The 72,089-nt window shown below is 36.2% G+C and overlaps 2 protein-coding genes across 4 annotated transcripts; both read right to left on the bottom strand.

The window, feature by feature from the left end:
- Positions 1-121: 121 nt before the first annotated feature.
- LOC145053114 (valine--tRNA ligase, mitochondrial 1-like) lies at positions 122-7,189 on the bottom strand. Of its 2 annotated transcripts, none has more exons than XM_079001100.1 (21): positions 7,061-7,189; positions 6,635-6,785; positions 6,463-6,525; positions 6,201-6,370; positions 6,011-6,083; positions 5,774-5,839; positions 5,607-5,690; positions 5,316-5,393; positions 5,124-5,207; positions 4,919-4,998; positions 4,735-4,792; positions 4,347-4,649; positions 4,097-4,267; positions 3,789-3,988; positions 2,750-3,152; positions 2,422-2,673; positions 1,125-1,616; positions 938-1,044; positions 756-855; positions 527-672; positions 122-436 (listed from the first exon to the last, which is right to left on the bottom strand). In XM_079001100.1, the coding sequence occupies exons 1-21, from the start codon at positions 7,183-7,185 to the stop codon at positions 262-264; spliced, it is 3,381 nt and encodes a 1,126-aa protein (XP_078857226.1). In that variant the 5' UTR covers positions 7,186-7,189; the 3' UTR covers positions 122-261. The 2 variants fall into 2 exon arrangements, with proteins under 2 accessions (XP_078857226.1, XP_078857227.1); XM_079001101.1 differs by having other exon boundaries at positions 6,635-6,807; positions 7,061-7,188.
- Positions 7,190-43,017: 35,828 nt separating this feature from the next.
- On the bottom strand, positions 43,018-50,208 carry LOC145053113 (cyclase-like protein 2). Of its 2 annotated transcripts, none has more exons than XM_079001098.1 (6): positions 49,691-50,208; positions 48,517-48,561; positions 48,341-48,413; positions 43,601-43,698; positions 43,413-43,483; positions 43,018-43,295 (listed from the first exon to the last, which is right to left on the bottom strand). In XM_079001098.1, the coding sequence occupies exons 1-6, from the start codon at positions 50,112-50,114 to the stop codon at positions 43,170-43,172; spliced, it is 837 nt and encodes a 278-aa protein (XP_078857224.1). In that variant the 5' UTR covers positions 50,115-50,208; the 3' UTR covers positions 43,018-43,169. The 2 variants fall into 2 exon arrangements, with proteins under 2 accessions (XP_078857224.1, XP_078857225.1); XM_079001099.1 differs by lacking the exon at positions 49,691-50,208 and adding an exon at positions 48,692-49,168.
- Between the last annotated feature and the right edge of the window lie 21,881 nt (positions 50,209-72,089).

Raw genomic sequence — 72,089 nt, 5'->3', positions numbered from 1 at the left:
TTATTTATTTATTTTTCACAAAGATTATTTTCACTAAAATAACCTATATTATTCTAAGCCCACGATTAGGATGTTACACCTCTAGTCACTAATCTGTCCAAATGAATCCGTGAAGCTAAAATGTTCAACAAAACAGGAGCATGGTATATAAATGTTATCATAACAAGATAAAAATACAAATAATCTCACAAAATTGTATCAAAATCTTCAACTCTTGTTTTTCCCTAATTGTCATTTGAATAAATGCCTCTGAGGGTTGACTTAGATCTCTGATTTTGAAGCCACTTCTCGTTCAAAGTGCTGAGTAGCTTCCTCACAAGACATTAACTGTTGCATTAGCATTGTCAATTTAGCCATGTTTTCTTCTTTTATATGTTCCGGAACCTTCTCTTCATACCCTTTCGCACTCATCGCCTTGTTCAAACTATCCTTTTGCCTGCTCAAAGTCAAACATGTTTTATTGACTTAACTTAATACAGAAAGTCAAAGAAACAAGACTTTACAAAAAAGTAAATGATGTGCTTACTTTTGTAACTCTGTCAACTTTGCATTGAGCTTTTCACGTTCCTTTTTAACATCAATGGCTCCTTGAAGCTTTAGATAAACAGAAAGTGATTGGTTTACCACTGACACTGCACATCCAGCTGGAGCAGCATCATTTTCACTCAGAACCTGACAATTTTAACCCCATAATTTATGTCATAGATATTACATGTTACATGCATGCAGAGGGTATTTTCGTCTTTTTCACATACCGTGAATGAGGATAAGTTGGCTAAGGTTGAAACCTCCATTTCATGGCGTCTCAGAAGCTCTGTAGTTTGTTCGTTTCTAGAAACTGCAAATCCAGCTCGCCTATCCAAAAAAAATAAATAAAATATTTCTTTATGAGAAAATACAAATAATATATTTACAATTATTGATTTTAATAAAATACCTTTCATTTCTTTCCTGTGCAGGGAAGTTTGCCCTAATTGATCTGAGTGATTTCACAGCAGACTCAACCACCTCCATCTCATATTCAATCTTTTCATTTCTCCATGACTATTTATATCCAATAAATGGAAAATAAAAATTAGTTACAATTAATATTTGTTTAATATTAATATATTTCAAGATCTAACCTCTACAACAGAAGGGTATTCACAAATCATAATAGACTTCTCTCTTTCACAATGCTTAGGTGAAGGAAGTCTTTGCCATAATTCTTCAGTAACAAAAGGCATAAAAGGATGAAGCAATCTTAACCCTGTATCCAAACACACCCACAAAGTATCTTGTGCATAAGCCTTTGAAGCTGCATCATCACCAAAGAAGTAAGGTTTAATTACTTCAATGAAGATATCACAGAGCTGAAACTGCCACCATGAATAAACAGCACTTGATGCATCTGAGAATTCATAGGAATTTAAAGATGATATGGTTTTGGATGTGGCTTTGGTGAGAACTGAAAGAATCCATTGGCAATTGAAGGGCATGTTCTTTGGGTCTATTGTTTTTGGAGGGGTATAATTGTCATTGAGTTTTGTCATGGCAAATCGAACTGCATTCCATAGTTTGTTACACCATTGTCTGTATCCCACCACTCGTTGTATGTCTAGATTGATTTTATCTGACTGGAATCATGCAAAGAAACAATGTTATCAAGGGTATTTTGGACTTTTTATAAAAACAAAAGAACGAAATTGAATTTTGTTTATTGCATAGAGATAGTTCAAGTTTAACAATAATATTTAGGGTTAATCTCAAAAAATACCTTATATTTTGTGTTTTTTCCGGATCAAACCTCAATTTTTTTGCCTGAAAAAGACCTTGTATTTTTTCATTTTTTCCGAAAATGCCCTCAACTTTGTATTTTTTCCGAAAAAATTTGTAAAATGTGAGGGTTTATTTGGAAGCATTTAAAAGGGTGGGCGTTTTTTTCGGAAAAAACGAAAAAATACCAGGCCTTTTTCATCAAAAAATAAATTTGAGGTTTAATCTAGAAAAAACACAAAATATATTAAAAAAAAATTAGTTTAACCTAGTTTTTATGGATAAATTATTATGCAGCATCTGGCTTGTAGAATATTTTTTAAGGGATGGGATCTGTCAAAAGAATTGAAATTCTAACAATGCAAAATCTGTCAAAAAAAATATAATGTTTTGAATTTTTTTTATTTCAAATTAGACGATAAGGGTATTTTGGTCTTTTTGCAAAAATAGAAGAGTGAATTGAAGTTACGGAACTCCTTCCCCATCAAACTTTGAAGGACTCCACCCATGTGGCAACCAAATAAACCATGGAATGGAATCTTGAATTCCAATTCCATGAATACAAAATCTTTTAGAGAATATATATATATATATATATATATATATATATATATATATATATATATATATAAAGTGTAGAAGGGTATAATATAAAATAGATGATACCTGAGCAGTGTATGAGACAAGGGCAAATCGAAGGGCATCTGCCCCACATTCAGGAATACCATTAGGAAAATCCTTCTTTTGCCCTTCTTTGGCAACTTTTAATTCAGTAAGGTCCAAATTACCCTCCTCAAGTCTCTTATGAAGACCCTCTAGGGTTATTCCACATATTACTTCTATGGGATCCACCACATTGCCCAAAGATTTGGACATTTTTCTTCCATGTGCATCGCGAATCATTGGATGTAAATAAACCTAAAGAATAGTTTTTAATATCAAGTATTATTGCATTGTTTTCAATTATATTAATTATTAAAGTTATATAACTAACCTTTTGGAAAGGAACATCACCTCCCAATTTCATCCCAAGCATCACCATACGAGCAACCCAAAAAAATAAAATGTCATGTCCAGTTTCAAGAACAGCAGTTGGATAAAAAGTCTTGAAATCTTGAGTATTATCAGGCCACCCTAATACAGATAATGGGAAAAGCCCTGAAGAAAACCAGGTGTCTAGAACATCAGGATCTTGAGTTAACTGAAACTTTTTCCCTGAAAAGACTCTTTTAGCCTCCCCTTCAGCCTCTTTCTCATCCCTAGCAACCACCCAATGATCCTTGTATGCTCCAAGTTCCTTCAGTTTATCATCCTCCAATGTCACATACCATGCAGGAACCCTGTGGCCCCACCATAGCTGCCTTGATATACACCAATCACGAATGTTCTCAAGCCACCTGTAAAATGAAATTTTTAGAAATGTAACAAGCTTGTCTTTTTTAATATTTTCTATTATAAAGACATTGAAAATCCTCACAACTGTAATGAGATGCCACTTGGTAGATTTTTTAAGAGGGTGTTTGCCTGTTTGGATTCCATTTTGAAGTTAAAAATGGCTTTTACCTGAAAGTACTTATTGACTTATGAAGGTGGGAAAAGGAGTTTATAAAAAAGCGTTTGGATTAGCTTTTATAAGGGTATTTAGGGTTATTTTGTCTTTTATCTATTTTGTAAACCTAATAAGTCATAAGTTGTTTTCAAGAAGTTAGAAATTGTAACTTTTTAAAATCTCCGTTTCAAAGAGTAAACAAAAAAGTTGTTTTAAAAGGCCTTCTATACCCAAACACTTTTTTTAACTTATTGACTTTTCAATAAGTCAATAAGTTAAAAAGTCATTTTTAGATGAAATCCCAAACACAAGGAATTAAAGTAGAAGGCTATAAAAAACAAAACAATGGAGAGTACGTTTTAATTTCTTTCATTTAACCCTGATAATAGCAATATACATGTCAGACAATCTATGAAAGCAAAATGTTATCAGAAAACAAAATGAAGCTAAAAATGAGTGTTACTTTAAAGGTAAAGAAGGTGACCTTTTCCATTCAGCAGCATATTGTTTTGGAATGATATCAATTTTCTTGTTATTTTCATCCATTACAGCATCAAGAGCTTCTTTTGCAATACCATTGCAGTTAACATACCACTGAGGCTTAATCATAGGTTCAACCACATCATTGCTTCTAGAACAAACACCTAAACGCATCTCATTCTTTTCTTCCCCTTTATAAAGTCCCTGTATCGTATTGTATGCATACACAGTTAACAGACCATGGATATTATGATGAGGACAAGAAGGGCATTAACGTCTTTTGGGATGGGAGAAAAAGTCACAATGGAATACCTTAGACTTCAAAGCCTCGGTTACAGCCACACGAGCTTCAAAACGTGGTAACCCTACAAAACCTGAACCCCCATTACTATTTATCTTCCCATCATCAGTAAAAATGTTGATGAACTCCAGTTTATGACGTTTTCCAACTTCAAAATCATTCGGATCATGTGCTGGAGTTATCTACATAAACAATTAAACACCATCAAAATCATCACAAAAAGAATGTGGTCAACTGTTTAGGGTTTAGGGTTTTGATTACCTTGACTGCACCAGTTCCAAATTTAGGGTCAACAAGGATAGAATCACAGATTATAGGAAGTTTTCTTCCATTAAATGGATGACATGCAAATTTCCCATGAAGATGAGTGTATCTTGGATCTTCTGGATGAACAGCAATAGCAGTATCTCCAAGCATTGTTTCAACTCTAGTTGTAGCCACCACAATTTCTCCAAGATTTTCTTCTAAAGGGTAGGCAAAAGAGGTTAAAACACCGAATTCAACCATGTTTTTATACCCTGGGACCTTTAGAGGTGTCTTCTCTTTAATATCAACATAGTCCACCTATATAGGGGCAAAAATGTAAAATGAAACAAACCACTGTATTGTATATAACTGTTGAGAAAATGGAAATAGCTTTATGGTGTACCTCAATATCAGATATTGCTGTTCTCAAGACACAATCCCAGTTGACTAGCCTTAGGTCTCTGAAGAAAAGTCAAAAGGGTATCCAAGAAGTTAATTTATAAAATGAGATTTCAATTACCAAAAACTTGAGGGAAAATAAAGCTTTTGTAAATGATGATATTGAAATCTCTTGATGTGAATATTACCTATAAATAAGACCCTCCTTGTAAAGCCTGACAAAAGCTTCTGTTACAGCATTTGACCTTTTCTCATCCATGGTAAAGCACTGTCATTATTTAAGGAACATTTATAAACTTGTTATACATATATAGAATTACACATAATCAAAACCTCAGATAAAACTGATATCAAATATATATATCTTGTAGTTATCTTTTTTCTAGGTTTTACCTCACGTGACCAATCTAGAGATGCACCCAAACGCCTGAGTTGTTTCAATATTGTCCCACCATATTCCTCTTTCCATTTCCATACCTATCAATATCATCCATAACAAAAATAACACAAGATTTTTGAAGTTAAGTTAAACATATGAACTTCAAAGTTGATAAGCAAAGATATAACATGTAAAGTCAAACTCACTTCCTCTACAAACTTTTCTCGACCCACATCATGACGTGTCATTTTTCTCTCTCTCATGATTTTTTTCTCCACCACCACCTGTCAATGAATCTTTGTTAGATAAAGATAAGAAAACTAACAGTATATGTATATTATGTAATGAAAGAGAAAAGCAAGATAATCGGATTAAGCCATTCTTTTTGCATTAAGTCAATAAGAAACAGGATTAGGTTAAAGTTCATTAAGTCAAAAAGAAACAGCACCCAAGTGTAACAACTAGTGAAATATCTATTCCTTAAAAGTAAATTCAACCTGAGTTGCTATTCCTGCATGATCCATTCCAGGCACCCATAAGGTATTGTATCCTGACATTCTCCTCCAACGAATAATTGTATCCTATAATGATAATCAATATCAAATAAAATTGAAAAAAGGAAAGAATTGTAAAATTCATAAAAGATGAGGGTAAGTCATGAAACCTGGATAGCAGCAGTTAAAGCATGACCAATGTGTAGAGCTCCAGTCACATTAGGAGGTGGAAGAACCTGCATTTACACATAAACAAGACATCCATAACCAAATTACATTAATCAATGGCTTTATACAACCACAAGCCACAATCCCAAAACCAATCTGTTCAAAAAGATCTATAGATACATCATTGTTTATGAACATTTATAGACACGAAATAGCAGAGAAAATCACAAGAGACTCACGATAGTGAAAGGAGGTTTAGAGCTGCTGGAATTTGCCTCAAAGAAACCTGATTGCTCCCACCATGCATACCATCTAGCAATAAGTAATTAAAATTTTATAATAAGAAACAAGATTTCTGATAGAAGTATTATCAATGAAATTTGAGCTAGATGATGCTGTGAAAGAAAAAGAATTCATAGAAAAACTAACGATTTCTCCACTGCAACAGGAGAGAACTGCTTTGCCATTTGTTGAGAAAGTTTTTTCTTATCACCAGAAGCTGTTTCTGGATCTATATAGTCTTCTGGATTTTCTTCACTTGCATCTGCCCTTACTGTTTTCTTCTTACTGGCTTTTGAGATAGAAGGTCCTTGTTGTGCCTTAAATGTGTATCAATGAAATCAATTGATCATTAAACTAATATTATTACAAATTCACTAAAGTAAGATACTACTTAACAATCTAAGATTACCTTAAGTTTGGCTGCTTCAGCTTTTTGTGCAGCCTTCAACCTTTTCATCTCTTTCTCTTTTGCCTACCCACAAAAGAAAAAAAAAATAAACTTGAGCTCCTACTCCATACTAAGTTAATATCAGAAAGCCTGAATAGAATCGAGTGAAGTTGAAAAAAGTAAAAGGAAATACCTTCTCTTCTTTCTTCTTCTTCCTCTCAAGTTCCTCCTCAGAAAGAGGAACCTCAGGATTTGTGTTTGTCATGCTGGTGGCTGCGGTGGAACTTACAGTAGTTTCTCCTCCTAATGCGGCTGATGAAAATCTGATTTGCGTTCTCTTTGCCCTAATGTTTTTATCGAATTAGCCTAAAGCCCAATTGGGATACTTTTCAACATTAAAATCGATTCGAATCTAATCCTTCCAAAGAAAAAGCAGCTAAGAAAATAAACATTCGCACAAACAAGTATTACATCTCACAATGGAAAACTCAATCTACAACTATTTAGACATCAATTCTGCATTTTAATAGTTATGAGAATGAAATCAAAATTAAAAGGATGTGCTCACGTATATTCCATATCAAATATATTGTATATCGAAAGAGAGAGAATGACTTACTGATCGCAGAAGAATGAGAAGTAGGATTGCACTCTGCAGATATGAAGAGTGTGGAGGCTGAGAAAGGAAGAGGGGTTTGGGGTTTTTGTGCGTAACATACGAAGCGGGTGGACTCTGGTTTGCATATGATACGAGTTGAAAACTTACATTAAAGTTTTGTCTTTTAAATATTTGTAAATTTTTTATTAATCAAATACTATTTTTGTAATTTTTTTTAAGCATATATGGAGTATTTCGTGAAGAAAATTTTGGGAAAATGGCACTATAATTTTTGTAAACATATGGAGTATTTCTTGAAGAAAATTTTGGGAAAATGACATTGTAGCACATTAAAGTTTTAACATTTGTCCGATTTGGTCACTAAACGTTTTTTTTTTTTTGCACATTAGACCACTAGACTCGTATTTAACATTTCACTGTAGTCATCTTCGTCGATTTTAAACGGTTTATCGGTTGACATTGTATATGTGTCCATTAATATTTATTTTTTGGCTAATCTGATGACACGTGAGATATATCACGTCAATAAATGATATACGATGGTTAAAACCTATCATCTTCACCTGTCGACCTCCATTCTTCATTTTTCACTTTAAACGAAACTGAGCTAGGGTTTGTGAAAGATTTCTGTGATCGAGCTGAAGTACCAAAAAAGTCGTTGCAATGGCACAATTGGAACCTAATGGACTGTTTGCAATGGTGGAACTCAACTACCAAATGGTATGGACTGTTTGCAATGGTGGAACTCAACTACCAAATGGTACTTACTCGTAATCCTTTCTCTTACACTGGTGGTGTGAAAACCATGTTCAATGATGCTGACTTTTCTTCTATGACTTATTCTGAGTGTGTGACCTTTTTCAAACGTTTCATGCATGAAGATTGTAAAAGGTTGTACAACTGTGAACCAGGCATTTCCATCATGGAATGGCTTAATCCCATTTCAGATGATGTGATATATGCTACTTTTATTTGTGATGCTTATGGAACAGATGGTATAATTTTTGTTTATGTGGATCATATTGGGGTTGGTTTTGATGGATGGTTTGATGATGATGGATGTAAGTCTTGTATTGATGGTGAAAATGAAGATAGCATAGATGAACTCCGGAATGTTGAGTTGGAATTTAATGATGATGTGGTGCATATGAATAGGACATCAAATGATCCTTTCTTGGTTAAGTTATGTGTTGATGAGGAGGAGGATAACAACAAAAGAATTTATGTTGGCTACTACCAGTGATCCATCAGAAACTTTTCTTTGGTAGCCCAACCATCAACTATGTTAGCACCAAAATGAAACAAAGTCCAACTAGAAAGATAAGCAAGGGAATATATTCCAGAAGTTGGAACAACTAGGGCGTAACGCACCAATCCTATCTTTCTGAAAGAGAGAGAACTTGTTCGTATACGACAACATGAACATAAAGGATTGAGGCGCATATAGATGAATTGAGGCAAGGTATTTGCCTATGTTTTTGGTTGAATAACATAAATGAGAAATTTGTTGTCATTCGCTATCATTGTAATGAGAATTGGCATGGTAGCAAATGTCTTGAGCTGAAACAGATGTACCAAACCCCGCTGAGTACGAGTACTAACTATGAATATCCATTCATAACCTATAGCTCATACTCGAGAAGTTTCACTCAAGACTATGAGAGAGAAAGGCTTCGTGAGTGAAGCTCTGTGAAGACCGGATGAACAGGTCAAGCTTAGGGATGACGGGACATGATACTTTATGAAACAAATCTGTACCCCTAGGTACAGTGAACACGTGAGCATAGTTTTAGACAAAACTCACAGACAAAAATGTCCCATCCATCCAGGATCTGACTATATGTACTTAGATTTGAAAGAAATGAAGTAATGAACATGCATGAAAGCGGAGATTACCATTGGAATGGATAAATAACAAACTTGTACCAAATGCAAAATGAAAGAAACACTAAGGAATAGAGTGATGATAAAGAAAAACCCAAGTAAAAGTAGGAACCAACATCAATAGACCTCATACCCAAACTATCCAAAGAAACATAACGGTTTCGATATTTATTTAGGCAGTGGTCCGTAGATTGACTAAATCTGCCCACTTTCCACTAATCTAAGAACCATGTGAAATGGAAAAGTTGACCAAAACATGACAAAGAAATCATCAGACTGCACAAGATGCTGATCTCTATCATCTCTCACTATGATAGTAGATTTATCTAGCAATTATGACAATCATTGAAATCTTTGAGTGCGTGCTTAGGCATAAGCATATCTATTCATCCCAAATGGTTAGACCGAACGAACCATCTCGGCATGAGTAATATGCTCTGAACATGTATGACCGACTTTAGATATTACATTGAATACTCATTTTCGTTAATTGAGTTTTTCCTGCAATGATAATAGGCAACACCGTTCAAGACCTTATACAGATGCAAGCGCCCATGCTCGACATGTTGAACATTAATTGGAGATACAAAATTGAACAAAAAGCTTGCGGGCGATACGCTGCACTTTGATCAAAGAATAACTCAAGACATCGCATAAAATATTGTGTGAACCTGAGAACGATTACATATTGTACACGAACGACAAAAGAGTTATGTGAACAAAAGATGTCAGTCTCTCGACGTTCAATTTGGAGACTCTGTAACTTTAAACACCTTCTATTTTAGATGAATGATTCGGTTTAGAGAACGAGTCAAGTTAAATCTGCAGCTCAAAGGACCATAGAAATTCTTAACAGAATTTGGTCCTTATATTTATATCCATTTATCTCAAAAAAACTAAATGAAGTGCATGACGCCTTTCATGCGCCAAAACTCGAGGAGTGTATGTTCGACGACACACTTACTATCTTTTTCTCAACGAAGTGTACTAAGAAACTGTGCTAATGTTTCATATTCGTGAATGTACACACAATTAAATTGTATGTAAGACTCGACAACCTTTAAAATATTTGATTCGATCTTATTTGATATTCACTGTCTAACTGAGACTTGTGGTAAAGTCACATACTGGACCAATTATCTAACCTAGAGCTACATGGCTTAAATCGACTTTAGACAGATCATGTATGGATCAAGCAAAATGAAAATGCCACCAAATTTTTTTATGATATTTTATCTACACACTGAATTTCTAGACAAAATTCATTTCAACGGGGGGATAATGTAACAGTTGGCAAACTGGGTCGACTATTGACAATCAATTACCATAAGTGCTGCTATAATCTAGACCAAATGTACGATACACTAATGTTTATTTATTAAGTTTAAATGGTATTACGTTTAATTGCTCAAAAATTATATATTTTGAGCCGAAAGAGTTATGATTTTTCTTATGGGTTTTAGCCACAAGAACATCCTATGTGCTCATACAAACCCTAATGCTTAGATCTAGGTTCCTCTATTGTACATGCAATGTATCCAAGACTTACAATCTTAGATCTAACATATTATAAACTGAAATTAGGGCTTAGAGAATTACCTTTGATTGTTATGTAGGAATAACAATCTCAAATCCTCCTTGTAATGACTTTAGAAAGCTTAGAGTCATAATTGTCACTCCTCTAATGGCTTACAAACACCAAGAGGAAGAGGATGAAGAACAAGGAGAGAGGAGGCTGCCCAAAAACGTCCATAAACCCTAGTGGAACTCTTCACCCCGTTTTTAGGGCTTAAGGGTGCTATATATACATGTAGGCTATTAGGGTTTTCAACTAGGAAACCCTAATCTGACTGCTTAAGCCCTAAGCAGCCCATGGATTCCTTTAGTATATCCCTTGGACGATTTCTAATGGGCTTCCCCATAGAATTCGTTCAACCTATATATTATTAAGTAATCCATAGCCCAATTGCAATTATCTTATAATACAGTTACAGTCCCTTAGGTTTAATTAATCTCTTTTAGCGACAAAACTAATTATCAATTAATTCTTGACTAATATTAATTAAACAATATGATTTCTCCTTTAATATATTATTCTCATAATATATTAATAAATCATAATTAATCCTCTCTCTCCATAATTCATCCTATCAAGTTGCTTTGGTGAATGCAACCCAAAAGGACCATGCACCATCGGGTCAAGTACATACCAAAATGGTTATGGACTTAGACACTAATCCAACAGTCTCCCACTTGGATAAGTCTAATAACTATTTTGCGTATGACTTCAGATCCTGATCTGCAATTGTAGCTTTCAAAAGCCGTTGTCAACTCTGATCTTATCAGGTATGCGTGTCCTTTAGATAAGGGATCATATATTCCTCCATTCTAGATATCGCGAGACATGAATTCGAATCATTCTCTCTATACTGTTTCCCGACTTCCGATTTATGATGACTGACAACTAACTACAATTGATCACATCAAATTAGTCTCGGCTTGGCCAAGCGCTTAGGTGCCATCACTAAATCATCGAGGGGTCCAAAGATATCGCTTTTATCCTACTTTGGATAAAAGGAACGAATAAAATTTGATTCAATGCTTGCTTGCACTCACTTACCGAATCACACACAACAATATGTTTTATAACACCAAGTTACTGGTGCGTTTACATATTATCAATGTGCAACTGATTTGCAAGATACAACTCACACATCTCGGTTTCAAGAATATAAGATGTTATCGTCTCACCCATCATTCTTGATACAGTTCATGAAGTGATCCAAGTGAGCGTGGGTTTAATCCAATGCTCAAATCATATTCATAAGCACTCATGAACGTTGCAGCAAACATTTGCTTATGTCTAATACACTTTAGACAATCCACACACCAATTCATGACAGTCTTTATTCATACCTACTTCCAACATATGAACGACTGTGGTCCGTTCGAATAATTTGATTATTCTGAAATAATTAACTATTCAGGAAGTCAAAACATGCAAAGTGAAACACAAGAATAATACTAATCCCATATGGCCCCAAACTCTGGGTATAAATAAAACATTTTATTTAATCACCATATTCATTACTCATTATTCGTTGTTTCGGGTAATCAACTACTTACTTGAATTATTACTACACTTGTCTCATGCTCTTAGCATGCACACAATGTTTACCTACGGTCCTTACTTTGTGAAATAGATCAAATGAACACATTTTCAGTCATACTCATTTCACAACTCCCAATCCCTATCACAAGTGTAAGAATATCAAATTCTAGCTACTTATAGAATATGCTAGATTCTAACATTTTATGCAATGATCCTTTCGTAATGTCATAGCACAAAAATCACAATGACTATTGCCAATGAAATTACAAAGTCCTCTATTTGAGATTGTTACAATACAACTCCATAGACGTGATGTCTCTCACTCAAAGTACATTCCTTTGAACATCCTTTTGCATAAAATTTTCTAATCTAGACATAGACTCTCAATATCCAACTCCAAATATGGAAACATTTCCATATTTGCCATATGACAAATCATTCTTAATAGAATCTTATCTATTCATAATAATGTCGATATGGTCCATCCAATACCATACTTCCAACTACTCACAAGCGACCAATCCTCAGCGAGCTTTGGATCGTCCTTTGATAGTTGTTTAATTATCTTAGTTAAAACCGATTGTTGTCCTTTTTCCCTCTTAATGTGCTAGACATTTGGAAAATTTTAGAATGGTCAAATATTATAACACTTGCAATCGATCCTTTACCCGAAGCGTATGGGACACGATGCATAATGTCTTACATAAAGATACGATACTTTATCAATCTTTTGTCATAATATTTTATGTGTCACGTTCTCACAATTCGAACTATGAAGAGGGATGCCATGATCATAATCGAAATTTGAGAAAGCACTATGTATCCTTGACTAAATTTATTAACATTCCACAACCTAAGCCTTTAGATTTGAAATGAAGCATAATATTCTCTCCCTTAATTATAGCAAAACAACTTTTCAACCCTTACGACTTTGCAAAGTATAATTGTTGTTTTCTATAATTAATATTGCTAACTTGCAATACTTGCCTTAATAATCATACAAGCATAACATTTATGCTCCCACTATGATGATTATTATTATATAAGCATAACTCTTATGCTCCCACTAGCTTTGACATGTATTCAGAAACAGCTTAACTTCCGGAAAACAATACCTATTGAATTTCTTAAGTTCATATTTCTAATACCTAATGCTTTGATAATCCTTTATCTAAGCTTCTCAAACTTATAAACCTTTGACTTAGATAGTTCATATGTGTGTCTAAACAATTCAGAATAATTGCCAAATCTCATAATTCGAATCATGGAAAGGGATACCGTAACCATAATTGAATTCGAGAATACAATTTTCACAATCACTATCTCCTTAAAATCTCTCTTAGTGAAAGCATTTCCTCACAATCATTTTCATGAAGGAGGGAATCTTATGACACTTAGATTTTAATGGTGTGTGTGTTCCTATCCATGTGAATTTGTCAAAACCAAAGTTTGCGACAAATCCAAACTCATATGGACCGAACTTTCTCAATCTTGATTTCTTGCCTTATGGTAACACCAGTGTCCACCATGTCTTCCAAGTAGTTAATCAGCTCACCCTTTCCTATCAATGTACTTTCAATTGATCAAGGTGCTTTCCTTTTATGCGTTCAAATGAGAACTCATAGAACTCACATGCATAATTAACTCGATTGGAACGGCACAGAAACAAGATAGTGTCAACACGATAGGTCGTAAACCTCAAGTCGTGTGCTAGTGATGATTGATAAGGTTTATTTTTGATTTGTTCTTGAAACCTTTCAAGACCATTAAGACTCCCACTGACTCCTTGACATATAAGATTCTCTTGTCAATAAACATTTCTTGACAAACAAATATTCAAGAGTTAGTGTAGCTTTTATCAAGACAAAACACTTCATAAAATTGGTCCTAGTTGGTCTTTGTCTTATCCATGACATCACAACTTTCCACATTTGATGATTGTTATAAACCTTCCTAATACTCGTCACTCAATGTCACAATCTTAACTCTAAGACTTGTTTTGGAACGAAGTATGATTGACTTTTTGATTTAACCATTTCTTCAATTCTTTATTCCTCTTCTCAGACATACAATTGTACTAAGACTCACTTAGAGGATCAATTGAGATATGGTTCTTAATCATAAAGACCTATCATAAAACATAATAAAAGGTACTCTCCCTTCTTCTTAGAATAGAGAAACTTTTATCTTTCTGCCTACTTGATTCTTCTTATTCGTTCTGCTATTGATTTAAACTCTTTCAATCAATTCAGAATTACACTTAATCTTATAAGTATAATCATATTTACTAAACCTTTAGTAAATCATGACGAATATCTTTGTTACTCTTGTGGTGGACTCGATCAACACACAACTTTGTGTACTAGATCTCTTAGTCCTTCACTTGACACTTTATCAACGAATTAGTCTAATTTCCAAATATGAAATTTCTCATTCATCGTGCAACCAAGTTGCATGATTCCAAGAAACTCTCCCTATTTGGTAAACTCTCGACATGTCCACAAATAACATCATTAAGAATCAAAACCATTATTGCTAATAATAGAAACTTTCAAACATCAAATTTTCATACACGCCATTGTAAGGATAAATAAATAATATAAAAACAAAATTTATTTTATCGCGGAAAAATTTGTCCTTGCAACTCATCGAAAAACTATGTTAATACATATTTCTTAGAAATCTTTTCTAACTCTAAGTAGTATCTCAAGAATCCAATCTTCAAGCAATGCAATCAAAATCCATTTCTTCACGATTAGAATCTGCTTACTTCTTCCCTTAAGCTTCCTCTCTTTTCTTTGATCCTACAAAACATCAATTGTAATCTTATCAGATCATGTATTAAGGATCTAGAATAGGAACTTAAAAGAGTTAGTTAATGGATTTTACCTAAAGTAGAGCCATACGTTTTGACTCTCCCATGTCTTAGATCTCTTAGGTAAATAGGGCAGCTTCGTCTCTAATGCCCCTTCTCTTGGCAATAAAAGCAAATTGACTCTTTTGGAATAGCACATGGAACTACTTCAGACTTTGCCTTTCTCTTATGATCAAACTTTTCGATCATGGCATGCCTTTCGTCGCCATTGCCTATATCCATAGAGATCTGGAAGGCAGATTCACCAATCAACTTTGTTTTTCTAGTGTGCTAAATCATTGTTGATTCAGCAGCAATAAGCATGTAGGTGAGATCTATAAGGGTCACGTCGTGGTTCATCATATAGTACTCTCTTACGAACTCACAATATGAGTTAGGAAGCGACTGAAGAACTAAGTCAACAGCCAGCTCCTCACAGACAACAGATCCCAACATTCTTAACTTATCAATGTGTGACTTCATCTCTAGGACGTGTGCACACACCGACTTTCCTTCTTCATGTTTACTTGCCAAAAGGGCTTGAGTGAGCTTGAACTTTTCAAGCCTTCGAACTTGTGGGTTAGGGAGAATAATTGGAGGAGGTGGAGGAAGTAAATCATGATCTCTTGTTTCTCGATCGAATCGTGGAATATCATCTTTATGTGGAAAGCTTGTTCCACGGGATTTGGGAAGACCATAGTTGTCATACTTCGACATCTAAAAAACGGGAGAAAAGAAATTCAAGTTAGTTGATTGATTGAGTCCTTAATAAATCACCCAAATGAGATACTAAGGCTAGGACCTAACACAATACTCTACAACCTAGAAAAGGGATGTCGTAATCTAGTTGCAGAATATTTGAAGGTAAGTGAATGACGATTCACTAATTTTCCACCATGAAAAACGAAAAACAGATCAAGTTTTTAATGCTTTGAGAACTCCTAGATCCTTTGAGATTCATTGAACTTTTCAATGGCATGTTTAAATCTTAATATTCCCCTCTAGTTTGTGACTGGGATACCGAGGATCACAAAGCGGGTGTGAATAACCATGCTAACTTACATGGTGTCCCCACATGTTACAGTCACCTATTTGATGTGCCGGTTAACCACACACGCTCTACCGAACTATGACAAACATTGAGTCACCCTTTGTTACCTTTGCTTATGTAACATCCTGAAATAGCAAGAGTAGAGCTGAAGGGCTAAAAGTGTAATTTGGGAAAGAGTGACTCGGCGAGTCCATGGATGGACTCGACGAGTAGAGTCGCGACTTGGTCGTGTGTTAAGTAGCCGACTCGGCGAGTCAATGAGATGGACTCGGCGAGTAGGCGCTGAGTGGAGAAAACCCTAATTCTCGGGGTTGAGCCCTATATAAAGAACATTATGTTTCTTCCCCAACCTCTTTATTTCCCCCTTTAGTCCCAGAAACCCTAAATCACGGAGAAGCACCATTGTTGAGTGGATTGGAGCTTGGAGAAGTATTTGTTGAAGAAAGTTTAAGAGTTTGAAAGTGTGGAACAAGGGGCTTTGCTTGGATTCGAGTTTCCTTGCAGATTGGGGCGTTCTTTCGAGGTAATATCTCGTTCTTAGGCTGTTGTTATCTTGTTTCTTCATTTTGGGGTTTGAGGGAAGCTTATCTAGGGTGATATTGGAGTCTAGAGGTTAGATCTGAGGTTGCTACCTCAGATCTGGAATGGAGAAGGGTTGGACTGCAGGAAAGTCCCTGTGTTGAGTGTTGGATGAAGCTATCTTGCCCCAAATCTTAGCCCTAATGTGCATAAAGCATAGATCTCTTTGGATTCATGTAAAGTTTGCCACTTTACGTGATGGATGAGTTGTAGGAGGCTAGATCTATGTTTTGGATCAATTGCATGGTCTGGAATGCTTCTGTATGGATTCAGACCGGTGGTACTCGGCGAGTCACATGGGTGAACTCGACGAGTTGCTTGAAGGTGAGCTAGGACTCGACGAGTTGGAAGAACAACTCGGCGAGTCGGATGAAGATGGCCTGGGACTCGGCGAGTTGTATGAACAACTCGACGAGTAGGTTGAAGATAGCCTTAGACTCGGCGAGTCTGTTCTGGACTCGGCGAGTCTTTTCGAAGAGTCCCGATATTCTCTGGTTGAGTCGAGAATCGGTGAGTCAAGGGATGACTCGGTGAGTTGTGTGCGAGTGGACTCAGAGTTGTTGGACTCGGCGAGTCTCGGGGTGACTCGGCGAGTTAGGTCGCGGATTGAGTGGAGTTTTGAGTATGGGAACTCGGCGAGTCATAGGGTTGACTCAGCGAGTAGGGTTAGTCAGGGGTTGACTTTGACCTTGTCTTTGACCAAGGGTTAACTAGTGGTTTCCAGGGGTATTTTGGTAATTGTTGTTTATGGTTTTGAGTTCAGTGCATTGGTGGCTGTCAAGTGGTGGAGATCGTATCAGTGATCGGAGCAGCTTGAGTTATCTGTTCAGTCGGCAGTTTCGAGGTGAGTTATCCTCACTATATCGATAGGGTTTAAGGCACCAAGGCCAACCCTTTTATCGGATGGAAATCCGGGTAGTTGTCTGTTGTTATGATATTGCGGGATATGGGCCGGAAGGCATTATGTTATGGGCCGGAAGGCGTTATATGTTGTGGGCCGGAAGGCATTATATGTTGTGGGCCGGAAGGCATTGCGATGTGGACCGGAAGGTCATGGCCTGGAAAGGCGTATGTGTGCATTTAGTATGTTGACTGATTCGTAGGGTGATGTTATGCTAGTGACCGGCTAGGCTGGTATCTTGGTTAGGGTAATACTATGTTATGTGATCTGTTGATCGATTGCTGACTGTGAATTGTTATATGATTATATGTTATGTGCATGGTTACTTGGTCTGGAGTGTAGCTCGGTATGCATGGTTGTTCTATGTTCTGTTATGATATGTATGCTTTTTATGTTGTGTGGCGGAAGGCAATATGTTATGGGCCGGAAGGCAATATGTTGTGGGCCGGAAGGCAATATGTTATGGGCCGGAAGGCAATATGTTACGGGCCGGAAGGCAATATGTTATGGGCCGGAAGGCGATATGTTTTGGACCGGAAGGTCGTGGCCTAGAAGGGCGTATATGTGGTTGGTATATTGGGGGTATCTCACTAAGCTTTCGGGCTTACAGTTGTGGTTTTATGTTTTCAGGTTCTCAGGAGTCAGTGGCAAGGCAAAGGCGTGATCGTACCGTTCCTCGCGTTGGTGTTTTATGAAATGAACCTGGGAAATACTCTGTTAAATAATGTATTGAAAACCTTTTTGTAACAACGTTATTAAAATGGTTTGTTTTTGAAAAGTGTTAATTGTTTTGAAATTTTGGTCGTTACAAGTTGGTATCAGAGCCTTGGTTTGAGTGAATTGGAGGAACATTCGTGTGACTCCAGTCTCAAATCGAGGAGAGTTTTCAAAAGAGTAATTAAAAATGGTTTTCAAAAATGAGTAAGGGAGGACGCGGAGGTACGATCAGCCGGAGCCTGTAAGTAACCCCCCAAAATACCATGCATGTTATTTGTTTTTGAGCTTTGATAGAGCAGCATGCTAGTGATAGGCTAGGGATCTTCAGGAATTCATGATAATGTTGCCTGATTTGTGATGCCTGTAGCCTAGGGTCCCTTATGGGAGATTCTCTGTGTTCCTCTAGTGGTGAGGGTTGAGCGTTGTTATGCATGTTTCTCTAGGGTGTTGTGGTAGTACTTCATACAAATATGGGTAGGTGTGGAAGGTAGTATGGGCCCGTACTACTGAAAGCACAGGACCCATACGCGTATCAGGAAAACCATGATCTCTAGGGTTGGGTTGAGAGAGTTGGATCCCAGGCTTGTGGGAAGCGTCTGAGATTTTGTGGTGTTTTTCAGTATGGAGATCCCGAGGCATGCTGGGAGTGGATCCGGGTCAGGATCGGGAGTAGGAGAAGGGGTTCAGGGTGGGTCTATGCCGCCCGAGGTTATTGGTCAGATGAGCTCGTGCGAGTTGGATGCGAGGATTCGCGAGATCCTGCATGATGAGGTTGTTGCATTGTTCCAGGCTGAGTTGCCGGAACTGTTTGGGTCGATCAAGACCGCCATGGTTGAGTATTTTGATGAGCGCTATGCGGCTGCCGTGGCAGCTACAGTGGCTATAGCAGCGGCAAGGGGAGGAGCTGATAGAGATTTTCAGTACCGGGACTTCGATAATACGGAGCCTCCCACCTTCGATGGAGTTCAGGACCCGATTGTTGCTATGAGGTGGTTATCGGACGTGGAGGGGTGTTTCTTCACGTGTTTATGCCCTGCTGATCTGAGGGTGAGGTGTGCTCTGAACCTGTTGAGGCTCGGGGCGAAGGATTGGTGGGGAGTGACCGCGGGGTCATACTCGGATACGCAGAGGGCTGCGGTTTCATGGGATCAGTTTAGAGAGATGTTCAACACTCGCTATGCTCCGCAGGATGAGAGGGAAAGATTGGCTCAGGAGTTCCTTGAGCTGAAGCAGGATTCGGAGTCGGTGACTGAGATCACCAGGATGTTCTCTGAGAGGGCGATGTTTTGCCCTGAGTTCGCTTCGGAGCAGGCTCAAATGTTCCGATATCTGAGTATGCTCAGGGGGGATATCAAACAGTTTGTGTCTGCGCAGAGGTGTGAGACCTTGTTGGAGTTGCAGGAGGCCGCTAGGCGGTGTGAGTTAGAGATTGAGTTGCAGTTGCGTGAGCAGAGGCAGACCCCGGTGCAGTAGTAGCCGGCGCCGAAACGGTCCAAGACCGTTGATGTCAGAGTGGGGGATCTGAGCGGCCACACTTGTGGGAAGTGTGGGAGGAGTCACACCGGAGTTTGCAGGTCCGGTGGTGCATGTCGCAAGTGCGGAAAGGAGGGGCACTATGCGAGGGATTGTCGGCAGTCAGCGCCGGTTCGGGATTCGAGGATTTGCTATCATTGTCGTCAGGTTGGACATATGAGGGTCAAGTATCCACAGCTCTCCACAGGACCGGTGCAGGCTCCAGCACCGGCCACCTTGAGGATTTCAGGAGGAGGTCAGGATGGAGCGGAGCCCCCAAGGGCTCGGGGTCGTGCTTATCAGCTTGCGGCAGAGGAGGTCGGACCAGTGCCAGAGGTAGCTGCGGGTATGTTTCTTTCTTGATGTCTTGTTATCTTGCGATTATTGTGGTGCATTGTTTGTACTGGTATCTTTGTGTGGATTTCGATGCGGCATTCGTCGTTTTGTGGGTTGAGGTTTTGGTTATGGATTTGTGTCTCGGGTTTTCGTCTTGGTATCCGTTGTTCCTTGAGGGTTTGGCATGGTTATGGATTCGTGTTTCGGGTTTTCGTCTTGGTATCCGTTGTTCCTTGAGGGTTTGGCATGGTTATGGATTCGTGTTTCGGGTTTTCGTCTTGGTATCCGTTGTTCCTTGAGGGTTTGGCATGGTTATGGATTCGTGTTTCGGGTTTTCGTCTTGGTATCCGTTGTTCCCTGAGGGTTTGGTATGATTATAGTTTGGTGTTTTGTGCTATCGTTGGTTATCATTCGTGAGGGTTATTAGTGGAGATGCGGCATTGGGTTGAATGTCGGGTAGCATCTGCAGTCGTGGAATGGATAATTGGAGATCGGATTCTTTTTTTGAGCGGATTGATCAGTGAGGAGATGTGTTTTGCTGAGGGTTGTTTATGCTTGTGGGAAGCAGTCAGTGTGTAAGTGTTTTCTTTGTGCAGGGTTGTTCTGGAAGGTCGTTGATGGCGACCGGTGGTTGTTAGTTAGTGCTTTAAGTGGGGGAGAATTGGAGAATTCTCTGGGAGATCGATGAGTATTGAGGGTGCTTAGCTGTTGGGATTCAGCAGTGTTCTGTCAGCCCTGAGTATAGGCTGATAGGAGCGAGTGTCGGGCATGCGGGGCGGGATGCAGACCTAGGGCATTTGATTGTGGAGGCCTGGGAGCAGGCCGGGATCAAGTTGAGTAGGTAACCAGGGTTATGTGATCAGAGTATTTGTATGATATATGTACGTGATGTGTTGTACTGCATTATTTCTATGGGATTTATGTTGTGCATGTTTATAGAGTGGGAACCGGAAGGTTCCCAGAGTTAGAACCTGAGGGTTCACAGAGTTTGGGTGCATGGACCCACAGAGTTATAGCCTCGAGTTGCTAATATGTGTTATGTGAGTCGGTCCAGTCATGCTGGAGACTCTGCTGGTATTGTTGGATCAGTTTGAGAATATGGATTGTGTATGTTGCAGTGTGATTGCATTGGAAGGTCTGGCCCAGGGTAGTGATCTTGTTTAGTTGAGGTAGTGCATGGGCTTGAGAGTCCCTGCGAGAAGAGTCAGAGTAAGTGTGTTGGATGGATAGCGGACACGCTAAAGGGTGGTGTAGCGTTGGGCGAGCACCGTGGCAATTGTCGGAGTGACATTGTGGCCGAGTGGATTCCTTGGTAAAGGAAGAGAGAGAGGTAAGAGGTGTGTAACTCCGAGAGGGAGTGCAACTTCACGGAAGTGAAAGCGGCAAAGCATAATTATGAATAGAGTACTTCGAGTATGGTTTGAGCAGCATGTATGCGGCAATGGAATAGAAGCTCATCCGGTTTGGGATGCCCGTTGAGGTTGCGGAGGGAATTCCGCAGGTATAGAGCCAAGAGGCTCGGAAAGGATGCAGGGAGAGAGTCTTGAACTCTCAGTGTGATTTTGATCAGGTTATGGGGTATGTATTAGTGGCTTACCCTGGGGGATGTTTGAGGATATTATCAGTGTATCAGGTTTTCCCCAACCTGAGGGTGTTAGAGCTAGTTCGGCATGGGTCTTTCCGTCGTCACGGAATGGATAGAGTGGGATTCGGATCTGGGATCCGATGGTTCAAGGATTTCTAGCCCTTATGGGTCGAGTGATTGTTGAGATTTGGGGCAGTGATGCATCTTGGGTAATTCTTGGTTATTGAGAGTGATGATCAGGGGGTACAGTCGGTGCCCGGTTCGAGACGGTGGTCAGGCCACCGTAAAGGAAGGGAAAGTGTGTTCGAGTTTCGATGGGTATGCCTTGAGGGACCTGGTCCGGTTAAGGCCAGATGGCGCGTTATGGGAGTATCTTTGGAGTTGAGTTGCTGTAGGCTTCGAGGGCGAAGCCTAATTTAAGTGGGGGAGAATTGTAAAATCCTGAAATAGCAAGAGTAGAGCTGAAGGGCTAAAAGTGTAATTTGGGAAAGAGTGACTCGACGAGTCCATGGATGGACTCGACGAGTAGAGTCGCGACTTGGTCGCGTGTTAAGTAGCCGACTCGGCGAGTAGGCGCTGAGTGGAGAAAACCCTAATTCTCGGGGTTGAGCCCTATATAAAGAACATTATGTTTCTTCCCCAACCTCTTTATTTCCCCCTTTAGTCCCAGAAACCCTAAATCACGGAGAAGCACCATTGTTGAGTGGATTGGAGCTTGGAGAAGTATTTGTTGAAGAAAGTTTGAGAGTTTGAAAGTGTGGAACAAGGGGCTTTGCTTGGATTCGAGTTTCCTTGCAGATTGGGGCGTTCTTTCGAGGTAATATCTCGTTTTTAGGCTGTTGTTATCTTGTTTCTTCATTTTGGGGTTTGAGGGAAGCTTATCTAGGGTGATATTGGAGTCTAGAGGTTAGATCTGAGGTTGCTACCTCAGATCTGGAATGGAGAAGGGTTGGACTGCAGGAAAGTCCCTGTGTTGAGTGTTGGATGAAGCTATCTTGCCCCAAATCTTAGCCCTAATGTGCATAAAGCATAGATCTCTTTGGATTCACGTAAAGTTTGCCACTTTACATGATGGATGAGTTGTAGGAGGCTAGATCTATGTTTTGGATCAATTGCATGGTCTGGAATGCTTCTGTATGGATTCAGACCGGTGGTACTCGGCGAGTCACATGGGTGAACTCGACGAGTTGCTTGAAGGTGAGCTAGGACTCGACGAGTTGGAAGAACAACTCGGCGAGTCGGATGAAGATGGCCTGGGACTCGGCGAGTTGTATGAACAACTCGGCGAGTAGGTTGAAGATAGCCTTAGACTCGGCGAGTCTGTTCTGGACTCGGCGAGTCTTTTCGAAGAGTCCCGATATTCTCTGGTTGAGTCGAGAATCGGTGAGTCAAGGGATGACTCGGTGAGTTGTGTGCGAGTGGACTCAGAGTTGTTGGACTCGGCGAGTCTCGGGGTGACTCGGCGAGTTAGGTCGCGGATTGAGTGGAGTTTTGAGTATGGGAACTCGGCGAGTCATAGGGTTGACTCAGCGAGTAGGGTTAGTCAGGGGTTGACTTTGACCTTGTCTTTGACCAAGGGTTAACTAGTGGTTTCCAGGGGTATTTTGGTAATTGTTGTTTATGGTTTTGAGTTCAGTGCATTGGTGGCTGTCAAGTGGTGGAGATCGTATCAGTGATCGGAGCAGCTTGAGTTATCTGTTCAGTCGGCAGTTTCGAGGTGAGTTATCCTCACTATATCGATAGGGTTTAAGGCACCAAGGCCAACCCTTTTATCGGATGGAAATCCGGGTAGTTGTCTGTTGTTATGATACTGCGGGATATGGGCCGGAAGGCATTATGTTATGGGCCGGAAGGCGTTATATGTTGTGGGCCGGAAGGCATTATATGTTGTGGGCCGGAAGGCATTGCGATGTGGACCAGAAGGTCATGGCCTGGAAAGGCGTATGTGTGCATTTAGTATGTTGACTGATTCGTAGGGTGATGTTATGCTAGTGACCGGCTAGGCTGGTATCTTGGTTAGGGTAATATTATGTTATGTGATCTGTTGATCGATTGCTGACTGTGAATTGTTATATGATTATATGTTATGTGCATGGTCACTTGGTCTGGAGTGTAGCCCGGTATGCATGGTTGTTCTATGTTCTGTTATGATATGTATGCTTTTTATGTTGTGTGACGGAAGGCAATATGTTGTGGGCCGGAAGGCAATATGTTATGGGCCGGAAGGCAATATGTTACAGGCCGAAAGGCAATATGTTACGGGCCGGAAGGCATTACGTTACGGGCCGGAAGGCGATATGTTTTGGACCGGAAGGTCGTGGCCTAGAAGGGCGTATATGTGGTTGGTATATTGGGGGTATCTCACTAAGCTTTCGGGCTTACAGTTGTGGTTTTATGTTTTCAGGTTCTCAGGAGTCAGTGGCAAGGCAAAGGCGTGATCGTACCGTTCCTCGCGTTGGTGTTTTATGAAATGAACCTGGGAAATACTCTGTTAAATAATGTATTGAAAACCTTTTTGTAACAACGTTAATAAAATGGGTTGTTTTCGAAAAGTGTTAATTGTTTTGAAATTTTGGTCGTTACAAGTTGGTATCAGAGCCTTGGTTTGAGTGAATTGGAGGAACATTCGTGTGACTCCAGTCTCAAATCGAGGAGAGTTTTCAAAAGAGTAATTAAAAATGGTTTTCAAAAATGAGTAAGGGAGGACGCGGAGGTACGATCAGCCGGAGCCTGTAAGTAACCCCCCAAAATACCATGCATGTTATTTGTTTTTGAGCTTTGATAGAGCAGCATGCTAGTGATAGGCTAGGGATCTTCAGGAATTCATGATAATGTTGCCTGATTTGTGATGCCTGTAGCCTAGGGTCCCTTATGGGAGATTCTCTGTGTTCCTCTAGTGGTGAGGGTTGAGCGTTGTTATGCATGTTTCTCTAGGGTGTTGTGGTAGTACTTCATACAAATATGGGTAGGTGTGGAAGGTAGTATGGGCCCGTACTACTGAAAGCACAGGACCCATACGCGTATCAGGAAAACCATGATCTCTAGGGTTGGGTTGAGAGAGTTGGATCCCAGGCTTGTGGGAAGCGTCTGAGATTTTGTGGTGTTTTTCAGTATGGAGATCCCGAGGCATGCTGGGAGTGGATCCGGGTCAGGATCGGGAGTAGGAGAAGGGGTTCAGGGTGGGTCTATGCCGCCCGAGGTTATTGGTCAGATGAGCTCGTGCGAGTTGGATGCGAGGATTCGCGAGATCCTGCATGATGAGGTTGTTGCATTGTTCCAGGCTGAGTTGCCGGAACTGTTTGGGTCGATCAAGACCGCCATGGTTGAGTATTTTGATGAGCGCTATGCGGCTGCCGTGGCAGCTACAGTGGCTATAGCAGCGGCAAGGGGAGGAGCTGATAGAGATTTTCAGTACCGGGACTTCGATAATACGGAGCCTCCCACCTTCGATGGAGTTCAGGACCCGATTGTTGCTATGAGGTGGTTATCGGACGTGGAGGGGTGTTTCTTCACGTGTTTATGCCCTGCTGATCTGAGGGTGAGGTGTGCTCTGAACCTGTTGAGGCTCGGGGCGAAGGATTGGTGGGGAGTGACCGTGGGGTCATACTCGGATACGCAGAGGGCTGCGGTTTCATGGGATCAGTTTAGAGAGATGTTCAACACTCGCTATGCTCCGCAGGATGAGAGGGAAAGATTGGCTCAGGAGTTCCTTGAGCTGAAGCAGGATTCGGAGTCGGTGACTGAGATCACCAGGATGTTCTCTGAGAGGGCGATGTTTTGCCCTGAGTTCGCTTCGGAGCAGGCTCAAATGTTCCGATATCTGAGTATGCTCAGGGGGGATATCAAACAGTTTGTGTCTGCGCAGAGGTGTGAGACCTTGTTGGAGTTGCAGGAGGCCGCTAGGCGGTGTGAGTTAGAGATTGAGTTGCAGTTGCGTGAGCAGAGGCAGACCCCGGTGCAGTAGTAGCCGGCGCCGAAACGGTCCAAGACCGTTGATGTCAGAGTGGGGGATCTGAGCGGCCACACTTGTGGGAAGTGTGGGAGGAGTCACACCGGAGTTTGCAGGTCCGGTGGTGCATGTCGCAAGTGCGGAAAGGAGGGGCACTATGCGAGGGATTGTCGGCAGTCAGCGCCGGTTCGGGATTCGAGGATTTGCTATCATTGTCGTCAGGTTGGACATATGAGGGTCAAGTATCCACAGCTCTCCACAGGACCGGTGCAGGCTCCAGCACCGGCCACCTTGAGGATTTCAGGAGGAGGTCAGGATGGAGCGGAGCCCCCAAGGGCTCGGGGTCGTGCTTATCAGCTTGCGGCAGAGGAGGTCGGACCAGTGCCAGAGGTAGCTGCGGGTATGTTTCTTTCTTGATGTCTTGTTATCTTGCGATTATTGTGGTGCATTGTTTGTACTGGTATCTTTGTGTGGATTTCGATGCGGCATTCGTTGTTTTGTGGGTTGAGGTTTTGGTTATGGATTTGTGTCTCGGGTTTTCGTCTTGGTATCCGTTGTTCCTTGAGGGTTTGGCATGGTTATGGATTCGTGTTTCGGGTTTTCGTCTTGGTATCCGTTGTTCCTTGAGGGTTTGGCATGGTTATGGATTCGTGTTTCGGGTTTTCGTCTTGGTATCCGTTGTTCCTTGAGGGTTTGGCATGGTTATGGATTCGTGTTTCGGGTTTTCGTCTTGGTATCCGTTGTTCCCTGAGGGTTTGGTATGATTATAGTTTGGTGTTTTGTGCTATCGTTGGTTATCATTCGTGAGGGTTATTAGTGGAGATGCGGCATTGGGTTGAATGTCGGGTAGCATCTGCAGTCGTGGAATGGATAATTGGAGATCGGATTCTTTTTTTGAGCGGATTGATCAGTGAGGAGATGTGTTTTGCTGAGGGTTGTTTATGCTTGTGGGAAGCAGTCAGTGTGTAAGTGTTTTCTTTGTGCAGGGTTGTTCTGGAAGGTCGTTGATGGCGACCGGTGGTTGTTAGTTAGTGCTTTAAGTGGGGGAGAATTGGAGAATTCTCTGGGAGATCGATGAGTATTGAGGGTGCTTAGCTGTTGGGATTCAGCAGTGTTCTGTCAGCCCTGAGTATAGGCTGATAGGAGCGAGTGTCGGGCATGCGGGGCGGGATGCAGACCTAGGGCATTTGATTGTGGAGGCCTGGGAGCAGGCCGGGATCAAGTTGAGTAGGTAACCAGGGTTATGTGATCAGAGTATTTGTAGAAGGGCGTATATGTGGTTGGTATATTGGGGGTATCTCACTAAGCTTTCGGGCTTACAGTTGTGGTTTTATGTTTTCAGGTTCTCAGGAGTCAGTGGCAAGGCAAAGGCGTGATCGTACCGTTCCTCGCGTTGGTGTTTTATGAAATGAACCTGGGAAATACCCTGTTAAATAATGTATTGAAAACCTTTTTGTAACAACGTTAATAAAATGGGTTGTTTTTGAAAAGTGTTAATTGTTTTGAAATTTTGGTCGTTACAGCTTAGAACCATTTAGTGTGTCGGTTAACCACACACGCTCCACTAACGTCTTCGCAAGGGTACAAAGTGTAATTTCATGGAATTGCATCAATTCACTTTTGCCTAAAGTAACTAAGATTGGTAATTTGTAAAACATTTAGTTACTTTTGTACTTTATTATACTTATAATGGAAGGTTTCTGTCCTATCCTACCCGTTCGGCTAACGACCCTCCACTAGTCAAGAGTGTGGTGGGTAAGAGTGGATACCCATTCAATCGCCATTTTATAGGCAATTTCCTTAAACACCCCTTATAGATCAGCTTCGTGAATGAGGCCTACTAACGGTAAGACTGACTTTTACTCATACATATATATAATATTAGACTTTTAATGTTATATATAGTATAGGGTGTATTTTACACTTTTAAAATACTATGTGGTCAAATTTAATAATTATACATTTAATTTAATTAAATTGTAAACCAAAACTTTATGGATTTATTAAATCTCTTTTAATTATACACTTTAATTAATTAATAAAACCATAAGGGTGTGATTTGAACTTTTCAAAACAATACTAGGGTTTTAGAATTTAACATTTCTAAATTAACTTTTAATCAACTTTTGAATTCAAAAACTTTAGGGAAAGTTTTGAAACATTTCAAAACATTAGGGTTTCAACTATTTAAATTTCAAAACAAAACTTTTAAGTTCAAATTAAACCATAAAATTCACATGGGCTCAAATGAAACTTTTTCACAACACAAGGATCAAATAACAAATAATAGAAATTAAACAATTAATTTTGTCATTATCTATATTTGACCTAATTTCGATTTCTTGCAAGATAAGTTACCCAATTAATACAAATAATCAATCTTTAATCATATAAGGAAGTTATTATCTAATCAATTAGTAATTATCATGTGTTTTGGCAAGGATAATCTTTTAGAAACATTAAAAATCGTATTTTATAAGTTTAAAACGAATATGATAATTATCCTTAAGCAAAAACAGCAAAAAAATCCGAAATTCCCTCTGTCTGACGCTCCGACTCGCCAAGTCACACATTGGAACTCGCCGAGTAGGGCAGAATCGCCGAGTCAGTTCGAACAGAAGGCCAAATTTTGATTTTCAGTAAATAATTCAACATAGCATCACATACAACAGAAACCAATCAAGGCTCTGATACCACTGATGGGTTTTAGCCATAAGAACATCCTATGTGCTCATACAAACCCTAATGCTTGGATCTAGGTTTCTCTATTATACATGCAATGTATCCAAGACTTACAATCTTAGATCTAACATATTATAAACTGAAATTAGGGCTTAGAGAACTACCTTTGATTGTTATGTAGGAATAACAATCTCAAATCCTCCTTGTAATGACTTTAGAAAGCTTAGAGTCACAATTGTCACTCCTCTAATGGCTTACAAACACCAAGAGCAAGAGGATGAAGAACAAGGAGAGAAGAGGCTACCAACGTCCAGAAACCCTAGTGGAACTCTTCACCCCGTTTTTGGGGCTTAAGGGTGCTATATATACATGTAGGCTATTAGGGTTTTCAACTAGGAAACCCTAATCTGACTGCTTAAGCCCTAAGCAGCCCATGGATTCCTTTTGTATATCCCTTGGACGATTTCTAATGGGCTTCCCCATAGAATTCGTCCAACCTATATATTATTAAGTAATCCATAGCCCAATTGCAATTATCTTATAATTACAGTTCCAGTCCCTTAAGTTTAATTAATCTCTTTTAGCCACAAAACTAACTATCAATTAATTCTTGACTAATATTAATTAAACAATATGATTTCTCCTTTAATATATTATTCTCATAATATATTAATAAATCATAATTAACCCTCTCTCTCCATAATTCATCCTATCAAGTTGCTTTGGTGAATGTAACCCAAAAGGACCATGCACCATCGGGTCAAGTACATACCAAAATGGTTATGGACTTTTTTGGTATGTACTTGGACACTAATCCAACATTTTCATCCAAGTTCATTTTAAACGTTAATTTACAATAGGAAAACAGTGGCATGAATACCATAGAATTATATTTAACGTCTGCAGATTCGGGCTAGTCAATTTAAAGACAATAAGCGTCAAAAATGAATTTTTGATAGAATATTATTTAGAATAAATAATCTTAACCAAGTTATAGTATATGTCACAAGGGTTCCATGCATATAAAGAAAGTTGAAATCCGACTTATAACAAATAAGTTATGATCCGTCGAATTTTTACGGCTAAACCGACACAATACCGCGTAATTTAATTGATAAACAACTTTTTAGCCTTATTGATATAAACAAAAGTTGTAGTAGACGTTAAACCGAAATCGTGCATATAAATAACGTCCAAATCTGACTTCATATAAGGAAGTTATGATTTTTCTAAGATTTAACATAGCAGTGCACATCCCGAAAAACGAATTTTAGATCGATCGATTTTTAGCCGACACAACCTAAATGAGAATTGAAGATCTCATTAATAGGAGCTCAACGATAAAAAAAGACAGACGAAAACGGACGTCGGATGACAAAGTTATGAACTTTTAACGGACTTTATCTGTCTAAGTATGTTAAAATATAAGTTTAAAAATAAAGTCAAAATTAGCCGAAGAAGTCTAAATGAAAGTTGTAGATCCTGTCGATACCAACACGTGAATATAAAGAACGTCAAAAATGGAGCTCATATGCGAAAGTTACGGATTTTAGAAGAGAATTAGTTTTTAGAGTAATTTGCGAGTGACACGTGGCGCGATCTGAGCGACTACTTCTTCCCCACACCTTGCCATCAGATGATGACAACTGGAACCCCAACATTATGTGTTAGGCTTATTAACACGATGTGTTGAGTTATTTCCAGCCTATAAATAGAGGTGCAAATCATCCCATTTCTTCACACTTTTCCACTTCTCTTCTCCCAAACACTCCCAAAGCCTCAAGGCTTTTCTCTAGCCCTTCTTAGGAGTTAGTAGTGAGTCCCGGAGTGCCAGAAGGCCCCAAAAGAAGAGCTTTCGGCTCAGAAGTTCTGCCTACGCAGAGCCCGGTTCTTCGCTAAACTCCATTGTTTCGTCGAAGGAAAATAAAATTGTTAGAAGCGAAGCGTTGTCTGAGTTTGGAGTCATCACTTTAACAAGTGAGTGCATAGTTGTCACTGAAGGGTTTTGAGCATTCTAACACTCCTAAGGTATACATGCAACCCTAGAAACCTTGGATTTATGTTTTACTAAGATACAAGCAAATTTGATTGTCCAAGGTTCTTAACCTATCTAGCATGGCATGGGGTACTTTGAAACATAAATGCTAGTAGAAGAACATACCGTTTTGTTGCTTGGATTCATTGAGAACCTTGTGAGCCTAGCACCTCAAGTGTGATGTCTCAAATGTCTCACACAACACCACAACACTTGGAATAACCTTAAGAGAAATGCACTTGATCACAAAATTGGCTAGCCCTCTTAGTTCTTCACTTAGTATCCGATTTTGGTAGCCCATGGGGTCCTTTTATAGTGGTGTCACAAGTAGGGTTACACCATGTAAACCCTAATTTACATGGCTTTTCATAATCCATGATCCATAGGTTTATAACCATGGACTATCCATGTAGAACCTTATGGGTTTTATCCCAATTCATATAAACCATGGATCATTAGCCCACTATACAAGAATAGATGATTTACAAAATCAACCCCATATATTTATTTAGTCTCCTTTTGATCACTTAGTTAATTCCAAATTAATTCTTGATCAATACTAATTAAATAATATTATTAATATATTAGAACTTATAATATATTAATAAACCTTAAGTGTCCTTTCTCTCATTTAGTCTATCCAAGTGTTGCAATGCCATGCAACCCAAATGGACCATGCCAACCGGGTCAAGTACATACCAGATATAGTTATGAACTTAGATACCTAATCCAACAGTCTCCCACTTTTATAAGTCTAATAACTATAACTACAAGTATGACTTTAGGAACCGATCAGCAATCGTAGCTCTTTCAAGGTCTCGCAGAACTGAGATGATGATGATATGTCATTTAAGATAAGTGATCATATAATCCTCTGTTCTAGATATCAGCTGGACAAATACATGGAACAATGTCTTACTTATTTTCCAGCAGTTTGTTCCCTGATTTCCGATTTGTTTGACAAAGAACTTAATCGAACACATCAATTTAGTTCTGACCGGGCCCGGTACATAGGTCAAAACAAAATCATTGAGGGGCCCAAATATCACTTCTAATCCAAGAAGGAACAGATAAACTTCGACTCATGTGTTTGTTCTACTACTTGTTGAATCATACACAAAGGCACATTTTATAACATCGAGTTACCAATGCATTTTCGTGCAATCAATGTATAACCAACTCATAGTCAACAAATCATATCTCTAGGTTTGAAGATTTATATGATATTACCGTCTCACGATCACTCAAGATAAATTCCATGAAGTGATACAAGTGAGCGTGGGTTGAATCCAATACTCAGAACTTATGAGTACTCATGAAGTGTTGTGGCAACTCTTGCTATGTCTAACGACTTAGACATCTACAAGCCAACCTCATGACAGTCTTGATTCATATCTACTTCCGACATATGACCGACTGTGGAGAATTTGAATAATATGATATACCATAACATAATTATTCTGGAAGTCAAAACATGCAAAATGAAATGATAGTAAACGATTAACAAAAGATAGCAACGACTTACTCATAAATAAACAACAACTTTTATTTATCATCAGATGTCAATTACACTTTACAAATTTCAAAATCTATCTAATTTCCAAACTAATATCATCCTTTAGCCCTATGCGCCTCGCATGCTAAAGATGCTTAACCCCACCCAGTCCCTTCGTGAGGGGATCTGCTGAGTTCTCATCCGATGATACCCTCTTTGCCACGATGAGTCCTTCTTCTATTCGATGTCTAATGAAATGGTATTTTCTGTCGATGAGTCTGGATCTTTCGTGATCCCTTGGTTCCTTGGCTAAGGCAACTGCACTTTTACTATCACAGAAAATCTCTATAGGCTCCTTTATAGCTGGTACAACTCCAAGGTCTCTAATAATGAATATAGAACTTTAAAATTTATACCTGGGAATCGGGGTGTTACAACCTTAGTAAACCGAGTTCAAACTTCAAGTCACTGAAGGGAAATTTACACTTTTATCCAATTAATAAATTTTATAATCCATGTAATTATAGTAGAAACAAAGTGTTTTCTCATCAAATCACAAAAAATAGACAAAAGAAAGTACCTTAGTTTGACATTCAATACACAAGATGTATCTTCTATGGCTCGATCGTTGAAGCGTCATGAAGGCGAACTTCTGTTATATTATCTTGGTATGTCGGTGGGTGGGAAGTCTTTTAATGTATCAACGTGGGTTCCTCTTATTGACAAGTTCCAAAAAAAAATTCGATGTGGAAAGTGAGAACTCTTTCCATAGGAGGGAGATTAACCTTGATAAGGTCTGTTCTTGGTAGCCTTGGAACATTTCTCTTTTCGCCTTTTAAAGTCCCTAAAAAGGTAATTTCAAAGCTCGAAAATATCTGTAACGGGTTCCTTTAGGGTACTTCCTCGGATCAAAGGAAGATCACCTTGACTGTGTGGCAGAAAACCATGAACTCCAAAGCTTTAGGGGTCTAAGAGATTGGAAGCTTACGAGCGTGTAACCTTGCTCTTATCACGAAGTGGTGGTGGCGCTATAAAGATGATACATAAGGAATTTGGAAAAAGGTTATTACTTGCATTTATGGGGATCATGGGGGGCTAGGAGTGACTATACCAATGGGTAAAAGGAATACAGTTTGGGGCAGAATAAACAACGTGCGTAAGGTGTTGGATTAGTGTCTAAGTCCATAACTATTTTGGTATGTACTTGACCCGATTATGAGCATGGTCCTTTTGGGTTGCCTTCACCATTGCAATATGTAGGATGAATTAAGGAGAGAGAGGTTTAAATATGATTTATTAATATATTATGAGAATAATATATTAAAGGGGAAATCATATTGTTTCATTAATATTAGTCAAGAATTAATTAAGAATTAATTTTGTGGCTAAAAGAGATTAATTAAATTTAGGGGACTGGACTGCAATTATTGGATAATTGAGTTATTAGGCTAAGGAATGCTAAAGGAACAAGGGGTGAACGAAATTATGATGGGAGCCCATCATATTTTCGTCCATGGCCTTATCCAGAAGGTTCCATGGGCTGCTTATAGTTTAAGCTGTCCATTAGGGTTTTGACTGAAACCCTAGCAACCCACACAAGTATATAAAGGACCCCTTAGGCCCCAAAAATGTGGACAACTGATTCTCTAGGGTTTCTAGTCGTTTTTGGCAGCCTCCTTTCTTCTCCTCTTCATCCAAGTTGCATAAGGTGTTTGTGACTCCATTAGATGTGCAGCACTTGAGGCACTAAGCTTTCTAAGGCCAATCCAAGCAAGGCATTGATTGTTATTGCTATATAACAATCAAAGGTAATTCTTTAAACCCTAATTCAGTTTATAATATGTTAGATCTAAGTTTATTAGCCTTGATTGGTTTCAGTTGTATGTGATGCTTAACTGTTTTGTTTGCTTAAAAACGAGTTTTTTGCCTCTGCCCGACACAACTCGGCGAGTCAGTATCTGGACTCGGCGAGTTCAGGTTTGACTCGGCGAGTTAGTGCGTCAGGCAGAGGGTATTTCGGGATTTAGCTGCTGTTTTGACTTGGATTTGATGCTTAAATTGTTTTATGAAGCTAAAATCCGAATTTTATCTTAATTATATGTTTATCCTTGCCAAAACAATAGATAATTTCAAATCTTTTAAATATTGGTTGTTTATGTGATAAATATAGATTATTTAAAGTTATTTGGTAATTATCTAATGACTAAAATAAGATTAGGTCAAATGTAGATAATTATGAAATTAATTGTTTAATTTGAATTATTTGTTATTTGATCCTAATGTTTTGAAATGTTTCAAAACATGCCCTCAAGTTTTGGAATTTAAAAGTTGATTATAAGTTTAATTTTGAAATGTTAAATTCTAAAACCCTAGTAATTTGAAAAGTTCGAATAACACCCTTATGGTTTTGTTAATTATTTAAAGTGTATAATTAAAAGTGATTTAATAAACCCATAAAGTTTTTGGTTTACATTTAATTAAATTAAAAGTATAATTTACTAAGTTAAACCACCTAGTATTTTAAAAGTGTAAAATACACCCTATACTATATATAACATTAAAAGTCTAGTATTATATATGAGTAAACAGTCAGTCTTACCGTTAGTAGGCCTCATTCACGAAGCTGGTCTATAAGGGGTGTTTAAGGAAATTGCCTATAAAATGGCGATTGAATGGGTATCCACTCTTACCCACCGCACTCTTGACTAGTGGAGGGTCGTTAGCCGAATGGGTAGGATAGGACAGAAACCTTCCATTATAAGTATAATGAAGTACAAAGTAACTAAATGCTTTTTCAAATTCCCAAATCATAGTTACTTTAGGAAAAATGTGAAATTGTATGCTAATCCATAGAATTACACTTCGTACCCCTGTCAAACGTTAGTGGAGCGTGTGTGGTTAACCGGCACACTAATTTGGGGATGACATTGGTAGCGAAGGGTGACTCGATGTTTGTCATAGATCAATGGAGCGTGTGTGGCTAACCGGCACATTGATTAGGTGATAGTATCATTGGGTGCACCACGTGATTCGTATGGTTATTCACACCTTGTTTGTGATCCTCGGCATCCCAGTCACAAATAGTAGGGCATAATCGAGATTAAACATGCCATTGAAAAGTTCAATGAATCTCAAAAGATCTAGGAGTTTCAATTCATTTAAAACTTAATCTTCCTTTTCGTTTTTCATGGTGGAAATTGGTAAATCGTCATTTACCTACCTTCAAATATTTTGCAACTAGATTACGACATCCCTTTTCTAGGTTGTAGAATATTGTGTTGGATCCTAGCTTGATGTTTCATTTGGGTGTTACATCAAGAATTCTAATCAACATAACTTGAATTTTCTCCCGTTTTGTAGATGTCTGAATCTTACAATGGTCTTCCCAAGTCCTTTGGAACAAGCTTTCCAAATGAAGATGACGTTCCGAGATACGATCAAGGAAATGAGAGTCATGCTTCACTTCCTCCACCTCCTCCAATCGTTCTCCCTGACCCACAAGTTCAAAGGCTTGAAAAGTTCAAGCTCACTCAAGCCCTTTTGGTAAGTAAACACGAAGATGGGAAACCTGTGTGTGCACACGTCTTAGAGATGAAGTCATACATTGATAGGTTAAGCATGTTGGGTGTCGAGATTTCAAGCGAGTTGGCTGCTGACTGGGTTCTTCAGTCACTTCCTGAATCATATAGTAAGTTCGTTAGAGAGTACTATGTGATGGATCACGACGTGACCCTCATTAATCTCACCTATTTGCTTATAGCTGCTGAATCAACAATGATTTGGCGTGTTGGTCAAGCAAACTTGTCTGGTGAATCAAACTCCCAAACTTCAATGGACACTGGCAACATTGGAAGTGCAGAAAGAACTAAGTTTGTGATTGTCCGATGTGCTGTGCCAAAGGAGTCCATTTGCTTTTATTGCCAAGAGAAGGGGCATTGGAGATGAAGCTGCCCTAACTACCTGAGAGATCTAAGAGATGGGAGAGTCAAGACGTTTGGCTCTGCTTCAGGTAAAATCCATTATCTAACTCTTTTGAGTTCCTATTCTAGATTCTTAATACATGATGTGATAAGATTACATTTTGATGTTTTGTAGGATCGAAGAAAAGAGAGGAAGCTTGAGGGAAGAAGTGAGCTGAATCTAATCATGAAGAAATGGATTTCGATTGCATTACTTGAAGAATGGATTCTTGAGCTACTACTTGGAGCTAGAATAGATTGTTAAGAAATATGTAATAACATAGTTTTTCAATTGAATTGCATTGTAAGGACAAATTTTTTCCACAATAAAATGAATTTTGATTTTATCTTATTTATTTATCCTTGCGATGGCATGTACGAAAAATTGATGTTTGAATGTTTCTATTATTAGCAACAATGGATTTGATTCTTAATTATGTTATTTGTGGACATATCAAAAGTTTACCAAATAGGGAGAGTTTCTCATCACCCAAGTTTCAATTGGACAGAAACTTGGAATCATGCAATGTGTATTGTATGATGAATGAAAAACTTTCACATTTGGGAAATTTAGACTAATTCTTTGACAAAGTGTCAATTGAAGGACTAGGAGATCGAGTACACTAGGTCGTACGTTGATCAAGTCTACCACAAGAGTGACAAAGATATTCGTCATGATTTACTAAAGTTTAGTAAATATGGTTATACTTATAAGATTGAGTATAATTCTGAGTTAACTGAAATAGTTTCAATCAATAGCAGAACGAATAAGAAGAATCAAGAAGGCAGAAAGATAAAAGTTTCTCCATTCTAAGAAGAAGGGAGAGTACCTTTTATTGTGTTTTATGATGAAGTCTTAATGATTAAGAACCATATCTCAGTTCATCCTCTAAGTGAGTCTTAGTGCATTTGCATATCTAAGAAGAGGAATCGAGAATTGTAGAAATGGTTAAATCAAAGAGTCAATCATACTTCGTTCCAATATCAAGTCTTAGAGTCATACTCCAAGATTGTGACATTGAGTGAAAAGTCTTAAGTAGGTTTATAACACTCATCAAATGTGGAATTTGGAAAAGTTTTCTTGTTCTTGCACATTAGAAATTGGTAAGTTGTGATGTCTTGGATAAGACAAAGACCAACTAGGACCAATTTGTGAAGTGTTTTGTCTTGATAAGAACTACACTAACTCTTGAATATTTGCTTTGTCAAGAAATGTTTCTTGACAAGAGAATCTTATATGTCAAGGAGTCAGTGGGAGTCTTAATGGTCTTGAAAGGTTTCAAGAACAAATCAAGAATATACCTTATCGATCATCACTAGCACACGACTTGAGGTTTGCAACCTATCGTGCTGACATTATTTTGTTTTTGTGCCATTCCAATTGAGTTAATTGCGTATGTGAGTTCTATGAGTTCTCATTTGAATGCATACTAGAGCCTTAGTCGATGGAAAGTACATTGATATGTAAGGACAAGTTACTAAACTACTTGGAAGACATGGTGGGCACTCGTGTTACCATAAGGCAAGAAATCAAGATTAAGAAAGTTCAGTCCATATGAGTTTGGATTTGTCGCAAACCTTGGTTTTGGCAAATTCACATGGATAGGAACTCATACACCATAAAATCTAAGTGTCATAAGATTCCCTCCTTCATGAAAATGACTGTGAGGAAATGTTTTCACTAAAAGAGATTTTAAGAAGATATCGATTGTGAAAATTTTATTCTCAAAATTCGATTATGGTTACGGCATCCCTTTCCATAGTTCGAATTATGAGATTTGGCAATTAGTTTCAACATTTGGAACTTAGTAACATAAGTTCTGAATTGTTTAAACACACATATGAGCTATCTAAGACAAAGGTGTATAAGGTTAAGAAGCCTAGATAAAGGCTTATCGAAGCATCTGGTATTAGAAATATGAATTTCAGAAATTCAATAGGCATTGTTTTCTAAAAGTTCATTTGTTTTCTGAATACATGTCAAAGCTAGTGGGAGCATAAGTGTTATGCTTATATGATAATAATCATCATGATAGTGGGAGCATAAGTGTTATGCTTGTATGATTATTATGGCGAGTATTGCAAGTTAGCAATATTAATTATAGAAAAACAAAGATTCAATTTGCAAAGTTGCATGGGTTGAAAAGTTGTTTTAATATAATTAAGGGAGAGAATATTATACTTCGTTTCAAAATCTAAAGCTTAGATTGAGAAATTTTAATATTTTCAGTCAAAGGATACATTGTGTGTTCTTAAAATTCGATTATGATTACGGCATCCCTCTTCATAGTTCGAATTGTGAGAACATGACACATAAAATATTATGGCAAAAGATTGGTAAAGTATCATATCTTTATGTAAGACATTATGCATCGTGTCCTATACGCTTCGGGTATAGGATCGATTGCAAATGTTATAATATTTGACCTTTCTAAAATTTTCCAAATGTCTAGCGCATTAAGTGGGAAAAAGGATTAGAATCAGTTTTGACTAAAATAATTAAACAACTATCAAAGGACGATCCAAAGTTCGCTGAGGATTGGTCGCTTGTGAGTAGTTGGAAGTATGGTATTGGATGGACCATATTGGCATTATTATGACTAGATAAGATTCTATTAAGAATGAGTTGTCATTTGGCAAATATGGAAATGTTTCCATATTGGAAGTTGGATGTTGAGAGTCTATGTCTAGATTAGAAACTTTTATGCAAGAAGGATGTTCAAAGGAATGTACTTTGAATGTGAGACTTCACGTCTATGGAATTGTCTTGCAACAATTTCTGAGAGAGTACTTTGTAATTTCATTAGCCAAGTCTTGGTGACTTTTGTGCTATGACTTTATGAAAGGATCGTTGCATAAGATGTTAGAATCTAGCATATTCTAATAGTAGCAAAGAACCTTGTGTTCTTACACTAATGATAAGGATTGGGAATTGTGAAATGAGCATCATTGAAAAGGTTTTTCAATTGATCTATTTCACAAAGTAAGGACCATAGTAAACATAGTGTGCATGCTTTATGCATGGGACAACTATTGTTGTAATTTGAGTAATAAGTTGATTTTCTAAAACAGTAAACGATAATAATAAGTAATCAATATGGTGGTTAAATAGAAGTGTTTTATTTACTCTCACAAGTTTGAGGCCATATAGGATTAAGTATTATTATTATGTTTCAGTTTGCATGTTTTGACTTCCAGAATAACTAGGTTATTCAAACATCCACAGTCAGTCATACGTTGGGAGTAGGTATGAATAAAGACTGTCATGAATCTGTCTGTAGATTGTCTGAAGTGTTTAGACATAGCACAAGTTTGCTGCAGAGTTCATGAGTGCTTTGATAAGATTAGAGTATTGGATTAAACCCACGCTCACTTGGATCACTTCATAGATTTATCACGAGTGATTAGTGAGACGATAATATTGTATATTTTTGAAACCGAGACATGTGAGTTGTTATTTGTTGGTCGGTTGCACATTGATAATAAGTAAACGCACCAGTAACTTGGTGTTATAAAACTTATTGTTGTGTATGATTCGATCAGTAAATGCAAGCAAACATATGAGTCAAAGTTTATCCATTCCTTTTACTCAAAGTGGGATAAAAGCGATATTTGTGGGCCTCTTGATGATTTAGTGATGACACCTAAGCGCTTGGCCAAGCCGAACTAAGTTGATGTGTTCAATTGTAGTCTGTTATCAGTCGTCATATATCGGAAGTCGGGAAACAGTATAGAGAGAATGATTGAAATTCATGTCTTTTGTCTATACGATATCTTGAGAATGGAGGAATATATAATCCCTTATCTAGAGGACACGTGATAACTTCATTTTATTTACTTCTTTTTATAGTTTATTTTAGTACATTTCATTCGCATTTTAGTTAACTTCTATGCATATTTTCCCTTTTGTTATTTTTATGACCATTTCGAGGTACTTTCTAGTTTCTTGAGCATTATTGCAGATTTTCTTGGAAACTAGCGGGGCGGCACTCTTGGGAGGCGATTGGGCTTGAAAGGAATTGGGGATCTCGTGCTTGATGACTATAAAGGTGATTCATGGGGTGGACTTGTCAATTGCTTGAAGTCTTGGAAGAATTGAGCTTTAAATTTGAAAGACGCGGGAGAATTCTTGAGTGTGCAAGATCAATATTTGGGAGTTTGCGGAAGTTTAGAGTGATGTGGATAAGCAAATTGGGCTTTAATTGAAGAAATATTGAAGAAAAATGGGCTAGGAGTTGATTGGATTCGAACTGGGCCAATGGATTAGCTGTGGGGGCCCAAAACTTGAAGAAGCCCAAAAATACCCGTCAGAGCCCGCGGCCCGCGTAAGATTCCCCGCGGCCCGTGTGGGTTCCTGACTAGGGCAATTTCGGGATTTTGCTAAGAGCTCTATTTTGGGAAGTTTAGTGTGCCTCTTTAGCCTTTTCTTGAAGGTCCGATTTTGAGACTTTCTCTCTGGAGTTTGGAGCACTTTTGGAGGCCAAGAACACTTGAAGAATATCTTCTATTCATCTCTTGAATCTTGTCAAATGTTTGGTACAATCTTATCTAACTTTGTTCATTTGAGTTTAGCCATGCTTGGCTAAACAAATCTTGGTTGAATTTTTGTTGAATCTTTTGAACTTTTGTTGGATGTTGAAGAATCCATGAACTTGTTCTTAAATCTTTATGGAATTGTTTTGTGTTTTATCATATTATCACTACTAGTATGTTTTTATTCATGAGTTTAAATATGTTTGTGGTGATTAGTTGGCTAATTTCTTGATTAAGTAAATGATCCTCAAATTAGCAAGCAACAAATGATTTTTGTGTTGTTTTTGCTTCACACAATCATAAAAACATTTCCTCCAACATGGTGGTGAAAGCATTTGACCCCTCTTGGATTTGGTGACTTTTTGGTTCTTAATGCTAGTTGACTTTCACTAATTACATGCTATTTGGAATTAGTGACTTTGACTAAGGAAATTGTTATGAGCTTCTCTAGCCATTTCAACAATTAAGAAAAGTCTAGGTAATCTCAAGATCCTTGGATTGCTATAGCCAAATTAAGGATTTAAATCAAAGTATTGCACCATTGGATTCTAATGATATGTTCATCAAAAGTCAAAGTGAGGAAACTTTAAGTCAACCATCTCTCCTTTATTGATTTTGCATCAAACTCTTATTTTTGTTGCATTTGTCTATTTAAATCATAGTTAACTCTAGTTTGTTTCAAGTATTTCAAAACACCAAAACCCCCCATTTTATTTTTATTGTCATTTTACAAAGAGATTTTTCATAGAGTTATAAATTGAACCAATCTCCGTGGATTCGATCCCTTTACCACTATACACTATTTTAGTGTGTAATATTTAGGGTTATTATTTGTGTTGGCCTCGACAACCACCAACACGCTATCTGATAAGATCAGAGTTGACAGCAGCTTTTGAAAGCTACGATTGCTGATCAGGTTCTGAAGTCATACGGAAAATAGTTAGTAGACTTATCCAAGTGGGAGACTGTTGGATTAGTTTCTAAGTCCATAACTATTTTGGTATGTACTTGACCCGATTATGAGCATGATCCTTTTGGGTTGCCTTCACCATAGCAATATGTAGGATGAATTAAGGAGAGGGAGGTTTAAATATGATTTATTAATATATTATGAGAATAATATATTAAAGGGGAAATCATATTGTTTAATTTATATTAGTCAAGAATTAATTAAGAATTAATTTTGTGGCTAAAAGAGATTAATTAAATTTAGGGGACTAGACTGCAATTATTGGATAATTGAGTTATTGGGCTAAGGAATGCTAAAGGAACAAGGGGTGAACGAAATTATGATGGGAGCCCATCATATTTTCGTCCATGGCCTTATCCAGAAGGTTCCATGGGCTGCTTAGAGTTTAAGCTGTCCATTAGGGTTTTGACTGAAACCCTAGCAACCCACACAAGTATATAAAGGACCCCTTAGGCCCCAAAAACGTGGACAACTGATTCTCTAGGGTTTCTAGTCGTTTTTGGCAGCCTCCTTTCTTCTCTTCTTCATCCAAGTTGCATAAGGTGTTTGTGACTCCATTAGAGGTGCAACACTTGAGGCACTAAGCTTTCTAAGGCCAATCCAAGCAAGGAATTGATTGTTATTGCTATATAACAATCAAAGGTAATTCTCTAAACCCTAATTCAGTTTATAATATGTTAGATCTAAGTTTATTAGTCTTGGATTCAAAGCATGTACAATAGAGAAACCTAGATCCAAACATTAGGGTTTGTATGAGCACATAGGATTGTTTCTTATGCATAAAACCCATCATAAGGATCTCGAGCCTTTCAATATTGATCTTAATACACTTTTCTATAGAAGTAATGATTATGGGGGTAATTCCAATGGTAGTAAGTGATGTTGGAGTCTTGATGCTAGTGGTGATTTCACTGTATTTTCCCTTAGGAAAGAAACTGACAAAAGCTTCTTGGAGTCTACCAATACGCCTATAGTTTAGACTAACATTGTTCCAGGGAAAATCAACATTTTCATATGGCGTGCTAGACTTGGTAGACTACCGACGAGAGCTAACCTTGCTGGGGGGGGGGGGGGGGGTATTCCAATTACGTTATGCCCGATTTGTAACGCTTTTGAGGATAATGAAGATCATATAATTAAATATTGTTCAACCACTAGGGAGTTGGGAGCACTTCTACATGTGTGGTGGAAGGATGCTCTTAATGACGGTGACGCTTTGGACAACCTCATTGGAGTAAACTCAATCCATAAAAAAGACAGTAGAAAGAAAGATATTATGGATGCGATCTCTAGGGCCTTCTTATGGGTTATATGGACGTACTGGAACAGTTTGATCTTTAATAGCAAAGTGAAAAACCCTTCTTTTCTTGCTTTTGATGTCAAAGCTTTAGGGTTTTTTTGGCTTAAAAATAGAGTTAGGTGGGGGGAGATCTTTGTCTTGGGAGTCATGGGTTGATAACCCAATTTATTGTAGCTTGTAATTTCAGCTTCTTGCTGTTATTTTAATAAAGCCTTGCTGTTAAAAAAAACACACACACACAAGATTACAGGCATAACATTAGTTATATAGGTTTTCAAATGAATGTTATCCTAGGGTTAATAGAATAATACTGAAGATAATCCTGGTGAACTTAGTTTGCAAGGATCTTTTTTTACTCTAAATAATTGTAATTCTATAGCAACAATACAGTGTTTGTCAATCTTGTACAAACATAGCTTGATTTTGGTTTCTAACAAGTCTTTTTGCAGCACCTATCATATTTAACTACAAACATATGCAAGCAATAAGTGTGCATCGTGATCTAGCAAATCTGTTTATTATATAAAACCACAGTATCTCTTTTTGTACTTTTGCAAGAACTAACTGCTAGTTTACAACTAAAAGTCAAAAAACAAAGGAAAGTTGTTGAAAAGAAACATAGTTTATTTATGAACATGCTTCACTATTACTAGTATCACTTGATTAGGATGCATCTAATGGGAGATCCTTCTGCTCCTAGTAACCTTAAAGGTAAGCAGTGGACATTATATAATCCCGCTTCCACATCTTCAAGTTTCAAACCTTCAACAAGAATGATTTCCTGAAACCACACAAAGTAGCAGTGTTCAATTTTGTTAAAGGGTATTTTAGACATTTAACAAATAATTAAACACCCTCTGGAAGTATGTTTTGCAAGAGGGAGAATATATGTCTTTACCCTGCTCTTTAAGAAGACAAGATGTGCAGGAATGAGATCATCATATGCAGCAACCGACAAGTAATCAATACCTACAAAATTTTAAAAAAAAATACTTTTTTTAAAAAGCAATAGATGGCAAACACACTTGTTCTCACAAACCAGGGGTATATTTGTAAAAATCCACACTGGATAAGAGAGTGTTTTACCAACAAGTTTGATGTCAGTGTTGTCTTTCAACCACTGGGCTCCATCCTTCATAAATCCCACATAGCTTGTGTCAAATCTTGTTTGGGACATTAATCGTCTGAAATGGATAACCCAAAAAATAATAACATTATGAAACAAACAAAGGATTAATTAAAGTAAGCTTACACAATTAGTGTTATTACTTATTCATATTTCATCTTGTTACCAATCAGACACAAATATATTGTTTAAGATTAAAAAGAAGGATCCAAATAATATAATTCATTTTAAAGATCTTTTTGATAATAGGCTACATCAGACGCTGTTATTGACAATAATCTACACACATTTATTTGGAAAAGACTTGATCATAGTAAATCTTTAAATAGTGTAGACAATTTTTTTTAGGATAATCCATGTAGATGATTTCTTTCCTATGATTTGTATTATATATATAGTTGTTCAATATCTATTATTAAGACATTTTAGAACTATTTTTTCATGGAGTCAAAGCCATAACCATAGCCACATAGTTCACTAGGGTGGACGTATTTAACCTAACCACGGTCTTTTTCCTTTCCCATTCTCCAAGTCTTCTTCGAAACATTTCTTCTAGTCGCGAACATGAGCCTTCTATGTGTGGTCTTTCAGGATTCATGTCCCACTTTTTGTGTGAGCCGTTTTTATATGAATGTGAAAAACGATATTGTCAAATGAAAATCAATTTGACGGCTCTTTTGCAATTTAACTGATTTCTCTCGACATTATGAACGTAAGAACATGTACTCCAATTTCTTTCTGCCGAAGAGTTACTAATCGGTTGTGACTGTACCTTCTTTGCTACTTCGGTTAATTCTGTTTCGGATCTATAGGTTGACCACCAATCTATTCTATCCATTATCACGACATCTGCTTGTGTTGCCGCAATGGAATAGATCCCTTTTCATATGGAATGTTACGAATTGCTCTTGTAACAGTTATTCTTCTCCTTCATTTTTGGCAATTCTACGGAAGACTTCCATAACACCAAACACAACCTCTTTGTCTAGATTTGGTGTTCTTTCTAAATACCATCGGGTGCTAATTTTTTAAGATATAGTTTATCATAAAATCTTAGGGTTAATGCAAACCCAAAACAATGAAACCGGATTGTCATTTACTCCTTCATAGCTACAACTATTATCTCAACTTGCAGGTAATAGTTGTAATATGTATTTTCTTTTATAATGTTCTTAATTTCACTAAAATGTTATCTATTCTTTCATAAATTTCACATTTTTAGGACCTTTATCATCATAATACTTATTAGTAGAAAAAATAGGTTTAGTAATTGCCAGAACATTTTCAGCATCTTTGCAAAATTTATAACTTTTATTTGTATCGACAACTTTTGACCCAATAATTCTTGGGTTTTCGTCCTCATTTTTAACACATTCCATCTAACAACTACGGACAATAGTTGTGGCAAGAGCCTCCCTACAATCCATAATTCTTTTTAACAAAATATAATGTGATCTAAAATTTCAAGTCGGGTTTTCAGCACTTTCAACAACTCTAATTTTGAATTTTCTCGAAAGATTGATAAGGCATGAGTGTGGTTAAGATAGTAGTTAACAACTACCTTACATCTCTTATATGTATTAATAAAATTAATTTGCTTTGAAAATTAAATTTAAAGTGTGAACTCAACAAGGGGACCAAAAATATGTTTATATACCTTTTCGATCTCTCGTCTGACCACTTTGTAATTAGTCGCATTATTTGTTACCACTTGCAACACGTTGGTCTAACGATCTCTATATCTCTAAGTAGAAATTTAGAAACCTCTACTCCCATTTTTTCAACTCACGGAAATCATCCGAATACATAAACCTCACATGATGATAATTTACGGTAATAACATTGATATTGGCATATGCTTAACATTAGATCACCCATCGGAGATGATTGAAACTCCGGGTGTGCACCAAGTATCTTTAACCGAAGTTAGATCCTTCCCAACATTCCTTAACACACTCATCAAGCAACATCGTTCTAGCTTTTTCACTCGATAGAGGTTTGTATCCATCCGGTGCTTTCTTGATGGCGTTAACCATTTCAAGAAATTTTGGGGTGCATAGCACATTAAAAGCAATCCCGTTTGCACAAAATCCTCGAATGATCTTCATGTCCACCACGATACTCTCTAAATCCCAAAAGATGAAAGCCTTTTGAATAAGGTAAAAGAAACGCAAAGAACCGTATTGAATAATCTTTTGAGATATTGGATAGAAGTGTGGTGGACATGAAGATCATTATAGGATCATGTGCAAATGGGATTCATTTCAATGTGTTACGCAACATACAATTTCTTGAAATGGTTAACGCCATCAAGAAAGAACCGGATGGATACAAACCTCCATCGAATGAAAAAGCTAGAACGGTGTTGCTTGATGAGTGTGTTAAGAATGTTGAGATGGATCCAACTCCGGTTAAGATACTTGGTACACACAAAGTGTTACAATCGTCTCCGATAAGTGGTCTAATGTTAAACATATGCATCTTATCAATGTTATGGTCGTGTATTCTCGTGGTGTGAGGTTTATGTATTTGGATGTTTTTTCAAGAGTCGAAAAAACAGGAGTAGAGATTTCTAAATTTCTACTTTGAGTTATCAAGACCGTTGGACCAAGTAATGTGTTGCAAGTGATATCGGATAATGATGCTAACCGCAAAGTGGTCGGACGAGAGATCAAGAAGGTATACAAACATATCTTTTGGTATCCTTGTTGCGTTCACACTTTAAATTTGATTTCCAAAAACTTGGCAAATGAATTTTACTGGTTAGTAACACATAGAATAGAGATAAGGTAAGTATTAACTACTTTCTCAACCACACACGCGCCTTGTAATCTTTCGAGAAAATTCAAAATTAGAGTTGTTGAAGGTGGCAAAATCCCAATTTTCATTACATTAGTATTTTGTTAAAAAGAATTATGGATCGTAGGGAGGCTTTGCCACAACTACTTTCCTTTGTTCTCGAAGGGAATGGGTTAAAGATAAGGATAGAAACACAAGAATTATTGGGTTAAAAGTTGTTGATACAATTAAAGATGATGAATTTTGGAAACATGTTGAAAATGTTTTGGCAATTACCAAACCTATTTTCTACTAATCAAGTTTGCAATGGTAAAGGTCTTAAAAAGAGTGAGATTTATGAAAGAATGGATAACATGTTCAGTGAAATTAAAGATAATATGAAAAAAATACATATTATAGCTATTGCCCACAAGTTGAGATATATAGTTGTAGCTAGGTGGCACAAAATGACAATCCCACTTCATTGTTTAGGGTTTGCATTAACCTCAAGATTTTATTATACACTATATCTTGAAATACTAACACCTGATAGTATTTCAAGAAAAACATCAAATTTAGACAAAAAAGTTGTGTTTGATGTTATGGAAGTTCCGTAGAATTGCCGGAAATGAAGAAGATGAATAATTGTTACAAGAGCAATTCGTAACATTCCATATGAAAAAAATGATCTATTCACAAACAAATGTCATGACAATGGATGGAATAGACTGGTGGTCAACCTATTGAGAAGAAACACCGAAATTAGCCGAAGAAGCAAAGAAGGTACTTTAACATCGATTAGTAGCTCTTTGGCATTCATAATGTCAATAGAAATCGGTTAACTTGCAAAAGAGCCGACAAATCGGTTTTCATTCGACTCCAATATCGTAAAATGACCCACAAAAAGTGGGACATGAATCCCAAAAGCACATACATAAAAGGCTGAAGTTCGCGACTACAAGGAATGTTTGGGAGAATTTAGATGAAGAAGACTAGGAGAATGGAAAAGGATAAAGACAGTGGTAAGATTGAAGTGTACAATTTCTGTTTTTAAACTTACTGGATTTGTTTCGGTTTTTTTACATGTAATGTTTCTGTTTTTTTTAAACAGGAATCTGGTCTTTTACATAACTGTTACTGTTCCAATTCTGTTTTTTTTTTTTTTTTAATATAGAATATTGTATTATATAATTACTATTCGTGTTCAAGTTTATGAACTGATGCGTACCGGTCTATGAGAAACTGAATTACTGATTGACCTAATGAATTATAGGCCTATTGAAAAAATAATGAGCAACTATATTAGTAATATGGACCTAATCTAATTGATGAGAGAGAGAGAGAGAGAGAGAGAGAGAGAGAGAGAGATTTAATTATGTTAGATGTGCACTCCTTACTATATTTCATTCTTAAAATCTAGAAAGAAATATGGAAAAGTGAGGCAATGATGAATGACAAATAGTAATTGACCCAATGAATTTCATGCAATAGGAACATGAAGAAATTGAATTTGCTTCTCCTACAACATACTAGCACATTGCATAAAAGTACTCTGCTATATAATTAACATTTTATTTTAAGTAAATTACAAAAATGGTCCCAGTGGTTTATGAGTTTTTGGATATAGTCCAATTGTTAAAGTCAAAACGTCAAAGTTGGGGATTGAAAGTATAACAAAACTTCATTTTAGGGACCATAAGTTAAATATCAAACCATTGGAACATATCCAAAGGAAACTCATAAACCATAGGGACTATTTTTGTAATTTACTATCATATTTATTTCCTTCTTTTTCCTGGTGTGGCCAACAGGGATTAATCTATGATGTTATTAGATCAAAATAACAGGAAATTATAGAAAGTATAACAAGCATCATGTGATTGTTGATTCTTGTTAAAACTAAAAGAGTGAAAAGAAGTTACCTATCAGTGTTTAATGTTCTAAAAAGCACCCGCCTTACTCCTTTGGGAATGTTCAAAGCCTCCATAACTTCAGCTGAATTATAAGTTAACAAGTCATCATAACAACTCCTATGGAGATTAGAAAACATATTTTACTTGAAGCAAATTTACATATGGAAGCAATAATTGAATGTTACCTGTTATGTTCTTGTCCCTTGGAACATCAACTAATAATGCTGGACCTATGAAGAAAAAAAAAATGGAACATCAGCCCACAATGAAGAATAAATAGCATTGTGAGAAAAACCAGATACAACCAATAAAGTTGAAAGTAAAGGGCCAAGGGTAAGTAGGTAAATATGTCTCTAATACCATTGAGTACTTCTAAGTCAAGACTATCGATATCAAACCCTGCTTGATAATAATTTTCATAAAAATGTCCAGGTGCATCTACATGAGTTCCAGAATGAGCAGGTAGCTTTATGATGGAGAAATTATAATCTGATCCATTTTTCATGCTTTGAAAGAGTGTAAGATACTCCCCAATTCCTTCATCAGATACCCCCGAGAGTGTTCCAGATGTAACCCTATGGGTAATATCGTAAATTCTCCCACTTCCATATACTTCCCTTCTTGGAGGAATCAACTCTTCTTCACTATATGGAGATGGGTAGGCGTTTTCTTGTGGGAAAGATGACACATAAGGTATAATAAGCATGAGAAAAATCAATTTAGGGTTCATCTTTCTTGATAATCTCTTCGAAGGATCTTTTGGAAGAAGTTAGATAAGTGGTTGTGGTGGAAAAGCATCACCTTTCATTTTCATGCTTCGATCTTTTATGAGCACATTAAAGTTGTCCCCTCACTCAAAGTCACAAAAGTCCAAGAAAATACGTGACATGTTGCTAATATGATGACACGTTGTATACTATTTTAATAAATGATGATTAAACTATTCTTGTTAGGTGACACTGTTTTGAGGAAAGACACATGGTGAAGGTTCAATTTTTGAGATCGAATCAAATCTTTTACAAATTCAAGAAATTTATGCAGATGAAAGAAGTTCAAGAAAATCAAAGAGGAAATTCTTTTTAATTGAAGTAAATGTTGTTTTCTGGATGTTGAAAGCCTACCAAATAAATCCCTTACTTTATTTATCCCAAAACAACAATACTTTCACTTCTTCCGTCAGAATTATTACTCTTTTGAATGTAGAAATGAAACAGATTTTTGTCATGAATCTGGAAATTCTTTCTGTTGTCCTTTTAAAAAGATAGTATTTTTATTTTTTGACAAAGTTCAAAGTTTCATTAAGGCATTAAATCAAACAGCTTACACTCAATTAAAAAATCTTTGCTCATTGAAACTCACCATTGAGAACATGAAGGTCAAGCGTGTCAACATCGAAACCGGCATCAAAATAGTGATCATAAACGTGTCCTGGGGCATCCACGTGGGTCCCAGTGTGTGTGGGGATTTTCATCTCGGAATTGTTGGCGAGTGAGCCGTTCTTCATACTCGCCGGAAGCCGGAGGAACTCTCCAAGGCCGTCGTCCGATCCCCATGAAGGCATGTCAGGGTGGTAACGGTGACTTATGTCGATGATACGACCCTCATCGTAGACTTCTCTGCGGATAGGGGACAGTCTGCTGCCGCCGTCGTCTAGGTCGCAGGATGTCATCGCGGCGGTATATGGGGATGGGTATGCATCGTCGACGACAGAAGAGAAGGCGAAAGGAGAGAGTGTAATGAGTGCCGTGAGAAGTATTGTGGCTGCCGCATTCGGTAGAACCATCGGATCAAAGCTCAAGCAGCAACAATGGCGAAGTGTGTGTGTGAGAGAGAGAGGGGGGTCATCAACGCCACATCCGTGCCTACTATTAAACAATTGCATAGAAACCCTTCAAGTATAATATAAATAAATATAAACCCATGTACCTTTCCATTACATAAGTCTACCCCATATTAGTTATTTATTTATTTTAAGAGTGGATTGTGTTATAAGACTATCCAACCCAATCAAATCTAATTTTTTAATAAAAAATTAATTTTTTTCTTTTCTACCTATACAACCTAATCCAATCTAATTTTTTACACTTGTTACCAACCCAAACTTATTTTTCCTTAAAAAATATAATTTATTTTTATTTTTATTTTACTAAAAACTACTAGAACTATTAAAATTAAATATTTTATTTTGAAATAAACAAATTATTTATTTTAAGCATGAAACTACAAAAAATATATATAAAAAAAACTAGATAAAAAATTATTTTACATTCATGAAACATACTTAATAAAATAGATAAAACAAGTTACAAATATGGAAGATGCAAACTACTTAATTATTCTTCAGTATTGAATTTTTTCCATATATGCTCAATCAAATCATCTTTTAGAGCGTTATTAACATCTCTATTGAGAACTTGTGCCCTGTTGGTCATATAACTAGATAGATTTTCAATTCCTTGAGTAGAGTATTCAAATGATTGTTCGTCTTCTATTGTTATAAATTCGGATGGATCATAATAATGAAGTTATGTGTGTCGTTCATCCTCCACTATCATATTATGAATGATGATACATGCAATCATAATTTTACCCATCATATCTTTGTCCCACACAAGACAAGGGCGATGAAGAAATGCAAAACGAGCTTGTAAAACTCCAAATGCTCGTTCAACATCTTTTCTAGCAGCCTCTTGATGTTCAGCGAACAACTTGTGTTTTCGAAGTTATGGAGAACTTATTGACTTGACAAGGCAGCCCATGAAGGATATATGTCATCGGTGAGATAATAAGTCATATGATTTTGTCAATCATTCATAGTGTAACTCACCTATGGTGCTCAACCTGCCAAGACATTATCAAAAAGAGGAGATCTTTGGAGGACGTTAATGTCGTTGCATGAACCCGATGTTCCGAAGAATGCATGCCATATCCATAAGTCATATGATGCAATAGCTTCCAAAATTATTGTCTTACCGCTTCTACCTACATATTGTCCAGCCCAACCGTGGGACAATTTTTCCATTCCTAGTGCATGCAGTCAATACTGCCTACAATATCTGGAAATCCACATTCTTCTCCAACATAGAGCAGTTGTGGCAAATCATCTTGATTGGGGTGTCTAAGATACTCTTCACGAAAGCATGAAATAACACCTTCCACAATTTTACAAGAGCATCTCTTGTTACAATCTCACTCATTCTCAAATATTCATCATGTGCATCTGCTGATGTCTCATACGCCAACACCCGCATAGCTCCGGTACATTTTTGTAATGGTGAAAGACCTTGTCTGCCTGTGGCAACACGTCTTTGTTGAAAATATCGGTCATTGGCTATATTCAATAAAAGCATATAATATATACTACAAATACATTAAAAGCATGAGATACAAATACATAATAAAATATCTTACAAATACATTAAAAGCATGAGATACAAATACATACTAAAATATCTTACAAATACATTAAAAGCATACTGAAAATAAAATATACACTAAACTGTAATTAGTTTCCATAAAACTTAGACATTAGAAAATGTTTCATGTTTTCTTCTTCAGGCGACAATTGCTCCTTTTGTAGGAGTGTGTTCAAATGCAAACTTTGCATCTTTATTAGCTCATTTTCATCCGTTTTTTGCTCCCTTTGTGATCCAAGTCGAGTCTTTTTTTCATTACTTCTACTTCACTATCTCTACTAAGCCTCATTGCACGAAGTTCTGCAACAACTTCATTAGAAGACTTTCCTTTTTTTCTTTTAGCCACATCTCTACTTGTTGGACGTTTAATTGTTAAACCACCAATATTTGCCCCTTCTGTGTTGGATTGGACACAATAGTCTCCTTCTTCAGTAGACCTTGATCTTTTTGTGCTACCACCACTTTCTTCATCATCCACTTCATATTTAGGACGTGATCGTGTTGCATCATGATCTAGCTATAGATCCCATTTTTGATCCTTACACATAACCTTATTAAAAACAATCGTGTCATTGAACTTGCTTCCACTTGTCTCATATAACTTATGAGCTTCATTCTCAACATCTTTCATACTCATTCCACTTCTTCTTTTTCTATATGCTTCTCGGTAAACACCAACCTATTTTCCAGCACTTTTGTTAAGTCGTTTATAACGACCTTTCATTTGAGCTATGTTCCTATTACCAAGCTTTCCTAGGTTTTCTGCTTGATTTGCATCATATAGCTCCTTTACTTGTGCCCATATTGACGTTTTCTTTTGGTTTTTTCCACGACGCTTATCTTCACTAACGATGTAATATGCTGACATTAAAGCGATATCTTCATCAGCATCCCATTTATCGTCTCTTGGGTTTTTCCGGTATTTTGTGAGGTTTGAATATTTTCAGTGATAGGGACTTGATTAAGATTTGTGAAAAATTGAGAGCTTTCATAACCTTGAAAGTTTTGATAATCTTGAGAATCGTCAAGATTTAAAACAAAATTTGGATCCATGGTATCAAAGAAATAAAAAGGTTTATAAATGAAGAGTTAAGATGAGATATGAACTATACCAATATTATACTCTATTTATAGAGAAAAAAAAATCATGAATTTTAGTATTTTTTTAACTATTTTATTAAGATAATGTTGGATTTTCAAGGATAATAACTCTTATCTAAAAATCTAAAAAAATATACAATTAGTCTTTGATTGTTAAACACATGGCAAGAAAGTTTGGTGAACTTTTGGTGAAATTGGATTGTCCATGTGGCCTAGGCTGTACATATACATTTAATTTTCATTTTTTTTAATTAAAAAGTGCCGATCCGCTCGTCACTTTGCATCGATGGGGGTAGTCTAAGTACCCCTCTTAACCAATTTTACCCCCTAACATCAATCTAATCAATCATTTACTTTTGATTTGACATCATTTTTTCTTTCCTTTTTTGTTTTTTGTTTTTTTTGTTTTTTTTCCCTTTTTTTGTTTTTTCTTTTCTTTTCTTTTATATTTTAATCTTCTTATTATATGTATGTATGTATATATATATATATATATATATATAGAGAGAGAGAGAGAGAGAGAGAGAGAGAGTAAAGAAGGACAATCCTTAGGAACAGTAGAATTCCTAAAGGTTTTGGTAAAAGTGGTCCTCTATTTATGTGAGTGTGTTCACTTACGTCTATTTTTTTGGTTTGTCTTTGCAGTGGGTCTTTTTATGTCAATATCTATATTTTTAGTGGCCACGTGTTGTTTTACCTTGCTTCACCGCTTTCTTGCCCAATCATATTCGGATTACTATTCTTCTTCACCATTTTTATTACCATACAGTACCATAAACCCACCGCCTTCATCTCAATCCTTCTTCAACCCTCTGTGTGTGAGTGTTTCTCTCTGGAAGCAATTCAACACCGCCATCACCACCGTCTTTATGAAGCACCACCAGGCGCTCCTTAATTTTTTCACTGCTTCTGCTATTCATCATTTTCTCTTTAACTCACCATTTTCTTCCTTTGATGGGTTCCGATTTTGATGGTTCCTTATCGATATTGAGGCGATGATGATTTTTATTTTTGAAAAGATTTTGTATTATCGAGCATCAGGTGAAATTGATGGCCGTATTTTGGCAGGGTAGCTCGAAAGGCATTCCAGTCGGATATTGCAACCGGTGTTTGCCGCCATACCGGTGTTCACCCTTTTTTTCTAAGCCTCCCCCGGTTGAAATTCAGGGTCGTGTTTTTGATTTAGGATTTCAAAAGTTGGGTTTTGTTTTTATGATGGTTGGAGTGAAGGTTATTTTTTGTGATGGTCTTTCTAACCCAATCGATAGAAACTTGGTGGCAACTACGTCGTTGCTCCACCTTCTTCCTAACGGTCGTTCATGAAGTTAAGCAATTCTTCAAATGACTTGTTTCTTCTTTACTCACTCAATCAACGATGGTAGTTTTGGTGTTGGGTAAACCTTTGGTTTCTCTCGATTCCGCTATAATGGTGTGGTTATGTGTTTTAACTGATTCTTCCTGATGTTCTCCTGCAATTGCCATCTGCCTTCCTTCGCTTTCTCCACCCGCTTCCAATTTGGGTGTTATTATACCAATTCCTTTTTTTCCTTTCTTTTTCTTTCCAATTTATTGTTGAGTTTTCTACGCATCAAATACACTCTAAAACTAGGCAGCAGAAAAATCGAAACAACGATATACGTAAGTGTACATGCATCCTATGGATCTATGGCTTCATGCTAATTACATCAGCCCTAGAAAACTAAAACATGAGTAAGAAAACATACCTCTTATGTAGCCCTTGATCTCCATGCTTGAGATCTTGAACCTCCATGAAGTTACTTCGATGAAAGGACCCAAACCAGAATCCCTCTAATGGTATCACACCCAATGACACCAAAGAGTGGAATAAAAATAACTAGGAGAATGGTCAATTTCACAAACCTAACGGGGATAGAAATTGTCCCTAAGAGGGGGAGGAAGAAGGGTTAGCAAATACTTCATGCCAAGCTGCAAGGAGAAATGAAATCCTTAAGGCCCTATTTATAGCCTTGGATGCCTCCTAGGGTTTAGTACTCCTTCCCATGTGGGATGGGAGCATAACCATGAAATTTCACTCCTTTCCCATGTAGGATGGAGTGATTTTCATCCAACCCTAATTCCATAAGGTTCTGGAACATTCCTGATTAACCAACTATCGATTAATGAACATTCAACCCTTTAATTAATTAAACTGTTAATTCCTAAAATATATTTCCAATTAGTTTCTAATTAATTATTAACCATAATAATTAATAAACTAATTTCTCTTTTATTTATTCTACTCAATTTGGGTCTTGAGGGCAACCCAAAAGGACCCTGCTATTATTAGAAATATTACCAATAGTTAATGACCTTGGACACTATTCCAACAGTCTCCCACTTGGACAAGTCATCAACTATACGAGGACTAATATTTCTCCAATAATCAACAGAGAGTTAGCCATCCAATGCAACTACCGAGCTCTTGATCTAATCAAGATTCAACCCTTAGATAAGTGATCAACTATCCCTTCATTCTATGATATCTGTATGAATTCGAGACATGGATAATGGTCAATCTTAAGAATTCAAGATTATGTTTCCCGATATAGATTTGTGACAACTACATCTGACTACTAAATTGAACACATCAATTCCAGTCAGGGCTTGGCCAAGCACTTTAGATGTGAGCACCAAATCATCGAGGGGCCCATAGATATCGCTTCTCCTATTAAGGCAGAAGGAACGAATAAACTTTTACTACATAGTTTTTGTCTATTTCATCATATCATACATGGACATACCCTTTATAACTACCACTTACGGTTAGCGTTGGAGTAGTCTAATGCAAAACAGAATCATAGAGAAAAACCCCACATGTATCTAGGTTTGAAGAATAGAAGATATTATCATCTTAGAATTACACGTGACTAAATCCATGAAGTAATCTCTAAGTGTGGGTTGGTCCAATACTTAAATCTCTATTAAGCACTCATGAGTGTTAGCGCAATCACTATACTATGTCTAATCAATATGGACAATCCACCAATACTCATGACAGTCTTGAATCACTACTTACTTCCAAGAGTACGACCGACTGTGGATGTTTGAGTAAATTAATACTTGGAAGTGGGTTCCAAACATGCAAAAGTGAGAACGCAGTGATAAGCTAATTGAAATGAACGAACTCCATCATATATTAAGATCACCACTTAATAATCGCCAAATCCAATTAAAACTTATACCACTTAAAGTTCTCGGGTTTTAAAACAAACCAAACTAAGAGTGTTTAAGCCAATTCATTTACAAATCTAATGCCTCTTGACTTTGTCTGACTGTCAGACATGGCCAATGACATCGGCTTATGGAATGGATCGACAAGATTATCTTTCGATATGACATATTGACTATGATGTCTTTAGATTTGACTCACTATCAAATGTGTTGGTACTTACTGAATATGTTGCATGTGAACTTGTGTGACTTGGTATCCATACTCGAGTTAAGTTCACCCAAAGTCACAAGAAACTTCATAAGGACCATCAATGATTGAATTTCAACAAAGATGTCGCTAATGAATATCTTTTAGTCACATTGTCCACTTTGCAATTTAACCAACTGCAATATACTCTAAGTATGTTAAATCCACTACGGTGTATTACTTGGTACTCTTTCAAGCTAAAACTTCACCATTCAGAGAAGCACAAAATCCGACTACAAACGAAATTGTCTCTATCGGTATGGAATTTAGCATCAATGTAACTCTTACAATGATCTCTACCATACTGTCAAGATCATCTCTTTTGTCTTCCAAGGACACATAAGAATGTTCTTTATCTCGATTCATCGATTCTTTCCAAATTGATCTAATCTAACTTGTCATGCTCAAGGCATATGAGTCATTAGATCTGGTACATGTCATTGCATATATGATCGATCCCATAGCAGAAGCATATGGGACACGACTCATTTGCTTTAGCTTAATAATAGAACTAGGACATTAGCATTGCTCAGTGTCATGCCATATTATAATAAGCCTAAACTCCTTTTTGAGTTTCCTCAACATTCCATGTAGTTTAGCTTAATCCAATGAATCACTTTGATCTATCTCCATAGATCCTTATTATGCATGTGTCTTGTATCTCCCATGTATATCATAGCGAAACAGTTCTCATACCAAGCCAAGCTTTTACTCCTGCCAAGTTAGAATACAGTTTCCTATAAATCGTGCATTGTCTATGTACAATACAAGGGTGACTACAGTGCTCCCACTAGCACTGAAATATATATGACTTATCTATGATTCTCGAAAATCAAACTCCTTGAACTTTTCTCATTGAAACAAAGATTCCAATTACTCCCACTAGCTTTGACATATATATGGCTTATCTTTATTTCTCGAAATTCAAACTCCTTGAACTTTCTCATTGAAATAATGATCCCACTTGTGAGATTCTTATTTCGGTCCATAAATGAACTTATTAAGCTTACACATCCTTTAAAACCAATCTTGGTTTAATTATGTGTTAGTTCCTATCCATGATTGTCTCTACTTGAAGATTCACTTTCACCTAAGGGTTAAGGTCAAGTGCTAGGTCTACCAAATAACAACATACATGGATTGAATCTTGCTTTCCAATTCCTCTTTCTATGTTGTTTCCTTTAGGGCCTACCATAGCTTCCAATAGCTGGTACACTCTAATTGCTATCTACCAGTGACTCAAATACCTTAGCAATATAAACTCTTATGTAACTAGGTCCATGACGTCTTCTATCAGATATATAAGGAAAAGGTGGAAATATGTCAGTTTCCTTAGTAGCTCGTTTAATTCCAAATTGAATGTTATGTACAACTTTAGGCTCTTTGCTGGTTGAATCTCGAATCTTATCAAGATCAATGTGGCTCCCACTAGCCCTTTTGGAAATCAACTCTCTTTCTCAAAAGACTGCCCTTCGAGCAACATACACTTTGTTCTCATAAGGATTGTTAAACAATTATCCAAAATGCTTGATAGGATCTCCAAAGAGATAACACATCTTTAATCAAAGTCCTAGATTGTTGAGTGCTTCACAACAAGCGTAAGCCTCATAATCGTAGACTTACATATATGACAGTGAGGATAGAATCCCACTTCACATATCATAGAGTGTTTTAGGAACCTACTTAGATGGCACAAGACCAAAGGACATCTTGTAACACTATTCATGGTACAATCCACGAATTGTTAGCAAACACAGTGCGACTCATCTAATGAAAAATCAATGTACGATTTGTTTCTCTATCTAACTAACACTTCCTAGTGGTAGTGTTTTGGGCGGAGATAGATCATGAAACTCTTTCACGATCACTTAGATGATCGATAAAGTTTGGACTGAGATTCTCACCATGAGTGTCTCATCCTATTGCCCAATTTATTCTTAACTTCGCTATATGAGAGCTCTGAACACCTGAGAGGTTCTAGACTCACATTCATACGAAGTTGGTCTCAGTATGTATCGTGGTTAATCTGTATAGTCAATTAGTGTGAACTAATTCCAACATATACTCACATCACCCAGTGACGCATTCATCATCTATCTTGATAAACAAGATTTGCATTTATCATAAGACTCGAGGTCAAATGATATCCAAAATCTGATCCAACTGGATACTTGGTAATGCATTTCTCATTTATGTATCCAATACTATGATTCCATAAATACATTTCACCCAAAAATTTGGATGTATTTAAATAAGTACTTATTATGGTTAATCTGAACGATCTATTAGTTGAACTAACATCAACAGATATTCACATAATACACCTTATTCAATTGTTCGAATCAATTTTGAACTATTGCTACTATACTAGCTTTATAGATTTCATGACTTTCTTTTAACATGTTAGAATGCTCCACGTTTAAATAAGTCAGAACTATCTCATGAATCATGGTATAAACAATTTCAATTATAATACCATAGAATAAACATTTTTAAAAGAGTTGTCTTTTGATCGTATGAATGTAGCAAGGGCTTGGCATTCATGATCAAATTATCTTCTCCATGTTTTAGTCTTCTTACTTCATTTTAGTGACTGCACATTCTTGCAAATGTCAGTTCTTAATCCTTAGTAAAATACTCAAGGTTTAGAAGTAATGTTTCGATGGTATTATAAATCCATATATTTGATTGGACACCAAACATAGAAGAACTAGTTATCCTTTAATCCAATGGAAAGTAGCACGGGCTCGTGATCCATGATCAAATTTAACTTCTTCATGTTTCGGTCCTTTCACCTCAAATATACATTTGGGCAAGTTTGTTTTCTTAGTCATTTTCTTGTTATGGAAACAAATAGCTATCAGAACATGTCTCAGAATAAGCCTTTCTTTATCCTAGGTATTTGGACCTTGATTAGGTATACAAACACTAATCTCCTTTTAAACCATGGGCAATTGACTTTCTTCTTCTTGACACTTCTATTCATGATAGTTAATTATGGGAGTGTTTTGAAGAATGAGTTTCTATGATTGTCATGTTAATTCCAAAAGGAAACCTGAACATGCTACACAACTCCTTCATGGTCATTCCATGTTGTTCATATCAAAATCAAAATAAATTGACTATATGTACATGTCAGGTAGTTGACTAACCCTAGTCAACTTCTAACTCAAGGAAATTCCATTTTACTTCAATATGTCAACGTACATTTGATAATTGCTCTGTCTAACAATTTATAATACAATGTTTAAAGTAACGTAGGAAGAGCTTTAACAAAGTCATGATATTTCTTTTCGTTTATGAGAACTACTCCCAAACTACAAAATTGACAAGATTGATCATCCTCATAGCTAATCCTTTCAAAGATTTTATAGCAGTAGATTTTAGTGGATAAGGTTATAGACATCATTCAATAAAATTCCATTATAGTTTGTTTTACTTATCCTTAGAAAATAATCACCCTAAATTATTTTAGAAGGCTAGGATCCATATTTGGCTCCATGATATGTAAAGGGATGCCGTAAACACACCATAAAGTTATTTAGGTAGGCAAAGCCCTTTGCCAATTTCGATCACTACGAAACTCCTAGATCTTTGAGATTCAATGACTATCAATGGCATTTTAATCTCGGATTATGTTCATCTCAAATTCAATGACGGGGTCGCCGCGGATCACTGAACAGATGGTGAATCAACCATACACAATCGCATGGTCACCGGCTCAAGTTACGCTTGAGATTCGCGAGTTCCACATCATTCTCTACCTATACTCTCAAATTGACGTGCCGGTTAACCACACGAGCTCCATCAACAAGTTATAAAGAGAATGTGCAACTTTTATGGATAACATAAGATTCATATTAAATAGATTGAGAATTAACCATACAAAATCACATGGTTCCCGGCTCAAGTTACGCTTGAGATTTGCGAGTTCCATATCATTCTCAACTATATTCTAGATTGATGTGCCGATTAACCACATGAGCTCCACCAACAAAATATACAGAGAATGTGCAATTTTCATGGATAATATAAACTCACATTCTATTAATAAAACGGGATTTTGTTTTATACTTGTATTTAGAATACTTTTAGATTGACCATTATCACTATCAAACCCTTTCTATAACTCCATTCTCAAAATGCAATTGGGCAGTGAGGGTGGTAAGCACGAAGCATGTTAAAAACTGACCTCATTAGGAATCAAAGAGACCTCCTTAAACCCTTACATTAGAATGGGTGAGCCTAGTTGAGGTAAGACTGATAATGTCAACATTTAAACACGCGAGGCCGCATGTTGTAACTTTCTTATACATATAATAGTCACAATTCTAATATATATAAATATAAGGGGTTAAATTTAAAACTCTTTAAATGTAGTTGTCTATTATTAATTCAAATTAATTACAAGGATGCAATATAACAATTAACAAAACATGAGGGGTTAGTATTCAAATTTATAAATTCTATTATAAATAATATTAAAAAATAAATATTCAAATTTAAAATATGATTAAATAATATTTATCCATAAACATTTAAAATATATTAATTTTCCATATCTAATCCAATCAGGTATTTATCCATGCAAGATAAAGCTTGAATTCGAAAAGTAAGCAATATTAAAACAATAATTTTGATCTGTCAATGTTCACGTCGTGAACTACTCTTTCACGTCGTGAATTAGGGTTTTCAACAAGTTACAAAATTTTCAATTAAGCTTTCATCATTCAGTTCCAAAACAATATTTTTAGAAAACATCGATGTAGGGTGATAGTAACCATGAACCAATGGCTCTGATACCACTGTTGGATTTTCTATGCATCAAATACACTCTAAAACTAGGCAGTGGAAAAATCAAAACAACGATATACCTAAGAGTACATGCATCCTATGGATCTATGGCTTCATGCTAATTACATCAAACCTAGAAAACTAAAACATAAGTAAGAAAACATACCTCTTATGTAGTCCTTGATCTCCATGCTTGAGATCTTGAACCTCCATGAAGTTACTTGGATGAAAGGACCCAAACCAGAATCCCTCTAATGGTATCACACCCAATGACACCAAAGAGTGGAATAAAAATAACTAGGAGAATAGTCAATTTCACAAACCCAAAGGGGTTAAAAATCGTCCCTAAGAGGGGGAGGAAGAAGGGTTGGCAAATACTTCAAGCCAAGGTGCAAGGAGGAATGAAATCCCTAAGGCCCTATTTTTAGCCTTGGATGCCTCCTAGGGTTTAGTACTCCTTCCCATGTGGGATGGGAGCATAACCACGAAATTTCACTCCTTTCCCATGGGGGATGGAGTGATTTTCATCCAACCCTAATTCCATAAGGTTCTGGAACATTCATGATTAACCAACTATCGATTAATGAACATTCAACCCTTTAATTAATTAAACTGTTAATTAATTCCCAAAATATATTTCCAAAATATATTTCCAATTAGTTTCTAATTAATTATTAACCATAATAATTAATAAACTAATTTCTCCTTTATTTATTCTACTCAATTTGGGTCTTGAGGGCAACCCAAAAGGACTCTGCTATTATTAGAAATATTGCTAATAGTTAATGACCTTGGACACTATTTCAACATTTATGTCTTATGATTATCAAAGAAGGATTATTTTAATTGATTTTATTTGTGCTTCTCTCCAATCCTTTTTCACATCACATCTTGATTTTTTGTTGTTTGCTTTGTAGACAGGTTTTAATTTGGTTATTTATGTGTAGAAATCAACTACAATTATGCTTAGAGTGGCAATGTAGCTACGTTCTATCTGATATAGCAAGATGCTGAATCACGTTTTAGTGTGCATTTATACAACATCAAAGAGGTTATTCAGTTTGACTCTATCGAACATAGATTCATCTTTATATGCTATGAAGTTATATGTTGGCTGATTTGAAAACGAATTGGGAGTTAGGCCATTAAGTGAAATCTTTATATGGTTTGTTCCTATTTACAATGTATATTTTATATAGAACTGTAATTCCATACATTTCCATGCACTGGATGTTTGAAATGAAAACGAAAAAGAGAGAGAAACACCATTAATTACTAAATAAATGAAAATATAGTTTTGGGTTTGATTTTGTAGGTGGAACAAAAATAGAAATTTCAACATTTATGCTAACCAAAAGCTTTACAGGACTCAATTATTTTTTTTTCTGTAGGAAAATGCTCTACTTCATGTTTCCAAAGCCCAAGATCAGAATCGCCAGGCACAAATGTTATCTGATCCAAACATGGCTATGGATATGATGAAGTAAAATCTTTAAATGGTTATACCACAAGTAAAACTAATTTGCCATTTAGTTTATCATTTGCTTTTAGAAATATACATATATAGAATATTTAGTATTTGATACAAAATATTTAAAGCCTAACTTCTATTGGTAATGTTTTATAAGGTCATATGTGCAAAATGGAATAACATTTCGAATCACTATGAAAATATGATGGACTAATGTTGCATCTCTTGATGAGTGCTTAGACCAATTTAGAGCAAAATAATGGATTGAAGGAGATAATATGTATAAACATGATGTGCAATTCCCTTTTTTTCTCCATTATCAACATTATTGTTTTGGTTCTTTACTTTCTTATTTCCTTTTGTACACATTTTATTCTTTTTTTTTCTTTTTAACGAGACACACTGACTATGTATTGGCATGGAAATGGCTAACCATTCATATGGAAACTATGTATGTTTTCTTTTCAGGTTAATTGACTACTGTGAAGTGTTGTGATTACATTTTATGATTATTGAAACCCTCATTTATTCGTTGGAGAGAAGTGCGAAAAGTAAGTGATATGATGATCTCTTCTTCCCCTTCCCCTTCCGCTCTCACTTTTCTTATTAGAACTTCTCTATTCTCAATTTGAGTTGATTTATCATTAATTTCATTTCTACCTAATCAAAATCGAACATATGGAGAACTGATAACATATAATCTTACCCTTCTTACATATATTTTGGAATGTGTGTTTGTGAATGTTACGTAAAGTGTCTGGAACGTAATCGTTATGTGAATTTACCACCTTTTCGTTTTTGGCTTTTGCAATTTATTTGCTTTTTTTTTACCAAAAACTATAGTACGTTGCTATTTACTACATTTTTCAATATTTAGGCGCTAATAGTACTAAATATCAATGTACTTTGAATTTACACCTATTTTTTTTCCTTTTTCTTTGATTTATTTATTTATTTACTAAAAAACCAAAGTACATTGCTATTTTCTGCATTTTTTCTTATTTTTGTGGTAAAAACACTAAATATTTGTAACGCCTGTAAGTTAGGCTAGACGTTAAAAGAAGAATAATAATAAATATTTATTTTATAGAATAATTAAAATCCTCAAATAGGATAAATTTTCTTTGTATGCGTTACAGGTTATATAAATAATTATTTATTATATACGTGTTATATGGACAAATATTATGGGTATAAAATATTTGTATAAATCTTGTTATAAACTTATCGAAAAGTGATAAAACAACATTTTTAAATAGAAATATTATTTAGGATAAATAATCTTAACGAAAATTATAACGATTTTAAAATCTCAAATTATATAAGACGTATTTGGTCTAAATACATTTAAGGTGAATCTAAGTGGTGAAACGATATTTTTTCCATAACACCCGTTTTTCAATAATAATTGACCAGTACTTTTTACGACGTTAGTTATTGATTATAAATTTGGATAAAATTTTATTATAAAGGGTATAATGATTTTATTAATAAATAGTTAAGGGGCTATAGTGTAAGTTGAAGGATATATTATGTTAATACAAGAATAAATGAGAGACCATAAATGTAACTACAATTTGTAAATTTCAAACCAACATACCTGTAAGAAATACAAGAAAGGTCATACATATTTTATTAATTAAAAATAACACGCGTTGTTTAAATATGTAATCGTACAACTTCTGGTACACGTGTTTTGTTTTCTATTAATTAGAATTATACGTGTTAATTTTGGAAAATGACGATGCATATTAATATATACGACATACATGAATAAATTTAGTATAAATAACCACCACCTTTTCTGAAGTTTAAAATCACACATCCATACCAAGGGAATAGAAGGATTGTGCATACCAACACAAGTTAAGATAATATTTTAAGAGATTGAGGAATCACATTGGGAACTACTTGGAAGTGAGATATACACTCGTCATATCAGGTGAGTGCATAGTTACTTTCATGAGCATGATTTTAATACAAGTATTGATTAAAGTATTAGATATATCTTTGTATGTGAAATATTTGTTATTGCCTGAAATACGTGTTAAGAGCATATCTGATAATATATGATAATTTAGGATACCGAGTAAACCTGAATTAATTAAGAGGAATATTGAGTAGTATCTCTTTATTAGTACAAGTGAGATATAAATGGAGAATCGAACTTTAAAGATTGTCATTAATCTGAGAGCAAGGATTAGAATTAGTAATTTGTCCTTGGTCCGAGAGTATGGAGAGGAAATAGTTATTTCCCATTAATCTGAGAGCATGGATTAGACATAGTCAATTGTCCCTAGTCCGAGAGTATGCAGTGGGCATAATTATTGATCCGAGAGTATGGATCATACATACCCGATCCGGGAGTATGGATCAGACGTTAGTTTTAGATCCGGGAGTATGGATCAGGTAAAGAGGTTAGTTTTAGGTACAGGAGTATGGATCAGGTAAAGAGGTTAGTTTTAGATCCGAAAGTATGGATCATGTAAGTGGATAAATATTGATCCGAGAGTATAGACCGAGTCGCTGTGAGAATCGACAAGGTGGGGTAAAATTGCTTATAGGAGGTGAAATTGTATATGTTATGATGTTCTAAAACATATATATATATATATATATATATATATATATATATAATATAACATTGTGGGATTGAAAACCCTATGTACTCACCAGGTTTACCAACCTGACCCACTCAGTTCATTTGAATCACATGTATTGATGCGAAGTTGCAATACACTAAGAGATTAAAGGAGATTTAAATCACTAGTGTAAACGAATGTAAAGTCTGATTATGCTTATTGTGACAACTCAGAATTTCCATACGTACAAACCCTAAAGTCAAACACTTCAATTAAAAGTCAATTACATTTCTAATAATTGTTAGCCAGTTTAAAGTCTGTTTGAGTGTTTTTAGCATTTATTCTTCAAGCGAACGAATGAAAGGAAGTACCGTATCGGGTCTTGGAGTAGCAAACCCACCATTAACACCCTAATAAGGAGTTCACGGCCAAAGTTTTAGAGTTTGGGCCGTAAACTCCCATGTGGCCGTGAACTCATGCATTAGGCATGAGTTTACTCCCCAAACTCTTCACTTCTCACTTCCTCCTTCAAGTTTACTCCCCATTCTCTCTCAACTAGCATCCCGTTCTTTACCCGATCTCCCGAAAACGTAAGTGTTTCTCGACTTGATTTGTTGTTATAACCTAACATCTAGTAGTTATACATCATTTCATCCATTCATTCTTGCTTTTCAACTAGATCTTCAAGTGTTCTTAAAAACACCAAGAACACCAAGAACACCAAGAACACACACTAGTGTTCTTAGACCTTAAACACCCAATCAAGCTTCTATCTTGTAAGTACACTTGCCCTAGAATCTTGTGTGCTTAATATGAACTTGATAACACTTGAAAATCATCAAGAATCATAATAACAAAGGAGTTTATGGCCAAGGATGTTCTTGGGCCGTAAACCCTTCTTAAGGTGGTTAAATGGACCCTAGTCCCTTCCTAAGCCTTGGATACTAACCTTGATCCTTCCTAGAAGTGTTTAAGACCTTAACCGACAATCAAAAAAAGTCCCCATAAGAGTTTACGGCTGTAAACACATAAGGATATGGTCCTTAGGCCGTAAACTCTATAAAGTAGTCTTATTGTGCCCCTAATGCTTTCCTAAGGCTTGGACTTGATCATTGGATGCTAAATCATGACTTATAAGACCTCAAAACACCAAATGGCACTTAGTACCATGAGCTTACAGCCATAAACTCATGGGGAAATGGTCATGGGCCGTAAACTCCATAAGGAGTGGTCCTTGGGCCATAAACTCCAATGCTATGTCATACAACCCTTTGATACCTATAGCACTTGAATCAAAGTGTTTCCATGTCCTAGGATGTCTTAACTTGGTTAATTGGTTGTAAAATGACTAATTAGATACATATGTGTTTCATTATATGTTAACTAGGACCATTGTGTGTGTTCACTTCACCTAGCACCTTGTCCAACACTTCCGTTCAATCCACTCACAACAAGTGAGTTCATACCACTTAATTAACCTTTTAAATATTTTAAATGTTTATAAATGTTTTTATGGGGGGAATACAAGTTGAATCATGCTAGTTATTATGTCAATCACATGTAATTAATAACTAGCATACAAATGGATTTACTACACTTTTAGCGGTTTTACCAAATATGTTACTTCAAATGACTTTCTCAAACGTTTTTACATGTTAAAACTCTTTATCAAACCGTCTTACATATTATATGTTTCCTTTCAAACTTTGTTACAATTGTGTTTCAAACAAAGGTTTTTCTTATACTTAAAACTGTCTTATCAAACCAACTACTTTCAAATCGTTTTATAAATTGACATCAAGTCATGAACTTTTATTTATTAAAATTTTCAAAGATTATACCAAAACTTCTTTTATACTTTTATATTGTTAATTGCATGCCTATATATGTATAGTTATATAAGTAATGTTTAAAGGACTTAGGACTACTAACTCGTCTTGTTTCCTTTTCCTCGTTGGGATGTGTACTTAAGGTATCGGTTAGTTGTCCGAAGGTCGTCTAAATCTTACTTATATATTATGTATACATATGTAGATATAAAGGTCCTACTCAGTCAGTTAGTACTTTTGGGTAGCAAAGGTATACGTTCATATATAGGCTTATGTAACATAAATGTGGATTTCGACCTAGCAATTCGTTGCGGAAGTCACCTTTAGTTTCCCAGAATCTCTTCTAAGGAGAACTTTTAGTATGGGGACTATCAATCACATTATTACTTACTTTCAACGGGTCTCGTGAGAAGACTACTTACTTACTTACAACGAGTCTCGTGAGAAGACTACTTACTTACAACACGTCTTGTGAGAAGACTACTTACTTACAGCGGGTTTCGTGAGAAGACTACTTACTTATTTTCAGCAAGTCTCGTTAGAAGACTATTTACTTACTTTCATTTGGGTCTTGGTAGAAGACTACTTTTTATACTAGTAGGAAATATGGGTTTTTCTAGGGTTTTCATACTTATACAAACTTTTCTTCAAACATTTACAAGTCTTTTCCTTATGGTTTTACAAATCAAAGACACATTAAAATACTTATGAATTCACCAGCTTTATTGCTGATACTCGCTTTCAAAATAACTTGTATTCTCAGGTCACAAATAGACAGGTACGACGACCAGGTTTTGTGAAGACGGAGTTGTCAAGACTCGTCTTTTATTTTGAATATTCATTATGTTGTTTTATACTATGAAAGAACACACTTGTATTTAAAATTATACTATTAATGCAATGGATGATGTTGTTGCTTGTTTACTACTTTACATTGTTGTGATACATTACATGACGTCCTCCGCCCCAGAATGTTTCCGCCGTTCTCGGTTTTGGGGTGTGACACTTATGTTTCTGTATTGACAATAACATCCCAATGTTTTAAAATGAATAAAATACATTTCTTCGGTAATGCTTTGATAATGTGTTTATCATATTTTTCTTGGAACAAATTCTGCCATTTTATTCTTTAAAACGAATACTTAGATTTTCAAATAAACGTAAATAAAATTTTTAAAATGACCATGAATTTTGATATCACTGTACTTTGAATTTACACCTTTCGTTTTTGTTTTTTGCAATTTTTTTTTACCAAAAGTCATAGCACATTGCTATGTAATGCATTTTTTTTTCATACTTAGGTGCCAATTGCACCAAATATGAACGCATTTCTAATTTACACCTATTTTTTTTTTTTTTTTTTTTTTTTAAATTTTATTTTGATTTCTTTACTAAAAAAACAAAGTATTCTTTTATTTTCTGCATTTTTTCATATTTATATTGTAAAAACACTAAATATCATTATACTTTGAATTTACATCATTTCGTTTTTGTTTTTTCTATTTATTTGATTTTTTTACTAAAAACCATAGTACATTGTTATTTACTGCATTTTTTCATATTTAGGTACAAATTACACCAAATATCAATGTACTTTGAGTTTACACCTACTTTTTTCTTTACTAATAACGTAAGTACATAGCCATTTCGTGCATTTCCCATGTTTAGGTTGTAAATGCACTAATTTAAATTTTATTTATATTCTTTTGTCCCATTTCCATATAGCCATTGTCAATTCCTCATTTTGTCATAGTTTTTATCTAATAATCATTTTTTAGTGTGCAAGTAGAAGAATTCTTGTCATTTAATGAAATTAAATAAGGGGAAATGGTGCAATGTAGCAGCAAACAAGGAAACAAGGAAACAAGGAAACATCTGACCATGAATAGAGAAGGCAGACGTGGAAGAAGAGCCTTTGACATTCCATCATGTTGACTATTATTTCTTTGCTTTTCTGTATAAAGCTTTGGATTTGACGTTGAGATTGAAAATAATAAATGGTAGTATGAATAAGGGAAAAAGGCTTAATAACTTGCTGTTTTGATGATGCACAAAAAGGTGCTAGATGAACCATTTTTTATATCTTCTTCCTTTTTTGAAAAACCCTACAAAAAATTTCATTAGATAAGGCTTGCTAATGTCAGAGCCAATGTGAATAGAAATTAAATTTCATGCTTCCTGGGGTCGAATCCCTTACCTCAAAAGGAGTTTATTTTGATTTAGTCCCATGAAAATACTAAAAAAATGTTTACTTTAATTTTTTTGTTCTAATAGTGCATAATTCTTTTTGACTTTCATTAATTTTTATGATGAAAAATGGTATGAATGTTGGAAATTTTGTGTCTTATTTCATTTGTTTATTCTATTTTACAACCCTTCATTTTTTGTTAGTGACATCTCATTTGAGGATTGCAGGCATCCAATTCGATCCAAGTTGCATGCACTTCTGTGATTATTATCAACGAAGTATCTGTTTGTGTAAATGACATTTTTAGGAAGGAACAAATAAATAGCAATAATATGTGATAAGCCTACATTCCATCGGTTTTCTTCACTGTTAGCAAATCCAAACCCCGCAAAGCGGGGTTTCTTATCTTGTTATTATTATTATTATTATTATTATTATTATTATTATTATTATTATTATAAATTTCGATAACTATATAAAATCCGGACAACATTTTAAATTTCTATGATGAAAAACGGTATCAATGTTGGAAATTTTGTGTCTTATTTCGTTTTTTTATTCTATTTTACAGCCCTTCATTTTTTATTAGTGACATCTCATTTGAGGATTGCAGGTCATTTGAGGATTGCAGGCAGCCAATTCAATTTTAGCAAATCCAAACCCCGCAAAGCGGGTTTCTTATCTAGTTGTTATTGTTGTTGTTGTTATTATTATTATTATTATTATTATTATTATAAATTTCGATAACTATATAAAATTCGGATAACATTTTAAATTCGGATGACATTTTAAAATCCGGACAATACTATAAAATTCAAAAGGCTACATAAAATGGAATAAAAGCAAAGTTTGTCTTTATTTTAGAAACAAATCGATACCGTTATTGTCTACTGATAAATTACAATTCACCCTAACCATTATGTAATGGTTTATTACAAGGAGCATATCCAATGTCTGATGTTTTGTGTAGACTTCTCCGTACATACAAATCAGAATATTCGGCAACATGAGTATACAATTGCTCAACTAAATGTCTTTAATCTGCATAACACACAACAGAAATGTAATACTGAATTAATTCATATTCGTGATAAATAAAGACAAACTTTGCTTTTGTTCCGTTTATATAGTCGTTCGAATTTTATAATGTTGTCAAAATTTTTAATGCCATCCGAGTTTTATATGGTTATCGGAATTTATAATAATAATAATAATAAATAATTAAAAATAACAAAAAATAAAATATGGAAAAAAACAACAAAAGACAAAAAATCAAATCAGAGGGGTAGAAGATGGGGGGGGGGGGGGTGTACTTATAGCATTAGCCTTAAGCAATCCGCTCACTAATCTTTTAAGTGAATTTTTCTATCGTAATTGCTATACGTATGTGCAATGTGTGTACCCTCTCCATGTGAGGGGAATAGTGTTTTCTGTATCCCCTTATTGTGAGGGGATGAGTACTTATAACACAACCCTTTTCTATGTACCCTCTTGATTTCCTAATCTATCCAATTTTTGTCTTTTCCTTTTATTTTTGTCTTTTTGTTTTTGTTTTTTTTTGTTTTTTTGTTTCTTTGTTTTTTTTTTTTTTTTTTTTTTTTTTTTTTTTTATATTTTTGTTGCTTTTTATTATTACATAATATTAAACAAATAAAAATCTTGTTTTTTTCTTTTTCCTTTTGAATTGTTTGGATGCTATTTTTTATTAAATTAAAAAAACGATTTTGTTTAATTACATTTTTTGGTCTTTTTTTGTTGTTTTTGTTCCTATTACATAATATTAAACAAATTAAAATATTGATTTTTTTGTGTAATTTTACGCTTAAAAAAGTTACAAACATTAAAACCAAATTATGAATTTAAAATTTTACCCCTAAATTTTTAAAGAGTGTCACTACAACGTTATTATTAAACATACATTGTTATTATTAAACAAATTAAACATTAAACATTAAAAAACATTAAATTATTACATTCGATTAACATGATACAAGGTAAGCATATGTTATTATTAAACAAATTAAAACTTTACATTTTACTAATTATCTGATATGCTTTCAGGATGACGATTATTGCATGGTCTATATGGTCCAACGTAAACATTCAATCGAGCGTGATAAAATGTTTGCCATCCAGTAGAGCGTGCTGATTTGTGCATATTGCATATCCAAGAAACATTAGCCATTGGACAACCCTCTTGTAAATTAACCTTAACATAATAAACACCATTAAGGAGGGCGATATTTATAATTGGATGACTTGGAAAATCTTGTGGACCACTCCAAAGTGGGAAAGATGTTGAAGATTTGAGCTTGCTTAAGAAATGAACAATAACACCATACTTATTAGCAATTAGAATACCACTAGCAATTAGAATACCAACGTCAGGCATAATCATCCAATATTTTCAAATCACGGGTGTTCCATAAAAATTCAATGCTTCACTAATGATATTTATATCATTTGCAAAATCCACTCTATAATCATCAATGTGCATCAATAACTCTCTGTATAAGTCCTTGCGAATTTGATGCCAATAGTCTTCACTATAACCAAGAGCAATAGCTACTGCACGAAATCCACAATGTCCATCTCCTTCCACATTTTGTATGTTTGACACATATTATTGAAATTCACTTGAAATATCATCAATAAGTGCATGGTCGAAGTATGATCTTTGATACGTTGGTTCCTGGTCGAACATTGAAGATTCTCCAAACGAATATGAACTGTGCCTCCCTGGTTCCGGTTTTTGGTTTAAATCAATCATATTAGACCCCAAATAATCTGGTGCATACGTAAAAAGAACTATGTCTACGAGGATCTTGACTTGGCAGAACCGGAGGTTTTGCTTGTGATGGTTTTGTACTCGCTCGTGGACGTCCACGAGTATTTGTACGAACAGCAGGCTGAGAAGCTATAGTAGGTGATGCCTTCC

This window comes from Lactuca serriola, chromosome 5 (genome assembly GCF_051521515.1).
Source record: "Lactuca serriola cultivar US96UC23 chromosome 5, Lser_US96UC23_V15, whole genome shotgun sequence".
Lineage (NCBI taxonomy): Eukaryota > Viridiplantae > Streptophyta > Magnoliopsida > Asterales > Asteraceae > Lactuca > Lactuca serriola.
This window is presented reverse-complemented; position numbering and strand designations above follow the sequence as displayed.

Bases quoted from the DNA above. Each gene is read 5' to 3' on its own strand.
- LOC145053114 (XM_079001100.1), bottom strand. From the start codon at position 7,185: ATGCAAACCAGAGTCCACCCGCTTCGTATGTTACGCACAAAAACCCCA. The intron at 5,208-5,315 runs GTGAGTTTGACT...TGATATTGATAG, and splicing joins GAGAAAAGTTTGTAGAGGAA to GTATGGAAATGGAAAGAGGA. The intron at 673-755 runs GTATGTGAAAAA...TAAAATTGTCAG, and splicing joins CCAACTTATCCTCATTCACG to GTTCTGAGTGAAAATGATGC.
- LOC145053113 (XM_079001098.1), bottom strand. From the start codon at position 50,114: ATGGTTCTACCGAATGCGGCAGCCACAATACTTCTCACGGCACTCATT. The intron at 48,562-49,690 runs GTGAGTTTCAAT...TTTTCTTCATAG, and splicing joins TGACCTTCATGTTCTCAATG to GTCCAGCATTATTAGTTGAT. The intron at 43,699-48,340 runs GTAACTTCTTTT...TATCCATTTCAG, and splicing joins AGAACATTAAACACTGATAG to ACGATTAATGTCCCAAACAA.